Source organism: Eleutherodactylus coqui, chromosome 4, assembly GCF_035609145.1.
Source record: "Eleutherodactylus coqui strain aEleCoq1 chromosome 4, aEleCoq1.hap1, whole genome shotgun sequence".
Lineage (NCBI taxonomy): Eukaryota > Metazoa > Chordata > Amphibia > Anura > Eleutherodactylidae > Eleutherodactylus > Eleutherodactylus coqui.
The window spans coordinates 137,224,101-137,296,189 of record NC_089840.1 but is presented as its reverse complement, the minus strand read 5'-3'; the positions used below and the strand labels follow the sequence as shown (position 1 = coordinate 137,296,189).

At 43.8% G+C, this 72,089-nt stretch overlaps 1 protein-coding gene across 2 annotated transcripts; it reads left to right on the top strand.

Annotated features, from left to right (window-relative positions):
• Positions 1-17,039: 17,039 nt before the first annotated feature.
• On the top strand, positions 17,040-43,784 carry LOC136625725 (Krueppel-like factor 15). Of its 2 annotated transcripts, XM_066600175.1 has the most exons (4): positions 17,040-17,135; positions 18,618-18,811; positions 36,858-37,934; positions 42,418-43,784. In XM_066600175.1, the coding sequence occupies exons 3-4, from the start codon at positions 36,985-36,987 to the stop codon at positions 42,590-42,592; spliced, it is 1,125 nt and encodes a 374-aa protein (XP_066456272.1). In that variant the 5' UTR covers positions 17,040-17,135; positions 18,618-18,811; positions 36,858-36,984; the 3' UTR covers positions 42,593-43,784. The 2 variants fall into 2 exon arrangements, with proteins under 2 accessions (XP_066456272.1, XP_066456271.1); XM_066600174.1 differs by lacking the exon at positions 18,618-18,811.
• Positions 43,785-72,089: the final 28,305 nt, after the last annotated feature.

The following is a 72,089-nucleotide window of genomic DNA, read 5'->3' as shown; positions in this document are numbered from 1 at the left end:
ATATACATACACACACTGTTACGTGACACCAAAATAGTTGCAGTGAACACGACTATATAAAATATATAAGTCCTGTTAATGACTGCCAAGAAGTGTATATGGGGCCGAGGGATAAACTATATACACCTTTTTCTTGTTCTCTGGAATGGCAGACAATGATGGGGGTAGTAGTTGTCAGTTTGTGACGCCACCGTTCCATACACTGACATTCATACTCAGCGCATTAATGACACTGGACAAGTGTATAGTACCTCGGGTCCTCCGAAACAGTGGAGGTCCGGTAAAACTTTATTAGTGACTTTTCCATGAAATACAACAGACTTCAGTATGCAGAGTTTACAGTGCAGGAAAACTTAGTACATATTCAGCAATACTTGACATAAAAGTCAATGGCCACAGAATGGCTATAATGATCACCCCGCTCTCATAGACTTCAGCACGCGTGGGTGTCAGTTACGGGTGTACCACTATACGGTGATCTATACTTCAGATGGCCGCATAGGAATCATCAATAAATCTCAATATTATCTTCAAAGGTTCAATAGACTTCTACACTGTTAGATAGCTGTATAAACATCTTGTCACTTGCAAGGGAAATTACTCACTACGACTCTCTTGTGGTGGGAAACCATTTAGGCTCCCTCACTCCCATGCGCTTCACATACGGTTAAGCAGTCCTTCCTTCTCCTCCATCTTCAGCGACACAAGGGCTGATGGTGCCCTCATGTGCCTCTGTGGTAGCAAACCCTCAGATGGTAGCTCCTCATTCGGGAAGATGGAGCTCCGAACTCTGGAACACGATCACTCATACTTATAGATTAATGCACACCACGTCACATGACATAGCAAGATAGATACAGATGCTCCCCGACTTGCGAACAGGTTCCGTTCCGGGAGCCCGTTCGCAAGTCCGTTTTGTTCGCAAGTCGAACAAATGGTAGTATGGAGGGGATCGCGGGTGGATCCCGCTCCATACAACGTCGGGTGCCGGCTGTTACCATAGCATTACATCATACTGTGCAAAACAGATAGTTCGTATCTAGCGAAATTCGTAACTCGAATGTTCGCAAGTCGGGGACTATCTGTACATACAACATGCAGCCAAGCTCACAGCAATGATTTTAGTGTAGTTAACCCTTCAGACATTGCAGCTGTGCAACACACATACAGAAAATTAGACATGACAGCTTTGCCCAAATTCAGCAAACTAGTTGAACTGACCTTTGAAAAGATAACTCATCACTATTCATCTATAAAAAAAGTATTTGCATATGAGTTTGTTTGTTTTTATAGGCTCTTGCATGCCTTGGATCTCATTCAACCTCGTACACATTCATGATCCAACTTAAGGGTGAATGCCCACGAACGGATTTCTACCGTGTTTTCCGCAGTTGAAATTCGCACTTGAATTCCACAGCTAATAGAAAGCTATTAGGTTCAATAGAACCTGTCTGCCAATTCTTACATGCAGAATTCTACCGCAAGAAATAAATCGCGGCATGTTCCATTTGCCACGGATTTATGCCATGGTAGGTCTCCATTAATAGAGACCGCGGAAATCCGTGATCACCAGCAGGCAATTTGTTTTTAATCGCGGTACTCCCGCGGCGTAAATCGTCCGGGGACATTTCTTAAGACGCTCGTGGGCATGAGCCCAAAAATAGAAGAGGGGTTTCAACTTTTTGTTGCTCATAGCAACCAATCACAGCACAGCTTTCATTTTACTAGAGCAGCTTAAGTAATGATGATGAGTTGCTATATGCATCAAACAGCTTTTCACACAGTAGCAGTAAATAAGGCCTATTATAATCTATGGTAAAATAAGATGCAAAATACCAGTCTATGAAGTTGTTCAAATAGCCCTGGAGTGAGGAGCACATGGAAAGGTGGACAGTCCTGTATTTAGATGCAACTCCTGTGTCTGACAATGGGGTGGGGTTGGGAAAAACCCTCTAGTAGTTTCAAAGTCCCTCGGAGTCCCACATCTGTTGTCCCACCTCAACCTCACTGAAATCAATAGAGCTGTGCTTGTAATTACAGGCTGGGGTCGCATTTATTTCAATAAAAGCTGCTCCTACGATTACGAGCGCCGGACATTACCCATAGGCCGGAGCTGAGCGACAGCCCTGATGTATCCTGACACTGACAGCCAACGCTGCCTGGAAAAACACTAACTTTCCGAAGTGGTTTTCTCATCTCACAAAGGGATTGTGTGGTGTCCCAACAGCAACCAAGACACAAGGCCCATGCTGAGGAGTTGGCAGGGGTAGAGGTGTCACTTGTCACAGTGGCTCTACCAGACTCCTCCCCGGAGAGACGCATGGAACCTCGGCCAAGGCACCGCTAGGCCGCTTCCAGACAACGCTGGAACAGCGGTTACCTGCATATGTTTAGTGGACTTGAAGTTGTCACGCGTGACGCCACTGTTCCATTCACACTGGCAAATCCTTAGCGGTGAAATAAGAGAGCCCACACACAGTTAATTTTGAATAACTCAATCACTGGGAAATGGCATGGACTTGAAACCTTTACTCAAAGCTTTGCAGAGTACAGCTTTACACACTAGTGCAGGAAAGACAGGGATTGTGAGGTCAGGGGGGAGACACAGGATGACACCGGTCCTACAGGCCAAGTTATCTGTAAGGTACTGCTCCTGGAAGGGGAACTCTCCAGAGGAGGATGTGGGTAGGATCACTCCACCGACACTTGGTAGACCGCTCTGCACGGCAGACTCTTCACAGGTGGTTCCTGGCATAGAAGGCCTCAAGATACCTCTCCTCTTCTTCCATCACTTTACCACATGCGGGTTAAAGGTACCCCCATGTGGCCAGCACGTTCACTCCTCTCTCAACCATAGAAGATCAGGAACCCACTACCACACCATAATCACTCACATTTATAGGGTGCAGACATCACATGACTAGACAGATATTAATACTTTCCCAGACATATCCCAGCCACTTTCAGACATTAACCTCTTACATGCTGCAGCTGTGCAATACACATAACTGCAGACAAGTCACTTTGCACAGTGCATCTATATTAAAGACATGACATGTATGACAATTATGGAGGGTCCAGAAACAAGTATTTCTGGCCACTACAGTTGCATATCACTAGGTTATGTCATCACTTTATGATTGTTTGTGATCTAATCTCAGGGACGACCAGTGATCATGAGAAGGAAGAGGACACACAAGTGGCAGAATGAGGCTTCCCACACAGCTGGGTGGCCGGAGGGCAGCAGACCTCCACCAATTATAAAGTAATGGCTTATCCTAGCAATTTTCAATCCAAACAAGAAATAATGCATGTGCAGCAGTGCTTCATTCCAAATCAAGGATTTAGAAATACAAAATAGCAGTAGTTGTAATTCCATTAAATTACATGAATATTGACATTTTCCTCGTACCAATATCTGAGACAATCAGCCTTGGTATACCCCCGTACGGTTGGATTAGGGCATGTTGGATCATCGGAGCCGTCTGCACATGCTAGTGCGGATTACTGAGCTACCTGGTGTCTTGGATATTATTTATCCTAGCATTGTGTTATCACTTTATAAGACGGGACAACCCATTTAAATCCTTGTAAATTCTTTCATTTTATTGTACACTGACTCCAATGTGAATGTTTTATTTAATTAATGCCTATTGCTAAGATACGTAGGTGTGACCACGAAAATCCTACTTATCACCAAGACTACATGAAAAAAAGCAAAAAAACAGCAGTTCATTAATCCTTTTCATACAGTAAAGCACAAAGGGGCATATTTCCTAAGACCAGCGATTCACACGCAGTCTATGTAAGGCTGCACTTAGACTGTACAATTAGCAGTCAGAAAATCATACAAATGAGCAGAACTGAATGATAATCGTACAGTTAAAATGCAGCCAACGACGAACAAGAATCGTAAGGTTCTCGCCCATCGTTCAGTTTCAGCCAGCATGGAACTCAGCGCTGGCTCGTGAAACTATTGTGCATTTTAAACGCTGATCGTTTATAGGATCGTGAAACACTGAGCGACAAGTGGGCGAGAACTGTAGGATTCTCAACAAGAATTGTACATTATAAACACGCTCTCCGAGCGCTAGCGAGCCGGTAATGACATCACTAGATCGGGCACACGAGAACTGTCCCATGTAAAAAGGGCATTAAGCATGTGCTTATCTATGAATGACAAATGTATTAAGAGGCGCAACTCTCTTCACCTCTTGGTGACCAAGCTTTTTTTCGTTTTTCCCTTTTCGTTTTTTTTTGCCTCTCCGCTTAAAAAAAAAAAAATTGTAACTCTTATTTATCCATCGACGTCGCTGTATGACGGCTTTTTTTTGCGGGGCGAGTTGTATTTTTCAGTGGTTCTATTTAATGTACCATATAATGTACTGAAAAACGTTTTAAAAATTCTAAGTGTAGAGAAGTGGAAAAAAATGAAATTCCGCCATCTTTCGGTGCGTCTCGTTTCTATGGCGCACAAACTGCAACAAAAATGACTTGCTATCTTTATTCTATGGGTTAGTCTGATTACTACGATACCAAGCTTATATAGTTTTTCTGTTTTTCTGTACTACTTGTATTTTTTTTTCACAGATAATCCTTTAAAATTATTTTCTGCTGCCATTCTCTACGCGCAATAGCTTTTTTATTTTTCCGTCGACATAGTTGTGTGAGAGCTCATTACTTGTGGGACATCCTGTAGTGTGCATTGGTACCATTTTGCAATATAACTTTTCGCTTTTTGGCCATTTTCTATTGAAGACAGGGTGACCATCCTTTATGGTGGCCAATTAACAGACATTACAACAGATCTCCACACTGTTGTTAAGCATCATAGTGCACCTGCATTGAACAACAGACTTCCTAGCCATCTGGCTACTAACTGACATAGGATTGCATCTCCTATCTATCTCACTGGCCTAGCAACTCAATACAATATAGCAATGTCCATAACACTGTACCCATCCAGGATGTCAGCCTAGAGGGCATCTTTCCCAGGCATAGTTTTCAGCCGGCAGCAGCTTGATCTCCACTGCACCTCTCAGGGACCGCTCACAGGGTCTCTGAGATCAGCTAGTCTGGAGGTCTTCCCTCGTCCAGCCACACCCACAAAAGTGTTCCCTGATTAATTAGGGAACCTGCCATATGGGCCTCAGAGCCTGCTCTCAGGCCCCCTGGTGTCCATTTTTGGCGCTTTACTATCACTGTCAAAATTTTTGCACACAATAAACAGGGAATAGAACCCAGTGATTTCAATGGGTTCGCTCTAACTGCTCTTTTTTGACACTGCTTCCGCTCTCCTCAGAGCGGAGTGCAGGACACTGGGGGAGGAGTCAGGGAACGCAGCGTGCGGCACTACTAGTGCGTGTAATGAAGATGCTGGAGTTTACTGCTGCTGATGGGGCGGATTGCGGAGTCACTGGAGCGGGGAGGGAAATTGAGACAAAATACTTGCAGGATAGAAGAATAGTCCCCAAAATCCTGAGTTGTTTTACCAAATCTGGGATGGCCAGGAGGACTGCCGGTATCTAATACACAAGTTGTGCACCCCAAAAGCTGGCCCTGAATAACACAGAACGCCAATGTAGTCATTGAAACCGACAGAACGTGCAGCGCTACCTAAACATTGCTAACAAATTAATAGAGGGCTCAAGGAACCCTACACTTAGCACTGATGGTGGGCTCTCTGAAGTTTTCACATGGTTTTGCCTTACCATCATTTATTCAGTGCTCTGACTTTTAATGGTTCTTGTTTAATAACATTTATTTTTAGGCTAGCGTTGCATATTTATGTCCATCAATTTATATTCATGTGGCCCTCTTGGTGAGCTGGGCCACAGGTGTTCTGCAGCTACATACTACTGTGGAGTAAATCTTGTTCTAGAGCCATCTGCAGGCTCATTGATGTACTGCACTATAGCCATTAACAGAGTGGAGTTTGTCATTTGGCACAATGCGCTGTGGCAGCAAGATGTTATCAGTGGTTCTCCCTGGGATGGTAGTTAGATATAAATTATAACCAAACGGATGAATTTATATTTCAAATCTCTAAGGAAAATTGAATATTTTAATATTGTGAGCAATATACATGCTGCATTTACAATGTCTACCACCAGGTGGCAATAAAGTATTCACTAGTGGATTTCCAGACTGTATACACTTGAACAGGGGTGTCAAAGTCATTTTCACTGAGAGCCAAATCAGCCTTCAAAGGGCCAATTATAATTGTATAGTAAGGGCTCATTCACAAGAGCGTATTTGCACAGCATATTACGCACACAGTTTTTGTACAAGTAATACGCAGTGAAAATAACCAATATTAATTGGTTAATTCACATTTTTTTTCACGTCACATGCAATCTCGTGAAAAAAACGCTGCATGACATATTTTGGTGCATATTATGCATCATCATAGGCCATTAAAGGGAATGAGCGGGGGCAAATACGCAGTGAATACGCAGGAAATTTGCATTTTTGTGCAACATTTTAAGGAGCCTGTTTGCATTCTTCTTTGCGCATTGAAATGCGCAGTGTATTTGCACACATAAAAACATGCTGGCGCTGCCAAACACCGCAGCCGTAAGGGAATTTTTTTTGCACAAATATGCTAAGTATTTGCACAACCAAAATGCACTTATGTCTGTGTGATCGAGCCCTAATAGTGCCCCCCAGTGTGATAATAGTGTCCCCTATAGTGGCCCCAGTAGTGACTGTAACCCCGTAGTGGCCCCGTAGTAATAGTGTCCCCCATACTAGTCCAAGCGATGTCCTGGCCAAAGCCTAATAGAAACCTTCTTACTGTCCTCTGGGCAGGCAGCATCCCTACAGGCTGTATACTCACCCAGCCTGCAGCCCCAGTCCGGCGGCAGCAGTAGACAGTGATGAGTTTGTGATTGATGACCTCTCACCTTGGCGCAGACGCCCTCTGGGAGAGGTCAGCGGTCCCAGACTCTGCAATGCGCCGCTGGCTTCAGAGGTCAGACTCAGCAGCGGCTGCCACTGGAGCTGCAAGCTGGCCACGTAAAATGAGGTGGTGGCCCAGATTCAGCCTGCGGGACTTGTGTTTGACATGTGTGCATTAGAACAAAAGTATTTGAACCCCTTATGTGCAGCCATTTTTTCCATTGACTTAGCTGTATATGGGCTTGTTTTATGCGGAACAAGTTGTATTGTTTTCTAACCATATCATTTATGGTTCAAGAATTATTTATATAATCCATGATCTGCCTAAGCACTCCTATTTTAGATACTACCAGCTACGGAATGTAATCAGGGCTCAGTTTGGGGGCCTATCCATACTGCTGTCTCTGATACGGTTGGAAGGCTTGGCGCAGATGTGTAACCTTGTTAAACCATTGTCTAGCCTCTATGCCCATTTAATGCCACATCTCGCCCCGCGGAGTGAGAAAGCCATGCAGAAATGGGTTACTGATATCCCCGACTTGCTGTCGGGGGAAGATGGAGACATACTAAAGGGTTCTGGTCCTCCTCTGCTTAGCACTAGGGACAGACTCATCCAGGTCAAGTTTCTGCATCGCATATACTGCAGCCCCTCCAGGCTGCACATTATGGGTCTGCTCCCTTCAGCAATATGCCCACGGTGTCTAGTTGCTGATGGGACCATGATGCATGCATTTTGGGAGTGTGTCATCCTGCGAGACTATTGGAAGGGCATTCTAACATTCCTGAAAACACATTTCGGGGCCCCGAGGATCATGCATCCTGGAGTGTGCCTCTTTGGGCTTGTTGGGAGACCTGCCAGTGGCTGCGGCAACCTACACCTTGTATATATTACTGTTTTTTTATGCCAAAAATATAATTTTACTAAACTGGAAACATCCGGGAAGGCGGATAGGGAATACATGGACCCAGCCGATAAATTATGAAATCCCAATGTAGAAACTGACGTATATGGCCAGAAAATGCCCGGAGAAATTCAACAAGATTGTGGTGACTTGGTGTACTGCCCTGCGACAGCAAGGGGAATGCCTGTCTAGGGGAGATAAGTCGAGGGACTCCTGCTTGACCTGTTCTTTCCTTTTTCATAGTTGCTCTGTGTTGGGGGGTGGGGGGAGGGTTTGGGGTTTTTCTTGTTTCACTTTTTTTTTCCTCTGTTGCACTTGGTCACTGGACTTGGAGTCTTTTCTTTTATGGTTCCTTTCACAAGCAACATTTGATAAAGTTAAAATGAAAATTGTATAGCCAAATATTATGTGTTATGTACGCACGTATATAGGGTACTGGTGCATCTTGTCTCCACCGGAAGTATGGGTGGAGACAGCATCAGTGTCAGGGAATGCTCTTCTCTCGCCCACAGCAGTGGATTGGCTGGTATAAACTGTATGAGGCCTGTTCTGTTGCTCCTGGGCTCAGACTAGGGATTGTGGTTCTGCGGCGCACTCATCAGGCCCAAGGCAGCATTAATGACACAGATTGATTGTGGCAAACATTATTATTATTATTAGTTGAATTTCATTGTTCTTGCATTTTAATTAGCCTTCTGACCATTAAGGAATAAGGTGTATCTTGCATTGTCTTTATACATTGCATGTTTCTATTGAATGCTAATTAAAGATGGTATTATTGCTTGCTTCCCAAAAAAACATGATCTTCTGCAATAAAACCTATTATTGTATCCATAATTAACCTGTTTTCAAATGTTTAGTACCTACATTTTAGCAGCTAAAATGTAGCTGACTAAAATATTTCTTTGGTAATGTTTAGAGACGTGTTTACACAATTAATGCTAATATGTTAACTAGACAGACTAGAATAGAAAATGTTAAAACTAAATTTTATTTGATTTCCTTAAAAAACATAGCACACATAGGGCACACCAAAAGAAAAAACAAAAAGACAAAAAATAAGCCGTATATAGACTACGTGCCAAGGGTAATAACCCCAATCAGGGGATATCTGTCCATAGATATAGGAGCGCATGGGTATATGTCAATATGTGGGCCCTTCGTCGCGGCCCAAATGTACCCAATGCGTATATGGTATTACAGCTCTGGGTGTACGCCGAAGAAATAGGTTGTAATAACCATAATAGATTATGCCAATCCATCCACTAGGCTAACAGTACAGAATGCCTGGATGCAGTTCTACCAATTATCAGATGCCAATCGGAGGAATTCGCGCCTATAACAATTTTTGACACTCAACTTGCACTTTTAAGGTAAACTTTGACTGGGTTTAAACTAGTAAGGCTTGGGGGGGGGGGGCGCTGGCCACCATCCCAATACCTAAAGGGGGCACTGGGCTGTAAAAGGTCGAGAACCACTGATTTAGATGACTGTCAGCCTGTCTAAATGGGACACAAGTCCTAGAACAAGAGAATTTTGTTGCCCTCAAACTAGATATCCTAAGTTTCCCTTGCTTTCTGCAGAATGGCAGAGGTGTTGACATAGTTCAATAAACCACAGATGACATCTCTAGGTGGGTTGAGGAGGGCGGTTTAGAGTGAAGGGCTCCACGTATTCATTTTATAATGATTGTTTCAGTTCTTGTGTTGCCAAGAAGGGATTGAAAATTTTGAAGTGCAGAGGATTTCAGCGCTTAATTAACGAAAGATTCTGGAGGACCATAGAGTCTAATGTTTTCTCCTGTTCTCCTTATCCTCAATCATACGTAAGGCTTGCTTCAGATGTTCTTGTTGAGCTAATTGATTGGTTTGGATAGCATTGCAGTGTTGAATCATGGCATATTGTGTTTCCTCCAGAGTCTCTACCCTGTGGCCAATTTGTTTGACATCAGATTTAATATCAGCTAATTCTTTCATTATTGGTGAGAGGGATTGAATTAGAATTATTCTGATGAAACAGCGAGATTGGATTATGATCTTGTTCCTCAGTGTGGTCATAGTTAATGGATGCGCAGTCACTGTCATAATGCTCCATCTATGTTCTTATAGAGCATCGTGGGATATTTAGTTTTTCTGTGCTGCTGATAAATTATATTTACTCCTCAGGTATTTACCCGTGTCCTCCTGGCCCTTGGAGGATCTTGGCGTATCAGTTTAATCTTTATTTCTGTCCTTGCCCATCTTAACTATTGTTGAATTTGGTCTGATAGCCTGAAGTCCAACCTCCATGGTGCCTCGGAACAGTGTTATTCGAGCATTAGTTGCGTGGTTTTCCCTATAGCCTCTCATCGGGTTCTAGTTTTGGTTGTAATGTTGCTGAGAATGAAGTAGCAGATAACGGTTTTATAGATAGTGATAGTGTCCTGCTGAGTATAGTGATATATCATATAAAATTGTAGAGGAATGCAGAAGATAAGATGGTGCAACTGTCCAGAGAAATAAAAAAGCAGGGGGTTGTTTGCTTAGAGTTTGGACTCCTTCACACGGACGGATTTTGTGAGCCAAAACCAGAAGTGGAAAGTACAGAGAGAAAGTATAATGGAAAGATTTGCATTCTTTCAGTATTTTGGACCCACTTCTGGTTTTAGCTCACAAAATAGTGATGAAGAATATCCCCGTGTGAAGGAGCCCTTAATGAGTAGGGTCTGATGTACCTCAGGTCTCCTGATGTCCTTATTTGCTATAGGATATGAGTGGCAGAGGTCTCGGCCCAGTAACAGTCCTAACTGCCTTATAAGGTGCCACTGGTCCACTAGAACTAGAGCCAGGTCTCACCAATACTGCTACCTGTGGCTCAAACCCAGGCTGTTAATAAAGAAAATAGGCTGTCAAAATTATTTTTGCTGCATTTTTTCTGTGACATACAGGGCTATTTTCTTTTTATATACCCCTTTTCACTGAATTTCTTTTCTGTTTTTTTTGTTTTGTTTTATTACGGTTAATGTGTACAAAAAGTTGTTTTTTTAAATTTATAGTTGATTTTTAAGATTATTATATTAACATTAAAATAAAGTTTAGAATTGGGTTCACTATTTTGTTTTGGACCTTTTGATCCAAGGGCGTAACTATAGGGGACGCGGTTGCACCCGGGCCCAGGAGCCTTAGGCGGTCCATAAGGCCTCTCTTCTCCATATAGGGAGCCCAGTACTATAAATAAAGCATTATAGATGGGGGCCTGTTACAGATTTTGCATTGGGGCCCCGAATCTTCAAGCTACGCCTCTGCTTTTGATATATATTTGTATAGTCTTGGGTTACAGGGCAGATATGGTGATAATTTAGATTGGCGTGGGCAGTGGGTCATTTTCTTTTTTCATACATCTAATATTTTCATTCTGTGATTTTTTCTTATCTTACTTTTGGAACTTTTTAAATCTATGTCCCTTGCGACATCATATGTGACCTCTGGGGGTCACTTACACTCTCTTTTTTTTTATTTCACAGAATTCCACTGTAACTGGAGTATCCATAAAAAACACATCCATTGGAACCCCAGGTACAGGAAAAAACATTCCCCTAGTGTGATATTAGCTACTGTGAAAACTGGTCTGGGCTCTGCTGAGACCCTGCAGCTCTGACATGCCAGGGGTCACGCTCGATCATGTGATCGCCGAGTCCCATGCAGGAAATGGCACTGCTGTTTTCTTTACTTTCTACATATTGCTCCTGCTAGATTGCAGGAGCTTTATCCCCACATTGTATTTTTACTATGATACAGGATTTAAGCCCAGGACCAAGACAGTACATATATGGCGCTTGGCCCTTCTCGGGTTAATATGACTTTATAAAAATGTTTATACTAGTCATTGTGTTAAATAATGATCCTTTGTAACTGTTCCTTTAGGGCCTCATGTCCATGGCACGTGCGGATTCCAAGTGCAGAATCCCACAGCAGATTCCACCCACGCCTGCAGCCATGGACATTTTCTCATCTGTCAAGATGCAGTGTGGGTCTTCTCCGTCCCGGACGGATCTTTTTTTCTTCTGCACCGCGCACATGCGCAGTGCTCTTTTTTTTCAAAATTTCTTGCTTTTTTCCGTGGATCGTCCAATGTCAGCTGCAGGTGCGCCGCGGATCGGATGGTTTCCATTGACTTCAATGGAAGCCGTCCGTGCGGGAATCCGCAGAAAAATGGAGCATGCTGCGCTTAATATCCCACACGTGCGATCTGTACGCTGAGATAAAATTACATCCACAGTGTTAGGTGGGTACAGAAGAAGACTGGGAGTCCCTAAAAACCACCCACCCCTCTGACCCTACCTACTTGCCTCACCCTGGCAAAACCCAGGGGGACAACTGGGCGGCGGTCCCTATACTGTCTAGGGAACCCAGATCCTAAAGGGGAAAAGCAGCACAAAAACTGAGAGAAACTCGAGGCTGAAAAAACCTACAGCAAGGAATGGAGCATGGGTTTGAAGCATGGGTTTGACGCATGGGTAAGAGGACCAGAGAGACCTCGTTAACCTCACTAGGTACGTACAAACACTGGCAATGAACCTAGCCAGCTGCTGCCTTTTATCCCTAGCAAGGGGGCGGAGCCAATGACATGCTGGTGGGTGGAGGAAGAAGACCCACCCACTCACATCAGAAAAGGCTCTCAGAGCCGCGCTGCCGCCCTAAGGGAACTGGTGCCGGACCCGGAAGGAAGAACGTCGTGCCTGGACCCCTGCAGCTGAACTAGCATGCTGCCGAGACCCGACCGCGCTGCTGGTAAGTTTCCTCCTAACACACAGGTATTTAATTACCTGCAGATGCCCAATGATTGTCTATGCGCTTATTGAACTGCGGATCATCCGCAATTCAATTTTGCCCGTGGACATGAGGCCTTAGTCTGGTACCACCATGATTGTTGAGTGGACTGATGCAATCGTGCAGGGGGAATGAAGGCATGCTTCCATGAGAAACTAGGGCAGCCTCAAGTTTATTAAAACTCCTTGGAGAAGCAGAAGTCTGAGTAGTGACAAGTTGTTTTCTGGCTGGGTGGAAGGGAAAAAAAGTCTTGAGGGCTGTGAATAGTAGTGACTGAGTGCTGTTAAACCAAAAGAAAGGAGCTGCACATTGATGATGGCCCCCTGCATGTTCCACCTCTGTTTTGTTTTCTGCACATCTATTGACTTGAATGAGTGACTGCCATCCGAGAAGTTGGACCAGGATAGGCCATGATGTGTTTTTTTACGAGTCCGTGCGCTATCCGTGTGCAGTCCATTGCAAATAAGGGCAGCACACAGATGTGAAACTCGTTCCTGTGAAAAAGCCCTAAGTATTGTTCTTCTGACAGCAAAAAAACATGTTCCTCAAATTGCTCAAATGCGCATCTGATTGTTGAAAAGATTTGCCAACGAAAATTTCAATTTTAGCATATACTCCTGTTCACTGACCCCCTTCTAGGCTGGAAGCACACTTTAAAAGGTTATTCCCATCAATCGGTGGGGGCCGAGCTTTAGGACACCCATCCATCCTGAGAATGCAGGGGCCCTATTTCAGTTGCCTCTGCATAGCAGCATGCCAGGACACCCAGATGTGCTCGGAACTACTGCATTAACTTTAATGGGGTCATGCTGCAGTTCCTCCATAACAGGCGGTCAGAGCACTGATGTGCAGGGAAAACCTAATATAATAGACACAGCACTACTTCAGCACTGCGACCCCTTCTTTCTAAAAGGGCCACTCCAGTGATTTTCTTTTAATTCATTCACTATATAGCTATCCCCCTAGTATATATACAGTGTTTCCCCAAAAATATGAAACCGTCTTATATGGATTTGTGTCGCAAAAATGGCTTATTTTCAGGGATATCTTATTGTGCTTACCTAGCACGCTTGGTCCAGGTCCCTCCCGCTGCTCTCTGGAGCTCCGGAGTCCCGCAGTCCTCAGCCGGCCACATAGGTTCACTTCCTGGTTGTGGAATTCATAAATCCCGCCTCCCAGAAGCGATGGCTGTGATTGGTTCTTTGAGCGCTGCATTGATTGACTGTGCTACGGTGCTCGAAGAACCAATCACAGCCATCATGTCGTGAAAACAGGACTTATTAATTGGCTGAGACGCGGCTCAGTCAATTCAGAAATTCCACCTCCACAACGCAATGCCTGTGATTGGTTCTTCGAGCGCTGCTCAGCTAATCAATTCAGCGCTTGATGAACCAATTGCAGCCATCACTTTGTGAAAGTGGGATTTATAAATTGGCCACGATGTGATGGCTGTGATTGGTTCTTCGAGCGCCACGGCTCAGCCAATCAATGCAGCGCTTGTAGAACCAATCACAGCCAACGCTTCATGGAGGCAGGATTTATGAATCCTGTAACCAGAAAGTCATCTTGTGCAGGCGGCCAAGGACTGCGGGAACTGCGCCAGAGCTCTAGAGGTCAGCGGGAGGGACCTGGACCGAGCCTGATAGGTGATGTATTCCTATTTTTTAAAATATATATAAGTGAGCTAGCGTTATCTTGGTTAGTTATTTATTTCTGCCTGAAACTCCTGGCCTCTATTTCCTTGGATGGTCATGTGATGTTAAATCTGATCAGTTTAGATCAACTAACGCTGGGCTCACAGCGGATTCCAGCTGTGAGCCCAGGCTGTGCTGCGCATGACCGCAACCTCACACAGGCGGTCATGTGCAGTACAGCCTTTTTTTTTGTATTTCCCGCGCCGTCGCTTAGCGATGACGTGGGTACCCGCAGCCCATACACAATTACATTGCGTATGGACTTCAGGTATATCCGCGACCATGGAGCACAAAAGGCTCTATGGTCGCGGATTCCGGGGTAAAGTAGAACATGCTGCGTTCTATTTTCCGCGAGCAGATTTCGCAATTCAGACCTGCTAATGTGAGCACAACTGTGGAATCCAATGCATTTGATTGATCTGCGTAATGCCACAGATCAATCGCTCGCAAAATCCGCAATTCCTATCAGGTCGTGAGAGATCGGCTTGAGGTTATGGATTCATTTTCTAGTCAAATTCTCAGTCTGTGTGATGCTGTTACATGGATCTACCACAAAAGCTCTTTAGAGACTCTCCTATCACAATTAACCCTTTCAAATCCAATTTGTATCCTGGCTTTCCTAGGGGGCTTACTCTTTTTCTGACGTTATACAATGGCACTATATGCTGGCTAAAGCCAGTACTGCATGAGGTGACACGTTGGATAGGCTCCGACAGAAGAGAGGCTGGCAATATACAGTAAGAGAACCCCGACGGATGCCTTCCAACATCGGAGCTGTACAGCCTTAAATCATAATGTCTTAAGACGTCAGACAGTGGATTGGAAAGGGTTAAAGCTCATGCCCACGGCCGTGACGGGCTCCGCGAGCGGAATACCGCAGCGGAGTCCGTCACGGCGCCCGCCCCCAATAACCTCATACTCACCTCCGTATCCGATGCGTAGCTCCCGCATGATGCGCCCGGCAACGGGCAGGGCGCGTATGCACGCTATATTTCCGCTGTGCTACAGCGGAAGTATAGCGTGACGGCCAGCTTCCATTGACTACAATGGAAGCCGTCCGCACGTATTCCCGTGGCAAATAGGACATGCTGCGGGTAATTTCACGCTGCGGAATTTCGCAGTGGAATTCTGCAGCGTGAACATTCAGCTATTAGGTTCAATAGAACCTAATAGCTGCGGTGAAACGCTGCGGATTTCCGCAGTGTTGCACGCAGTGAAAATCTGGCCGTGGGCATTAGCCCTTACTGATAACCTCCCTGTTTTCTAGCACTGAGCAGTTACTAAAGTCCCATTTACACGCAACGATTATCGCTCAAAAGTCGTTCCAACAATGGCATATGAGCGATAATCATTGTGTGTAAACGCTGCCATCATTCACTCTTCTGCTGAACAATGATTTGAAGGTGAGCTTAAAATCCATCATTCGGCCGGAGAGAGATAACAGGGACCACATGCTGTATTCTTAGCGGGTGCCGGAGATTACATTGTATTCTCCTGACAGCCTGTGCGAGAACAATGGAGCTATGTACAGAGCTCAGACCACATGCTGGGCTCTGTAAACAGCTTCCAGAAGCCCTATTACATGCAAATGGAGATGATAAAGTGTTAATAGAGATTAGTATCCATTAACACTTTATGCAAATTGATCGCTAAAACTTTCAAGATTGTTTTTACGTGTAAATGGGCCTTTACCCACTAAGGCCATCTGCACACAGTAGCGCCAGTTGCCGAAGCGGATTCTGGCTCTGACCCCAGTCGGCAACCCAGAGTAGCTTCTTCATTGCGGATGACTGCGGACACTCGCCGTCAGTCATGGGCAATACAGATTGTTTTCCTGCTAGGCGATGGCACGGATACCCAGTACCTATCCGCAATGTCAATTGTGTATGGGCTGTGGGTTGGACAGCTTCCACTGACTTGGGGTAGGGGTAGGTGGGGTCAGCAGCAAAATAGAGCATATTGCACTTTTTCTTCTGCTCGCGGAATACGCAATTCATTTCCGCGAGTGTGAAGGAAAAAGCGAATTTACATAGCATGCTTTGAAAGGTATTTTCTGCGGATCCTTCGGGTGAAGTCGACCTTACACACATTCTAGCCCAGACCAAGCATTCTCATGGTATACACCAGCCTGGAATGCGACGCATTATCAAACTATCAAACGCTTGGAGGAGTCCAGCCAGCTGAGATAAAGCTATGTGCTGTGGTAAGCCACGCCCTAACCACGCCCATTTACTTTGACCTTCCCCTGTTAATTGCCTCCAGTGCAGCCAGCAGCCTCCGCATTACCAGTACACTCTAGAGGAGCGCTGAATGTGGTTCACGCACATACTGCCATCTCCATGCGGTAACGCCCTTCATCTCCGAGCTCCCGCGCTGTTTCCCCGCGCCCTGCGGTCATGACACGGGAGCCACGTGGCTCTTGCTTTGATACACAAAGAGCACGCTGCAGGCCAGGCCGCGCCCCTCCACATGGACTGTCTGCACGCTGGCGCCCCGCCCTCTACTGCCGCCGCGTACAACTTTATTAGTAGCTGACACTGCTCTGCGGGCCGCTCAGTCCAGCTCTATATAAACACGGCGCCCCTGACACGCCTCCGCCACCTCTCCTCTGACGTCACATTGCAGGCCAGAGGCGAGCCCTTTTAATACGAGGACCAATCAGAGTCCTTCTACGCAGCCGAGCCCCCCTCATACTGTCCAATGAGCGCACAGGGCTGCTGATCGAGCCTCCCCCAGTCATGTGAGTGCTGAATGCCAGCATGGAAGACAGGAGCTGCGGCAGCGCCATGCGGGCCCTCGGGTAACACGGGGGGCACCGCGCGGCAGGACAGGTGAGCCCCTCCAGCGCGGCCTCCGCGACCCTGCCTGTACGGACGTGCAGACAGGACTCGGCTACGGCGCTCTGTGTTCTGCAAAGTTTACTTGTGTGAGAGAAAAGTTGCCGTGCAGTGTGTGTGCGGCCCCGTACTGCTGGTAGGGGGCGACACTGGGTATGAGTGAGCTGACACCTGTGCCCTGTCACCAGCAGGTGGGTGTGTCCGCACATGACTGGGTGACAGCAGCACCCCTGCTGGCTGCAGACACAGGACAGGGGGCGTGGCTATAGGGGGCGCAGAGGTCGCAGTCACTACCGGGCCCAAAGACTCCTCTATCATATCAGATAACACCAGTAGTAGAAGTGGACATGGATGCTTGGAGGCCACTTACAGGTTTGGCATCGGGACTCTGGACGTTTAGCCTCTGTCTGATCCACAAGGATTCCAGCAGTGTCCCCCCTGCTGCTGTTGTGTCTCTTCTGAGAAGCCCAACAATGCAGAAGAAGCTTATATATATATTTTTTAAGTTATCCAACACATTATATGTACCCAAAACCTGATGGCATTAAAAAAAACACAGCTTGTCCCACAAATAACAAGCCCTCATGTGTCTTTGTCGATGGAAAAATTAGAAAATTATGACTCCTGTAATGCAACGATGAAAAAAAATCAGAAAAATTAGTTGTTCATTAAGGCACAAAGAGGCTTGGTCACTAAGGGGTTAAATGAACCAGATGTGTGTGTAACAATACCCACAGTTTTTTTTTAAAGTGCGGTTGAAAACCACAACAAGGCACCACCGTGTGAACACCGCCTTCAGCCTTTTCCAGACACTATTAAAAGTTGTTGATGCAGTGCAAAAAGTGCCTCTAACATATGATGAGTTTTATAATTCCGTCTACCGCCCGAGTCCTGAGTCATGGTCAAGGCAGTGGCATATTGGCAGCTGGGCGTATGCAGTCGTATCTGATAGCCTCAGTGGACTCTATCCACATACTGGGGAGAAGGGAGACACCAGCTTCATGTTTGCAATCTTCTGTATTACTGATGCTGGGAGTTAAAGGGGACCCAACCTTTTAAACTTGATGGCCAGCCCTCCAGGATGATCCATCAATATCTGATTGCTGTGGGTCTGCGGATTAGGATCCTCCATCTGATCGATTGAGGTGCCGCACCATCTTCCATGTTTACATGTGAGCAGGCTCGTGCTGCAGAGCGCCGTATTACTGATGGTGGCTGCTCTAAATACTGCGGGATTGACATGAATTGGACAAGTCTGCAGTACGCACAACGGCCGCTATCAATAAGATCACTTTCAGATGAGCGTATTTTAGCTCCATGTTTGGTCAATGTTTGATGGTCGCAATACGGAGCTAATGTAAATCTGTCTCCATTCACACAGCTGGATTATATGCAGCTGCTTTTTTTTCTTTTAAATATAGCATGACCTATTTTTTGCACATTTGCCTCCGTATTACCGTATTTTTCACTCAATAGGGGGAAAATAGGGAAAAAATGGGACAGCGCCAGGAATAGTACCGGGCGAAGGAGCAGAAGAAGCAGCAGAGGTCTGAAAAACTGGAGCTCTGTGTCACAGCGGAGCTTAGGTGCAGCAGGAGGAAGGGAAGAAGCCATTTGGTGGAGGCGGGGAAGGAGCAGAAGTTCCTGCCGGCGCTCACCACCAATCAGCGGTACGTATGGGCGGCAGTGGGAGGGGAGAAAACTGCTAACTGATCGCACGTTTGTTCCTGCGATCACAAGTTTAACACGCGATTGCGCTAACTAAATCACGGACGCACGTTAAACTCGCGACCGTGCAAAAAAATGGCGATTGTGACGAATTTTGGCATGTTCGCTTTATAGGACGCAGAGACTTTTTTCCCTCTCTTTGGGGGGAGGGGGGGTGGAGAGTGAGTCTTATAGAGAGAAAAGAATAGTTCTGTATTTTCCGATTGGGTAAATATGGATCAGCGTTTGCCCAGTACTGATAAAACACTGATATCCTATAGCTGGAGTGTCAGTTATAACACATCCCTAATACAGATCCGTATTACAGATGTTTTGCAATATGATCATCTGAAACCGGGCTGATCCAGCGTTTTACGGTATGAGCACCATTGTGTTCAGAGGTTAACACTGAAGAGGCTGCGGTGCTCACGTGAGCGGCACGGTCCTGTCAGTCAGCTGATTGGCAGGGGTCCCACGCGACAGACCCCCACCAATCAGATATTGATTGCTAATCCTGAGGATGACGCTTTAAATTTTAGAAGGCTGAATAACCCCCTGGCTCGTTGCCACGGACCGCCATTGTTACTATTTGCTGGCATTATATGAGTGTTCTGAGCTCTTTAAAAAAATGTACAGAGGGCAGGCAATGGTTAAAAATGGCAAACTAGGTCATACCCGCCATGCCAATCCAGCGCCATCGCACCAGTGCGCACTGCCAGTCTTTGACTGCATTGGTGACGTTCTGTATACACAAGTGACTGCAGCAGCCAATCACTGACCTCAATAATTTAATTTAGTGGCAGGGTGGGCTCCACCGTTGGGGAGGAAGCTTTCATGGAGTCGCTTTATTTCAGACATCCGGGGGGAAAGGGGGTGGACTGCGCACATTTTCTTTTATTTGTTTTTTCCACATGACCATAATTTATAAAACTTGTGTCCCCCTCTGAAGGCGGCACGGATATCTGTGTGTGGGAGGGGGTGACGGGTTCCCTTTTAAAAAGTAGCATTTAAACGGATTAAAGCCTGACTCCCATGGACTACAAAATCTCAAGATTTTGGAGTGATGAATCATCGCTACAAAACGCATGTATGTGAAGCCCGTGGTGTCTGATGGGCTCTTTCACATGAGATGTTTTGTAGCCTGGAAGAACTCATTGGGCTTCACATACATGCGTCTTGTAGCGATGTCACAATGCTACAAAATTTGAGCACGTGTGGATTGAGAAGCAATGCTGTAAGGGTTAAAGATTGCGCTATTCCTTTGCTAATCTATGATTGAACGTTTTTAACATGTGATGTTTGTAGTAGATTTAAAAGGCGTGTGGGATTAATGGAGGAGATGCCACAATGTAGGAAAGTAATTTCCAAATTGCGTAGCGACTCGCCCTGCTGAGAAGTGTACTATGCACTGGATTTTAGAGATGTACAGAGATAGAAGTAATTAACGAAGTCCGGGCTGACGCTGGAGTTTTTTCTTCCATAACTTAGGGCTTATTCACACAAAGTCTATTGTGCATGTAAAATATTAGCACGCAATGAGCATATTTGGCGCACGTGTCTTGTTTGTGAAAAAAAAATACACATCATGTTCTATTTCTCTTTAGTATTGTGCACGAACATGGCACTTATCAAACTAATTTAACTTTATTGCCCATTGAAATTAGTGGGAGCGTGCTTGCGTATTATTTTTGTGTGTGTGTGTGTGTGTGTTGCGCACAAAAATACAGTAAAGTGCATAGGTGCGAGCAGAAACAACTGCCGCCCCGTATTAACAGGTAATCATTCATCTATGAACGACTGCCTGTTTAATCTAAATGAGGTCGGCGTTCAGAAGAGATTTCGGTGCGTACCACCTTGATTTATTGGGCGACTATCTCTCCTGTGTGAAAGCACAGGAGTGACGGCCATTGTGACGGCCGTTGGGTGTTTAAGAGCCCGACAGTAACCCTATATAAAGGTACCCCAACAGAAGTTCTCCATCGCTCTACTGATTTACAGTAAGCTACAGCACTTAAAGGAGTTGTCTGAGTTGTGGGGAATTGTGAGCTTTAACTAAAAGGGCTTTCTCATGCAGGGAAGTAACTACAGGAGTATAGTCGCCCTCCCGCTGTGTCCTGTGGCGCTGCTTCAGGTCTCCCCTGTGGTTTCATGTTTACAGGCTGCTGCAGCCAGTTTACGGAAGATCACAGGCTGCTGCAACCAAAAACAGCTCTGTTATTGGCTGCACTGCTTGTGATGTCCCATAAACTGGGCGGGACCAACATCACTTGGTTTATGGTGCTGTAGGTAGGTTCCCTCTAGGGTTACCATTGCCATGAAGGGGTGTTATTGGTCTGCAGCAATGTGTAAATAGGTGGTACATATCGATCTGGCATTCACATGAATGCCAGGACACTATTTCCCAGCAGGAATTTCTCAGAACATGATACTCTGCAGATTTTATACTTTCCGTATTTTCTTTTTGCATGTGCGGAAGACACCAGAATTGCACATGTATGTGCAAAAAAAACAAACACGCGATGCATACGGATGTCACATTGACTTATGCATGTATCAGATCGTTCCTCTTTCATGCACTGAAATTGGATACATTCATGTGGACAGAACCTTAGGCTCACATGACCCTGCCTCCCGGTACATCGTATGTCCTTCCTTGGACCCCTTTTGGTAGGTACTAACCACTGCATACCAGAAACCCACCGCATGACCTGTTGTTTTAGAGACTTTGACCCTGTCATCTAGCCATCACAAATGGCCCTTGTCAAACTGGCGCAGATCCTTGCACGTGCTCATTTTTCCTGCTTCTAACACGTTAACTTGAAAAACTATTTAAAGGGGTTTTCCAGGCAGTGCTGGCTGTCAGTGCCAGGATACATTGGGGTCGGATTGGAAGCCGCTGCTCTGGCCCATGTGTAGAGGCCAGCGCTTGTAATTGCAGGTGCAGCTCTCATTGAAATCAATGGAACCCCAGTCTACAAAAGAAACCTATCACATCCCCACAGCACCATAAACTGCGTAGTTAGTCGCCCGTTCTCACAATCAGCACTGTTTCGCCATCCAAACTTTGCCTTTAACCCCTCAGTTTCAGCCAGTGCATCTTTTTACTTGCCTCACTAATGGGCTTTTAATTTGCCATACATCTTTTTAAGACCGTGGCTTGGCTGACTACTGACAGCCAGGCTCCTGCTCTAACTGCCAGGAACGGAGAAACCTCAGATCCTGGCAGTTTAACTCCTTACATGCCACAATCGATTATAACTGCACCATGTAAGCAAATGACAGGGGGAGGGGGAACCCTTTCTGTCGGATATCAACACCCTGAAGCGCAATCACAGGGTACTAATGGGTTCCCATGGCAACCGGAAGCCAGACAAAGGCCTCCATGTCTGCCATGTAACTCAGCCTATTAGACCCTGCTCTGGCAAAGTCTTGTAGGCTGCTGTCATATAGGTTTAGTAGAATGCACTTCATAAGTAATGCAGTGTACTATTGTAGCAATCAAACTATTGCTTCTTCAAGTCCCCTTAAAAGAAAGTTTAATATAAAGAAGAAATAAATCCAGTTTTAAAAAATATGCATTTTTTCCCTTTCCTACAAAAAACCTTTTGAAATGGATACAATAGCAAAAATAAATGTAAAAAGCCACACATAACGGGTATTACTGTGTTCGTTATGACCCAGACAACGGAAATATTTTGTTACTTATCGCACATGGTGAATGTCGTAAAAATAAATAAAAAAAAAAAATGCTAGAATTGCGATAATATCCGCCTCCTAAAAAAACACAATAAAAAGCAACCCAAAATTCACATAGTAATATAGTATGTTAGGCTGAATGAAGACAATGTCCATCTAGTTCAGCCTGTTTCAACCCCCTTGTTGATCCAGAGGAAGGCAAAAACCCCAAGAGGCAGAAGCCAATTAGCCCTTTCGTGGAAAAAATTAATTCCTGACTCCTTAATGGCAGTCAGAATGATTTCTAAATCAACCTCTGATAGTTCCTACCTGTCTGTAAGACCCGGATCAACAACCCCGCTGGTCACCTAATGCCTATATCTTGTAATATCTTTCCACTTGAGAGAGAGACCTTTAGTCCCCTCTTAAACTCTTCTATGGATTTTGCCATCACCACGTCCTCAGGCAGAGAGTTCCAGTCTCACTGCTCTTACAGTAAAGAACCCCCTTCTGTGTTGGTGATGAAACCTGCTTTCTTCTAGATGTAGCGGATGCCCTCTTGTTACTTTCGCAGTCCTGGGTATAAACAGATCATGGGAGAGATCCTTGTATTGTCCCCTCATGTATTTATACATAGTTATTTGGTCACCCCTTCGCCGTCTTTTTTTCCAGGGTAAATAATCCCAATTTTGATAGCCTCTCTGGGTATTCCAGTCCTCTAATTCCATTTATTAATTTAGTTGCCCTTCTTTGAACCCCCTCAAGCACCGATGCCCAGAACTGTACACAGTATTGCATGTGGGGCCTGACAAGTGCCTTATATAGTGGAAGAATAAGGTTCTCGTCCTTTGCCTCTATACCTCTTTTAATGTACCCCAGGACTTTATTAGCTTTTGCAGCAGCTGATTGGCATTGGTTACTCCAGTTAAATCTACAATCCAGTAGTACCCCCAGGTCTTTTTCCATATCACTTTTCCCTAGCAGTACCCCATTTAGTGTATATTGGTGACATCCATTTCTCCTGCCCATGTGCATAACCTTACATTTTTCTGCCCAAGCCCCCAGCTTATCTAGGTCCATTTGTAGCCGTACATTGTCCTCTGTTGTATTAATTGTCATATAATTTTGTATCATCTGCAAATATTGATATTTTACTCTGCCGTCCCTCTATCAGGTCATTGATAAATATATTGAACAGAATGGGGCCTAATACTGAACCCTGTGGCACCCCACTAGTAATGGTGTCCCAATCAGAGTACGAACCTTTTATTACCACCCTCTGTCTTCTATCTCTGAGCCAGTTCTTTACCCAGATAAACACATTTTCGCCCAGTCTGAGCTGATGTTCCTCAAAATAGTACCAATAAAAACCACAATTCTTCTTGCATAAGACAAGACCTTACAGAGCTCCACTGCTAGAAAAATAAAAACGTTATCGATCTTGGAATGCGGTGATTCAATTGTCCCTTTTTTTTTTGTGTTTTCATTGTGCAAAAGTAGTACAAAAACTAAAAAAAAAATCTTTAAACTTGGTATAGCAGATGAGACAATACAATTATCAGGTTATTTTTACTGAATGGTGACCGCTGTAAGAACAACAACTAAAAATAATGGCGGAATTTCTGTGAGGTTTTTTCACCTCTTTCTCAAGTTCTACAACACAGTGTATGTAGCCCAGATTAGTGCCATTACGGTAAAAAGTACAACTTGTCCCCCCAAAAAACAAGCCCTCATATGGCCAATGAGCGATTGTTCTTGCAATATCAGGATAACAATCACTGGGTCCTTAAATCAAAAAATGGGCTTGTCACTAAGGGGTTAAAGCTCCTACTAGAAATGAACGGTGAGATTTACTATTTGCAAACTAAATATATAGATGTTTAAAACACGGTAACATTATGTAAGGCTGAAAGCAGACACGTGACCATCCAGTCCAGCCGATTACCCTGCAATTTGGTTTTATTTTAGCTCTGCTAAAAAGATGACTCCCATCATCAGTGTCACATTTCATCTTGCATTCTATGCTACGACTTGACGGCATTAACCTTGACTGCTTGATGTGATTGATGCAAACGGTGGTGCAGCTGTAGGGGTTGCAGCTGCTCTCCAGTACAACTTACTCATAAAACATGGGTTCTCAGGCCGGCTTCACACGGGCGTATTTGCATGCGCACAATTTGTTCACGCAATGAATAGAATGCATTGATGTCTATGGGTTCCTTCACATTTACATATATTGTATGTGCACTTTGGTCGCGCAAAAAATGGAACATGCTCTTTCTGCATGTTTACACAGCAAAGTCCCCCATAGAAGTCAACGAGGGGCACAAATGTACGTGCAATGCACAAGGAGATGCTTGATACGCTGTGTAATTCTGCTGGAAAAAGAACACGTCTGGAAGTAATTAGCTCAGTGCATTTGTTTGCTGCGCGCAAATGAGAATGCCCAGTGGGCAGAAAAAGTATAGTAAAATAGGCCGATGCTTGCGCACAAAAGGCTTGTTCAGTGCGCAAAACTGTAGTGCTGAGGTGCACACACTTGGTCATGTACAGCCAGCCCTAGTTTTGGGTCTTCGGTCTACAAGGGTTCCACGTAAAGATTACAAAAGGTCTGAAAACGTGGGAGAAAAAAATAACCCCACCCTTCTATTTTCCCCAGTCTGTAATGTAGCATTTCTCTCCATTGCGGATCTCACTAGTCACGTTGCAAATATCTCACTATCGCTGCAGTGCAAGAAGCGTAAATGTTAGTTTTATTGGGTGTCACTTTCTAGCGAGTCCTACCCAGGAGATACTCATATTGGCTACTTTGTATCTGCGTGTTGTTGCAATGTGAGTGGAGCTGCTACATGAACATAAACGCTGTGAGGGCACTTGGCCATAATGATACTGGGCTGTGCGTGGGGCTGACGACTTATTTTGAGATGTATTAGCTCTATGGTCTTAGATGTGGTTTATGTGGTTAAAATATAAAATGTAACGTCTATAACTTGCATATTATTAATAGCGTGAAACTAAAAACACATAATAAACTACTTCTGTGTGAACTTCCGACAGGATTACCTGCTGCTAGACTTGATGAACTCCGTTGTTGTATAATCTGTCAGTCCAGTAACGGTTGTGCTTGTCTATAGAGGCATGTAGACGTCAATTTACAGATAATCATATACACAGTCAGACGTAACCTTAAAACGACCTGTCAAATTGTGTCAGTCATCTTGTGCTGCCAAGACAGCTCTGACCCATCGAGACTTGGATGCCTCGCTCTGAAGGTGCACTGTGGCATCTGGCACGAAGATGTTGGCAGCAGATCCTTTAAGTCCTGTAAGCTGTGAGGTTGGGCTCCCATGAATTGGACATGGTTTTCCAGCACATTCCACAGGTGCTCCATCGGATTGAGATTTGGAGGCCAAGTCATCACCTTGAAATCTTTGTCATGTTCTGCAAACCATTCCTGAACAATTGTACAGTGTGGTAGGGTGCATTATCCTGCTGGAAGAAGCCACCACCATTAGAGAATACCGCTGCCATGTAGGAGTGAACATGGTCTGCAATTATGTTTAGGTCGATGGTACGTGTCAATGTAACATTAATATGAACATCGCATTGCCTCTGCCATCTTGGCTTCTTCTCATAGTGCATCCTGATGCCATCTCTTCACCAGGTAAGTGACACTCGCGTATCTGGCCGAAGATGAATCATCAGATCAGGCCACCTTTTTCCATTGCTCTGGGATCCAATTCTGATGCTCAACTGGCCGTTATAAGCCGTTTTGGTGCTGGCCCAGGGTCAGCATGGGCTTTCTGGTCCATGGCGATACACTTCATGTTTATGATTCCTTTTTATCATGGGCAACATTAAAGGGGTGTACCAAGATTGCACGTTATCTCTTATCCATAGGATAGCGGATAACTTGTTCAGTCAGGATCTCGCTGTTGAGACCCCCGCCTTTCTGCAGAACAGGACTCCTGTATTCCGTTCTGCCTGTCACTGTGGGATTGCTTCTCTCCCCACAGTGACATTTGACCAGCCCTCCCTTCATACTGACATGTGTGGTCAGCGCTCCATTAATTTCAATGGGGATTACCAAAATACCTGTGGGGGTACCGCTGGGGTATCTCAGGAGCTCCACTGAAAGTGAATGGAGTGCTGGTCATTCAGTCTTCACCTCACTGCAGGAGGTGCAGTAAACCTGCAGTGAGGAGGATGAAGTACACAGGACCCCTGTTCTTAGGCTTGATGGGGGTCTTAGCAGTGAGATTTCCACCGATCAGCAAGTTATTCCCTGTATTGTGGATAGGAGATAATTTGCAATCTTGGTGCAACCCCCGTTAACTGTTTTTTAGCAATTTGTGCTACAGTAACTCTTCTGTGGCATCACGTCAAGCAGGCTAGCCTTCACTTTCAATGCACATCATTGAGCCCTTGGCGCCCATGACCCTGCTGCGGGGTCGCTGGTTGTCTGCCTTGGGTGACTTTTGGTAGGTTCTAACAACTGCATATTGGAAACGTCCCATAAAACCTGATGTTTTCAACAAACTCTGACCCTGTCATCTAGCAAACGCAATTTGGCCCTTGTCAAAGTCGCTCAGATCCTTACTTGCCCATTTTTCCTGCTTTCAACACATTCGCTTCAAGGACTGAATCCCACCCACTGACAGACTCTGTTGTCACAACATATTATTTATGTCACCTATCAGTGGTTTTAATGACATCACTGTTCATTGTATGCTTGTGCATCGACAAATTAATAGAAATGAGCGAGCATACTCGCTAAGGACAATTACTCGAGCGAGCATTGTCCTTAGCGAGTACCTGCCTGCTCGGAAGAAAAGAATCGAGTGCCGGCGGGGGAGAGCAGGGGAGATCTGTACATTATAAACTGCAATACATTCGCTGCCGTTTTAAAATCAGCAGCATGTCGATGGTTTGTTGTGGATTTGAATGTAGCTTTCACCCCTTGCATTTCAAAGCGTTAAATCCGCAGCAAAATCTGCACTGTTAGATGCACGTTTTGCCACTGCGGAAATTCCACCATGAATATGTCTTGTGTGACCGTACCGCATGTTTTCCGAAGCAGAAAACACTGGGTTTTCATGCAAATTGGCACAAAAATCTGCAAGTTACAAGGCTAATTTCTGACTTCTACTTCATTTGGAGTGGTGAAATCTCATGATAATCCGCAGCATAAAATGACTGCAGCATATGGCAACTCCATTGCGGGTTTTTCTCCACACCATGTGCATGAGGTTTTGTTAATTCACTGTACTGCAGATTTTAAATGCAGAAATTCCACAGCATTAACGCCACATGTGAACATACCCGATTGTTTTTTTTCCCAGCATGCTTCTTCCCTGGGTGGGCGATCGATTGATCTCACTACTCCAAAATTGGGTCAACTGTGCCGGTATCTGCTGTAAGGCAGCTGATGGGTGTATATGTTTTATCGCAAGGGTTAATTGGCTGTAGTTCTTTGAGCACACATTTATGTAGCCACTGCCCTCAGTTCCAGGATGTTGGATAACTGTTGATGTGCTGAACCCATGCAGGTTACAAACTGGCAGAACAGACTATTCTTACTTGTGATCTTGTCTTAAATATTTCCAGTTTTGAGGTTATTTCAGTTCAGCGATATCTTGCTTCTCAAACATGCAAGATGCAACAAGTTGCGTTCTGTAGTTATGCAACACGTCGCCAAGCTGAAGATCATAATGAATATGGTTAAAAAACTGTAACCAGACACCTGACTGCTGTATACCTACATGCAAAGCTTTCCCTTCTAGTAGAGACCTTTTATATAGCTGAATGCTATTGCTTAAGAGCCCTTTCACACGGGACAGAATATTCTGCAACAGAGTTGAGCATTATGCCCTCCTGCGGAATACTAATGTGCAGATTTTGGTACAGAATTGAAAATGTCAGAATCCTTCCAGCACTTCTGCGTCAACATCCACAGTTAGCCGTGCAGATTGGGTTGCAAAATTTCGGGGACGGCATATTCCGCAACACTGTTGCAAAATATTCTATCTCGTGTGAAAGGTTCCTTAAACTCCTGCCTGAAGTCATATATGGGACGGATTATTCGGGACAGAATATTCTGCCAAAATTAGCAGGAAGATTAATGGAAGGTGTACATAAGCAAGTAGATGCACTTGGTGATCAATATGCAATAAAGGAGGATAAACATTCAAACAAGGGCTTGCCAGTGGGCAGAATATTGAAGCATACAGCGAAACCATCAACGATTTTGCTTCTGACTAATTTATCATGAGTAGATGAATATATTTCTTCTAAATGGAAGGGGAAATCTGTGAAGCCACGTGTTCCACATGGAGAAGAATAGTTTTGTGTTTCCCTTTTGCATTGCTAGCATTTTTTTCTTCATGCACAACTCTAAGACCCCATGTGTGTAATATTTCCAATTCTAGGAATGTTGTTAGACTTCCAGTTTCAATCACAGAGCGGCCAGCATGCAGCCGTTCTAGAACTGCTCCAAACCAAGTTCACGCCCACCAATAAAAGTGCTAAACATGTCTTTGTCGATTTAAGATGGGGTAGAGTTGGGTTAGCAGTGTGAAGAATGAGCGCTCGAAAAGATGTGCAATAAAGAACCCAAGTGACAACAATTCCTCCAGCACCTGGGAGACGCATTAGAGAAAATCATGGAATTGCTCACAGTGGTGTAATACCATCTTGGTAATAACCCTTCACAGATATAGATAAAAATTAATAACGTTTATTAAATTATTTTAAAAGACATTGGTTTACACTGACAAAAACAACACACAGATCAAGACGGAACAGGGAAAAAAAAAAAACCAAAGAAAGAACCCTGGTTTCCTGGTTTGGAATTAGATGGGGGATTCAGCACCTCGATAGTACAAAGGGGTAAGTATATTCATCCCTTGTAGTATATAAAGGAATATATATAGGTATTAATACAGGCACGATTTGTTTTAAGGGTAGATGGTGTAGAGCACGTCAGGTCTAGATACACAGATCATGTTAGAATCTCCTCAGACAGGGTGTATATATACCCTTAGGCGATTGGTGACAGGACACCTATATAAATATGTAGTCATATAGTGAATCCCCAATGATACCACAATAATTGTTCGTATATAGAGTTATTGTTTCTGGGTCTGGTTATGGTGTATATAGATATTACTGTGAACCAGAACCCACAGAAACAAGCTCTTTGTACCTTGGTAGTATTGAATCTACCAGTGTGTGGCCAAGATTGGCCCGGCGTACGGCAAGTAGGAGTATGCAGGCTCACAGCTTGCCGTCATGCCATGTAGTAGTGTTTAAAGAATAAATTCATGCTCAAAGATAGGCTCGACGCGTTTCCCTATCCGATTTTTGGATAGTTCCTCAGGAGCAAAAGGTATGTATACCATCAGTTCATTTATAGTCCTTTTACTGTGGACCAGTCAGCACCAGGGTAGGTGAAGAAAAAAGTATCTAGGTGATAAAATGGTTTTTTGGTGGATTTGCAATTTGACCACCAGTTCCTTAGTTGAAAGGGATAGGGAAACGCGTCGAGCCTATCTTTGCTGTGGACATGAGGTCTTGTGGGATTGATTTGGGTCTCCACTGAAATGGGTAGTTGGAAATTAAGTGTTACGTAAGCCTTTTTCGTAGGTTGATTACCATAATTTGGGATTTGGTGGCTTTAACCTTATAATAGGAAAAGCAACCAAATTCTTTTAAGGTCTGAATTATTCCAGGAAGAGAAGTTTATGGATTGGTGTTGAAGACATCATTAGCGAATAGGCTAACTTTGTGAACCTGGGGGCCTATTTTAACCCTTTCCAATCCAATTTGTACTCTGGTTTTCCTAGGAGTCTTACTTTTTTTCTACTGTTGTACAATGGCACTATATGCTGGCTAAAGCCAGTACTGCATGAGGTGACACATTGGATAGGCTCCGACAGCAGAGAGGCTGGCAGTATACAGTAAGAGAACCCCGACGGATGTCTTCCAACATCGGAGCTGTACAGCCTTAAATCATAATGTCTTCAGAGGTCAGACAGTGGATTGGAGAGTATTAAAACCTCTCACAACTGTTATTACAGATTGCTTCGGCTAATAGCACAATAACAATAGAGAAAATTAGAGGTGATAGGAGGCAGCTTTGTCAGGTTCTATTTGATATAGAAAATGTTTTAGAGGAGATACTATTGACCAATATGAAGGTAGATGAGCATGTTTAAAGGGCCTTAATAGCTGAGTATTGGGCTTGTGAAGCCAAACTTTGCTAGTGTTTCAAACAGATACTCCAAGTAACCTTTGTAAGACCTCTACTCTCTCCCAGTACCGTCTGGTGCCTGACTCCCCTTAGTAAAGCCAACTTAGTCTTTTTAATCTAGTTTGGCAGTATAGAGGACAGTCTGTTGGCAATGACCTTGGTATAGAGTTTAAGATCTGAGTTCAGGAGGGAAATGGGGCAGAAGTTGCTCAGTATATCGGGTGTTTTGCCAGGTTTAGGAAGGGTGATTATTGTGGCTTTTAAATTTTTTCCTGGGAGATGCCCTCTTTCAATAGCTGAATTGAATACTTTATCTAAGTGTGGGGTTGAAATATCCCGGAGTGATTTTGAACTACCTGTTCAAAAATCAGTCTCAACCAGGTGCTTTGCCAAATTTTAAAGAACGTGGTAATTAATATTTCCTGCTCTGTAATAGGACTGTTCAACAATTGTGGTTCTGGGGCGAGCCTAGAAAGGCTATTGTTTGAGATTTGGTATGATGAAAAAAGTTTGGTACTATCTTAGGCCTCCGGCACATGACAGGGTCGGATACAGCCTGCGGGATCTGACCCTGTGCCCAGTCGGTGACCCTGCTTACCTGTACGGATTCTTCTTTATCTGTACTGCGGGAGCACAGGCCGGCGTGCATGCGCATACAGATTATGCCGCACCGTCACTAGGCAATGACACGGATCCCACGACCCTTCTGTAGTACTCACTGCAGAAAGGCCTCGGGGTGGACTGCTTTTATTGACTTCAATGGAAGTCATCCATGTGAAAATCCCCACAGAATGGAGCATGCTGTGATTTTATTTTTTTTTTCCTCCAACAAGCAGAAATTTCCGCTCATGAGTAGGAAACAGTAGTTCTCCATAGGAGGCTATGGGCAGTATTTGCTGCGGAATCCGGGGGCAGCCGCTGGCCCCAGATTCTGTAAATCAAATCTGCCTGTGTGCTGAAGCCCTTAGCTAGTAGAGCAAAATGTGATTGTTCTCAGCAAGAGAAACCAAGTAATCTTGTACCGTATATACCGGCGTATAAGACGACTTTTGAACCCCGAAAAATCTGCTCTGCAGTCGGGGGTCGTCTTATGCGCCGGTAATACAAAAAAAAAAAAGTGTAAAAAAAAAAAATTTTATTACTCACCTCCCACGGCGTTCTGTCGCGCTCCGGCAGGATGTCGCTCGCTCCGGCAGGATGTCGCTCGCTCCGGCAGGCTGTCGCTCGCTCCTCGTCCCCGCCGCAGCATAGCTTTCTGAATGCGGGGCTTGAAATCCCCGCTTCCAGAAAGCTAATACACACGCCGGCAGCCATGACAGCATTGAATGGCTGTGATTGGCTAAAGCACACGTGGCTTCAGCCAATCACACTATTCAATGACATCATTGAATGGCTGTGATTGGCTGAAGGCGCACGTGTTAGCAATCACACCCATTCAATGATGTCATTGAATAGTGTGATTGGCTGAAGCCACGTGTGCTTTAGCCAATCACAGCCATTCAATGATGTCATGGCTGCCGGCGTGTGTATTAGCTTTCTGGAAGCGGGGATTTCAAGCCCCACATTCAGAAAGCTATGCTGCGCCGGGGACGAGGAGCGAGCGACAGCCTGCCGGAGCGAGCGACATCCTGCCGGAGCGCGACAGAACGCCGTGGGAGGTGAGTAATAAAATTTGTTTTTTTTTCTCCACTGAATACCGGCGTATAAGGTGACAGTTGGGGGGTCGTCTTATACGCCCCGTCGCCTTATACGCCGGTATATACGGTAGATATGATACCAGCCATTAAAAGGTATCATATCTACAAGATTACTTGGTTTCTCTTGCTGGGAACAATCACATGTTGAGGTTTGTTGGGATGTTTGATAAAAGGGTCTACAGCAAGGTTATAAAGTTTGGAGTAAATTGCTAAATGCATCTGCTATAGCTAGGAGTTGCAATATTTTAGACTTAGATGACTGTTAATTTAATTATTCTTGCCTCGCTTCTTAAGCCTATAACACTGTTTACCATCACTTTACTGGCTTTATTGTAAGAGTTATAGTAAGATACTCTAAATTTTTTTGGGTATATTTTTCAGTCTAAAGAAAATGGTTCTTAAAGGGTTTGTCCTGCGGCAGCAAGTGGGTCTATACACTTCTGTATGGCCATATTAATGCACTTTGTAATGTACATTGTGCATTAATTATGAGCCATACAGAAGTTATAAGAAGTTTTTCACTTACCTGCTCCATTGCTAGCGTCCTCGTTTCCATGGAGCCGACTAATTTTCGGCGTCTAATGGCCAAATTAGCCGCGCTTGCGCAGTCCGGGTCTTCTTGTTTTATCAATGGGGCCGCTCGTGCAGGATGCCGACTCCGTGTAGCTCCGCCCCGTCACGTGCCGATTCCAGCCAATCAGGAGGCTGGAATCGGCAATGGACCGCACAGAAGCCCTGCGGTCCACCGAGGGAGAAGATCCCGGCGGCCATCTTCAACCGGTAAGTAAGAAGTCACCGGCGCGCGGGGATTCAGGTAAGCGCTGTGCGTTTTTTCTTTTTAAGTCCCTGCATCGGGGTTGTCTCGCGCCGAACGAGGGGGGGATTGAAAAAAAAAAAAAACGTTTCGGCGCGGGACCACCCCTTTTAAGAGTTTGTCGATTAAAAAAGGGTGTAATTTATTTTGTTCCAAGGTAGCAATTTTATTCATCAGCATTTAGCAGATCTCCAACTCACCGTCTAGGTGCTCTCCCTAAGGAGAAAAGATGGCGTTTCTGACCCCCGTCCCAGGCCTCTTACTAGCAAAGCCAGGCTCCTACTGTACACGGATAAAGGGCAAATACCCTGAAACAGCTGTCTGTACATGGAGTCTGGCTTTGCTTTTAATTCCCAGTCATTGTTACAAGGTTTGTTACAAGGTTTGTATAAAGAGTCTAACTTTGGCTTGAAGGAAAGCTGCCTTCCAATAGGTTGTACTTTTGGAGGTGGTATTCCATCTTCCTTATTTGCATATTACCCAGAGGAGCATTAATAGCCTTTTGAGTCTCTTCACTCACAGTCTAGGTGCTCTCCCTAAGGAGAAAAGATTGCGTTTCTGAGACACATACTGAATCGGTAAACGTTGGGTAATTGTCTGCGAGTTCCAAAGTAAAATCTTTAATTCATTAAATTAAAAAAAAACAACAACTTTGCTCTGCTTAGTTAAAGCATCTTAGGTTTTAAAGGTAAAACAAAGTTATTTCTCTCCAAATAAGTGTTGTTAGGGTATTGCGATAATTTACCAGATAGTTATTGGTGCGTGGTCTGATCATATTATGTAACCAATGTCACATTAGAATATTTCCTGAATAAGCCACTTATTGGTGAGAAACAGGTCTATCTTCGCATATGTGTTATGGAAAGTGTGGTCTTTCAGTTGCATGCAAGCACCGCCATATAACATATTGGTCCTGTTTGACAAGCCATGAGCCCAATTGAGGCTGAGGTCTACTGCACTTGGAAGTAGAGTCTAACTTGACATCATGTATGATGTTGAAATCGCAGCATAGCAAGAGTTTTCCAGATACAGTGAGTGGTGCCTTGGGTTAAGAGTTTAAGTCATTCTGTGACGGAGCTCTTAACACAAAATGCTCGTAAGTCAAATCAATTTTCCCCATTGAAATGAATGGGAAAGCCATTAATCTGTCTTGGATTGCGAAGCTCTCCCACTGATTTCAATGGGGATGGCGTTGCCCCATTAAAGGCAATAGGGTACCGGTACACCCTCAGTGATTTTCGGGTAAAGGGCTTTAAAAATAAGCCCTTCCCTGAAAATCATTCCACTGTAGTAAAAAAAAAAATATATTCTCGCCTGTCTGCCGGGGCTTAGGCGCGTCTAGCCGCCGCTTGTTCTCCCTGCACTGTTCTGAAGCTTTTCAGCAGGCGGGGTTTAAAAATGCAGGGACACAGAGGCAGCTAGACACGTCTGAGCCCTGGCAGCAGCGGACAGGTGAGTATATATTTCTTACTACCGCTAAGGATGATTTTTCAGGGAAGGGCTTATATTTAAAGCCCTTCCCCAAAAATCACAGCAGGGGTTGCCGGCAGGCCATTGCTATCAATGAGGCCACCGGCAGCAGCAGCGGGCCCATTGAGAGCAATGCTTGTAACCTAAGTTTTTGCTCTTAAATCTTAGCAAAAGTTTGGGAGAGAGCCTGCTCTCAAGTCAAAAAGCTTGTAAGCTGAGGCACTCTTAACCCAAGGTATCACTGTATTTTACTTTCTTATTTTTTCAGTACTGAATTTAGAAATTAATTTTGGGAGCTGTTGGGTGCATAAACATTGACCATGGTAAATGTGGAGTCGTTTATAATGCAAACCAATGCAATAAACCTGCTCCGATTTGAAATAAGACTCCTGCATACATAAAATGTCCACGTTGGCTTTCTTTGGTCTTTTTCCACACCACAGAGGGAAAGATCACCAAATAGAGAAATGTTCTGGAAATGCTCAGGGAGAGTAGCTAGTCTTCTGGAGGCCAGCATTAATTGCTCTTCTGCTGGGAAGAAGTGGATTCTGGCTATCCAGTAGGTTTTTAGGCTTTGGAAGGCAATGTGCTCAGTTGATGACCAAGTCTAGAGAAGAGCAGTTTGGTTGGATTTTTTTTGGATGAGATTTTGTAGATCAGGAATGAGTACAGATGGTAGGATTAATTCTGATATCTCACGAAATTTCACATTACTCCTGCAATTTCTTTCTTTCATATCTGTTTTAGTCTTTAAAGTTGCAGTTTCATTCTCAAGGCTGTTATAAGTGTCCACTACTATGTTATGGGGTGCTGCAAATTCTCCAATTTTCTGTCCAATTCGACCTACCTGGTTGTCTAGGGAATCCAAATTGGTAGAAACAGTTGAAATGGCATTGGATATAATCTTTCTGACTGGAATTTCCTTAGAAGTGTGGACATTGCCAGGTATGGATTTATGTTTATTTGAAGTACTCTTGCCTTCAGCCAAAGCTGGTTTGCATCTCTCCCGTTGGCTACAGAGACTGAGTACAAACACTCCTGCCATGCTCAGTCTGCTTCTCCTTCACGTTCTCTGATCTAGTTCTGGAGTAGAATGCATGCCAGGGCACCAGATTGGAATGCCCTGTGTGGCAGTACATCTGCAGAACTGTCATCTGTTCTGTCCCTGTGTTGTTGGCTGAAGGTGGAACACTGTGAGGAAGTGAGCAGCCACTTTGGCAGCGCTCCATGGGCTGATGACATCACATAACCTGTCTGTGTACTCTGCATGCCAAGACTGGTTTGTGAGTAGGAAGGTGATGGCAGCCATGTTTAGCCCGCTGATCACGAACCCTAGAGAAAACAAGCAGTTTCGGATTAATAAAACTGTTTGGCCCTTATTTATGAATGTGTTTCTGACCGACGTGTCTAAAAGTCTGTGTTCCTTGATTCCCTCACAGTTTCAGACAAATTTACAAATAGTCACTATAGGGGGGTGTATTGCCCTGTAACTGGGGGTCGTATTAATGCCCCAAAAACTGTGGAAAACCGTGATTCATTAAAAAAAAAAGTTACAAAAATAAGTTTTTTATTTTTTGTTTTTGTTTTTGTTTTTTTTAAATTACAGAATAAAGAAAAAAATGACCCATGTCAACCTAAACTGTCACCATGTCTGCCCTGTAATCCGAGACTATACAAATTATATATCAAAATGGCGAACCATTTCCTGAAAGGGTTTATAGGGACAGAAATAATGGTAAAGGCCTGTGAACTTTTTTCCTGATGTCTCTTTTCTTCTTACTCCCTGAATTATGCAACACCTGGAATTTGGCACCTTTGAGCCTGCAAACTAAAATTGATGCGTGTGGGTTATTTATTTATTTATTTTTTCTGGAGACTCAGTGGTATGTACCCCAAAATGTTACCATTGAAACCTCTCGTAGCTCTATTCAAGGAAAAATAAACTTGGAAGCTCGAAAAAAAACTGCCTTCAAGGTATTCCAGTGTGGTATTGTCAGTGTATTCTCTGAAAGCCATAGTAGCCTTTACCGCTAGTGGACATTAAGCCTTTTTATCTTTATATATAACTTTGTTTAATTCCCTTTTTTTTTCTTCGTCTACAGATCATTTGAAGTCATCGTATTTTAAACACCACTTAAGGATTATCTTCTGGCAATCCCCTTCACACACACCCCTTCACACACACCCCTTCAACTTGGCAAACCGTGTGGGGGGTAATTGACCTGTAAAATGGTTTCTTTGCTTTGCAATGAACCACTTTCTGCCTCCGATCTTCTGTCTAATGCCACTTCTCCGTGTGGGCAAACCATCACTGTGTCGCAGTCTGGAGACGAATCAACGCTGACCCTTCTGCAGGATGATGCCAGCCCTTCCTCTCTGTCTCTGGTAGAACAGCTTCAGAACAGTTCTGTCTCCATACAGAAGAAGGGTGTAGATGAAGGTGGCCTTAAAGAAGTGGAAGGAATTCTACTATCACAGCTGGTAAAGGCTGTGGAGGAGCCAAAGGAAGCTACTCCAATGACACCATTAAAGCTCCCAGACTTTTGTGCCCAGATCTCTAGGGACTTCAGTCCAACACTAGAAGAAATTGAGGAGTTTTTAAAGGAAAATATGGATCTTATCCGAGAAGAACTGGTTGAGAAGCAGCCCATGTCTGGAACATGGGTTCAGAACTGCATGACAAATGAGCAGACTTCAGACACCGATACAAGTCAAGCGACTGAGAATGTATCAACTCTGCTAACGCCGGACACTCCAGCCAGTCCGCCTTGCACGGCAAGCAGTATTCCGGTCATCCTTCAAATCCAACCAGCATCTGGTGCTTCTTCGTTGGCACAGAGCTCTACAGGTGTTGTCCGGCTCACACAGCTTGTTATCAGTGTACAAGGGCAAAGCCTGGCACTGGCACCACTCCCAGGGCCTACTTCACCTGGGGACCAAAAGTATGTACGAATCGCTCCTCTACCAGTGGCTGTCCGACCATTGACATTAGGAGGAGTGTTTGTCAGTGAGGGACAGCAGAAAATTCAGAAGGGTGCTCCTGCTGTGATCAGAGTGCACAAGTGCAGTCACCCTGGCTGCAACAAGATGTACACCAAAAGCTCACATCTTAAAGCCCACTTCCGGCGACACACCGGGGAGAAGCCTTATGTTTGTACGTGGCCAGAGTGTGGATGGAGGTATGAAAAATTTTCATAAGGTTTTAATTACAAATAAACAAAATTCACTTGGTAAGTAGTTTCCAAGATTTGCAGATTATAGGAAGATCCTGGGTTTCATTCCTAGATATGGAAAGGGCTGGAAATATAAAACTTAAATATCTCATGTAAACCTTGCAGAGGTGCTCCGTCAAGTTAGTACTTGGGCCCTCCTCCACGATGTGACACTTCACATTTTACAGAGCGTGGCTCCACTGTGACTCGTCCCAAACTGTTAAGGTTCCCATTCGCAAAAGATTAAAGTTGATGCAAATGGCTGAATAAAATCAAAATGATTTCTCTGGAGAAACTCCCTAGGGACCACGTATACACCTTTTTACTGACCTCACTAATGGGCTTTAAATCTGCACATACATCTTTTTAAGGTGGTGGCTTGGCTGACTACTGACAGCCAGGATCCTGCTCTATCTGCCAGGAATGGAGAAACCTCAGACCCTGGCAGTTTAACCCCTTCCATGCAAGAATCAATAGCAACTGCAGCAGAGGGAGGGGGATCCTGTTACCTATTGGCCCCCCACAGTATGATTGCAAGGTACATGGCATGGCAGCTGGAAGCCTTACAAAGGCCTTCATGCTTGCCATGTACGGCCAAATGCCCATGGCCGTACTTGCACTTCGGGATCCGGAGCGAGCGTTCGCCTCTGGATCCTGCAACAAATACTGCCCATAGGACATGCTAAGCAAAATGTTTTTCCATGCCTTCAAGCAGAAATAAACTGCAATTTTCCGCTCGTGGGGGGAAATCCTATTCTAGTGCAAGGCTCACACAGGAGGCTTTCATTGCAGTCAATGGAAGCCATCCGTCCCGCTTCGAGTTGTGGCGGATCCGCGTCATTGCTGGCGCAACACTCTGCACTGCGCATGTATGGCGTCACGCCAGCCTGCACTGTGCATGTATGGCGTCACGCCAGCCAGCACATCAGCAAAGCAGAGAGAGAAGACAACTGACAGGTACACGGGTCAATGCCGGGGCACAGGGTCTGATTCCGACCCAGCCGAGGGTATGAAGCCTAACTCTGTTTATTAGACCCCCACCTCCCACACAATCTAATAGGCTGCTACCATAGGCTTAGTAGAATGCACTACGTAATTAATGCAGTGTACTATCCTAGCAATCAAACTATCACATCTTGAAGTCCACTTCAGGGACTAAAAATGGCGTTAAAGTTTATTTTAAATTTAGTATCTTTCCCCACAATACCCCTTTTTAAATGGACAAAATGACAAAGTAACGTTTAAAAAGCAACACATAACAGATATTATAGCGTTTGTTATGTCAATGAAAACATTTAGATAGTGAACGCCGTAAAAAATTTTTTTTAAAAACTCCAGAATTGCTGTTTTTTCTTTTGTTTGCCTCCCAAAAAACCCAATAGAAAGCAATCCACATGTCACATGTACCTCAAAATGCCAGCGATAAAAGCTGTAAATCTTCCGGCAAAAAAAACAAGATCTTGCACAGCTCCTGCCTAAAAAGTAAGAATGTTATGGGTCTTGGAATGCCGCAATGCAGATTTAAATGGTTTTTGTTTTCTTTGTTTTTTTTTTTTTCCTTTTAAAAATGTGTTTTGGTTTTTTTTGTTTGTTTTTTGTTTGTTTTTTTTATTGTGCAAAAGTAGCAATAAATAAAAATCTGTATAAACTTGGTATCACAGTAATTGTGCTGATCCAGAGAAGTAAGTTATGTTATTTTTACCGAATGGTAAATGCCATAAATCCTTTCCACCCACCCAAAAAAATTATAAAATTCCTGAGAAATTGTTTTCCTCATGCACCAAAAGATAAATAAAAAAATTAAATAAAAAAACCAAAACACAATATATGTACCACAGAGTGGAGCCGTTTAAAAATACACGTCACAAAAAAACAAGCTCTTATACAGCCATGTCAATGAGTTATAGCTCTTGCAGTGTCATGATGATTGCTTGGTCCTTAAAGTAAAACGTGGTCTTGTCACTAAGTGGTTAACGGATAATCACGTAAGCCGACCACTGATGGACTGTTATTGTCTGGAAAGTAGTTGGTCGTGTTTGAAATTTTGACACCAGGAATGAGCTTTCCATTTCCTAGGATCAAAAGCACACTAAGGACTTCTCTGGCACAAGTACCCTGTTTTTGGGGGGACAAGTTGTATATTTTAACGGCACACCAGGGTCCATATAATGTGTTGTAGGACTTATTGCATTTGTTTGTGGAGGAGATGGAAAAATGTCCAGAAATTCCACCATTGTTTCTGGGTTTTGTTTTTACAGTGTTCACCATTCAGTAAAAATAACCTGATAACGTTCTTATCTGGATCAGCCAATGACTTCGATACCAAGTCCGGGCTCACATGAACAATCCAGATTCTGCATGCAGGTTCCCGTAGCGGAATCCAGCTGTGACCCCTGCCGGCCTCCTGCAGATGGCCGGGTTAGATCCCACTGCGTGAATTCTCGCAGCAGGATCCGACCCGTGCCCCTGCAGTGACCACTGCGGCTCACCTGCTCCTGGTGTATTCTTGCTCTGCTATGTGTCCAGCGGGCGCATGTGCTGCGCAGAGCCGAGCCAGCATGTCACTAGTGACGTTTCTGTGTGGGCCTTTGCGAGACCCGCACAGAAATAGGACATGCCACGGTTTGTTTTCTGCGCGTGTTTTCGTGCAATCAAATCGCGGCTGTCTGCATAGGATAGCATTATCTAATGCAATCCTATGGCAACGGGCACGGGCGGAAATTCTGAGGGAAATCTTGCCATGGAATTTCTGCCCATGTGCAGGGGGCCTAAGACCGAGAGCCATTTTATTTTTCTGGCAGCAGAGCTCTGTGAGGCCTTGTTGGTTGTGGAAAGGCTTTCCTTGGTACGATTTTGAAATACCAATGTGAGTTCTGGAATTCTTTTTATACGTTTTTTTTGTGAGGCAAACAAAAGAAAAATGGCAATTTCTAAGTTTTTGGTTTTTTTTTTTTTTTTATTGGGGGGGTGTAGCCGCTCACCTGTGTGATTTAAATGACAAAACATTTTCATTGTTTGGGTCGTTACGATCGTGGTAATGCCTACTAGGTGTTGCTATTTTTTTTTTTTCACCTCCCCTATCTTCTCCAGTCTCCTGCAGTCCCAGGGGTCACCTCACCTCCAGCTGGCCGATTATTCTGCTTCCTGTAACGTTACGTACATCCACAGGCTGTCTTCTTCCTGTCCGGCAATGTTCGCTACCTCACAGTTCACAACCTAGCACGGAATGCCGAGCTATTGCAGAAACTGTACATGCCCGCTGTCTCTGCAGTAGATCAGCATTCCTTCCTAGCCAGTGAAAGCTACGTCACAGGGACATGACCTTCACTGATCTGCAGGAAGAAGAATGTGAGGAATGGCAACTTCCTAACAAACCGGCCAATCTAGAGGAGATATGACCCGGGCACTGCAGAAGCTCAGGGAGGAGAAAAGGCCATAAGAAGACTACCTGTGGAGGAATAGGTGATATATATAATTTTTTTTAGGACAAAATCCCTTTAATGACATATTGGTTATATGTCTGGACCCAGTAGGGCAGCACACAGTATATTACATGCTGGCGTGGTACTCTACATGTCAGCAAATGGTACCTTAGTGATATCCCCTAGACAATATCTTCATAATATGGTATACCTAAGATACGTGATGCATATATAGGCGGTATATTTGGGATCCATGTAAGGAGTGACCCCAGTGAGGTCTGGATCTGAGGTCTTAGGTCTGTTGGCTAGTGGAGGTGAGCATATGTCTTTTAAAATGCAGCAACCTCCTATGATTGATTAGTTGGGACCTAAGAGTCCACATCTAAACGATACATGGGACGCTCGATCCTGGGAACAGGCAGTCATTGGGTGATACTTTAGGCTTGTCATATCCAAGTTGGCCCCAGCAGACAGTTCTTACCCTCACCGCACTTTCCTTTGAGTAATGATGCTACGAATCTTTGTAACAGATTTACAGCCTCGTTCACCTCAGTTAGGTGATTCCATTTACCTGTTTTGTTCAGGGAGCAAGAAAACTGCTCACCCTAGCCGAACCGCTCCATCTTGTGTGTCCAACACTTAACCAACTTGGCACCACACGTAAAAACTCAAAGCCTTCTTTTTTTAATTTATGCCACCTTGTAACTTGCAACTATATTGCCTTGGTTTTTCACACGCTTTAAAAAAAAAAAATGCATGTGAAAAACTACTGGGTTGCAATCGCCCATGTGAATACGGCCCTAGTCAATCTGCTGCTCTGTATTCTGCAGTTTATGGCGCTGCTCTCTCAACTATCATAATGAAAACTGACTCTTGCCCACAGCAACCTATCACAACTCTGCTGTCACTTTGTATTGCACTCTTGAAAACGTAAGTTGCTCTGTGATTGGTAGCTGTGGAAGGCTGTGTTATCAGGTGGTACAGTATCTATCAACTTTTTTCTTTTTTTTGTTTTTTCTGCTCTGTAGGTTTTCCCGTTCTGATGAGCTTTCAAGACACAAGAGATCGCACTCTGGAGTAAAACCGTACCAGTGTACTATATGTGACAAGAAGTTTGCCCGCAGTGACCATCTGTCCAAACACATGAAGATACATCGTAGCCAGAGATCTGGTGGATGTCGGACATCACGAGCCAACACTTAGCCCCCATTCTCGGATTTGCACCAGAAGTTGCTGCTTAAAAATTAAAAACAAACTACCCTTAATGTATGATGTGAACCTCAAGGAGAACTAGTAAAGCCGACCAATGGGGACAACTGGATAAACTGGAGCAGGATCAGTCGGGTCTACAAAGGGATTTGTCGGTCCCACAGATCGTGATGTTAAGTTCCAGCCAAGTACCAGCGAGTGAAAATGAACGATAATTGTTCCGTGTAAACGCAGCCAACGACAAATGATAAAACGTTCGCTTTTAGTTCATGTTATGCTGGCATAAAAATCATTGTTGGCCCGTTCTCTAATCCTTTGGTTTAAATTCTGATCGTTCAGTTGTTCTTATCACTTATACAGTGAATGTGAACGACTGAACGACTTCTCATTTGAACGAGCCAACAATGTATCTGCCCGAATGACATCCAACATCCTTGGCACGTTCAAAGAATATATCGTTTAGTGTAAACGGACCCTTACATTTATCTTGGCTGTATTCGGTAATATGTCTCTTCTCTTGTCTAGATGGGTAGAGGCTTTTGCAATGAACCCCTGTGAATCGCGCCCCCTACCTCTCATGTTGACTGTTACTTGTGTTGATGGGTTATATTACAGGCTTTGCCAAGCAGTCTGTTCTCATACAACACCGTAAGCGTCTGTAATTTTGTACAGATTTTACACATTTTAAAGACTCTCGCTGTTATCACGCCGCTGTCTCTGTAGTGTGAAAGCAGCTGTTGATTTAATGAGTTTTTGTTTTCTTATTGCCCATATTAAGATGGGCACCAAGTTAATACCTATAGAAAATCTAGAAGTACTTACAAAGTATGTCCGTGCACTTAAATTCCAGCATATGCTATATTATAACATGCTGTACACTCATCTGTATACTCCTTACCCATAATTGCTGCATCATACACTGGAAACTGTTACAAAATGTTCATTTTAATGAAGTGAAGTGACACTAAAGTTGTCTTCTGTTTCTCTCTTGTGAAGGAGACGTTCTGACTGCTAGAACTCAGTGCTGTTACTTCTCTACAATCAATCTGTCATGGTGGGATAGTTTTTTTTTTTTTTATCCATGATATATTAAGTTCTGCATCTGCCATAGACAAAGAATATAGATCAGCCGTTGCAATGGTGAGACCACATATCAATAAATCTGCATGCTATTCTCCCATCCTAAAAGAGGTTGTCCAGTTGTAAGCTATTGAGGGGGTTTCCTTAGCATAGGCCACAAATAGATCACCTGGGACCATCTCTGATCAGACGCTCTCTGGGCTGGTGTGCTTGTGTACTGAGCTGATTTCTGCAGGAAGCAGACAGCCCTGTTCAAACTGCAGTGGTGAGACATGGTATTACAGGCAAAATTCATAATAATTTTAATGAGAACTTTGCCTATAATACCAAGCCTGGCCACTGCAGTGGGAACAGGGCTGTCTGCTACCTGGAGAAATCACCACAACCACAAGGGCCCCAGTGAATAGCTTTTCTGCCGTGGTTCTGGGCAGTGATTCTTTGCTGATCTACTATTGATGCCCTATCCTGAGTATGGGCCATCAATAGTTTACAACTGGACAGCCCATTTAACCGTGTAATCAGTTTTGCTGTTGCTCTGAATGATATCCAGTTTTGTTCATCTAAAGTGAAGCAACTAGCTAGGCCACAGAGCACATGTCAAACATAAGGCCTGCATGCAAAATCCCACCCGCCACATCATTTTATGTGGCCCACAATGCAGAATGACCGGCACTTTCACTGGAGGATGCAGCCAGTGCTTGTCGGATGGGGCGGTGCATCACAAGGAGCGGGGGCCATCTTGGAGCTGCGGCACACCTCCATACTGTTTTGTTCAGCATCTGACTAGTGGCGGCACAGCTCTGACAGCCATACCCGGCACCCTAGCCACCCTCCGACGTAGGAAGCTCAGGGCTAAAGAGGTGGAAAGGGAGAAACCCCATCATAGTGCAAAGAACTGCACAGCCATGGTAGGAGGTGGTAGCAGCTAGGGCTCATTGACACTATGCATATTCACTGCATATATCTATCGTCTTGAGGTTTTTTTTGCGCCCTTATTCATTGCGTTTATCACATGTGCAAGAAAATCCTAGTCTTCTCGTGCCTTTATGCACAAATATGTAGTGAACACACATGTATCATGTGTATTTTTGCAATCCCATTGACTTTAATGGGCAATTTTGGTCAATAACACGGACCAAAATGGAACATGCTGCAATTATTTATTACTTTTTTCATTTCCACGCTCATAAACTACACGAATTAAAGCATACGAATCAATAGATATTAAGCTGTCCATATTACGCACATGTCAATTAGCCCTTATAAACTGCCCTTTAAAGACAACCATAATGCTGATGTAGCCTTTTGTGAAAATGAGTTCGACACCCCTGTCAAAGTCTCTAGAGTCTAGATCGTGGATTGCCTTTAACCCTTGATGAAGTGGGGCTAGTTCATATTTTGATGGTTAAAGAATGGTTTCTAACCATTACAAGACTTCTGTAGGTACTTCATATACTGTTCCATGTCTATTTCAAGTGTATATATAACACTCAAGTATTACTATAAGGACAACAAAGTCTCTAAAAGCTCCATTCCATCCGCTATGAAGACCAAATTTTGTAGAACATCACAGATCTAATTGTTTCTGTACCATCACTGGTTGAATGTTAATGTTCATGAGATCTTTGTGGAGAATTCTAGAAGACCTCTACTAGCGGGCAGTGATGGCATAACAACACTAGCAGCATAACTACAACAAACTGTGGCCTGTATTTCCTGGGAATGTTGCCTGGAGCTCCACGTATATAAGAAGTGGACTTCAGATTTTGCCTTCCTTAAACTGTAATGTCTCTACTAATAAGTTACTTTACAGTTGTTATTGGCATATGCATTTGTGTCACTGCTGTAAAGTGGACGATGGAGCGAATAGTGCAGTAGTGCAAGGTACTTTGTTTCACTGCTGTTCTGCATTTTTGGGGGTTGGGAGGGTTAGATCTCTTACAAAATCATCAGTGCTTCCAATGAGTGTCTTATAATAACTGAGCGCTCCAAACCCTTCCGCAGCTCAGACAGCCCGAAATATACCCTTTTTGGCATAGTCCGTTTAGATCTTGAGTTGGAGCATTCTATGTTGATATTTAATTTGTAGGGCATTTCGTTGGCACTTCTGATACAAGTTCTGCGTTTTCAGTCTCTTCTGAGCCTGGTGTTCATGCAAACTGCAGCCTAGGTTTCAAACAGAAGTTGGCCATATACAAGTGCATTTTGGTATTTATATGGCAATTTTTTCCCCAACATATCTTGGGGTGATGGAACAAAGGGTAGTTTTCATTGGTGAAAATGTTATTGTACATAATTTAATTTGGAATGCAAAATTAATGATATGGTTATATACACTCATTGTCCAAAAAAAATCAAGCACCAGGCGGAGTTGTCAGAATGAAATGAAACTTTCTCCGTGTGATTGTAATGTTGATGTAAGTGATTAGAATATCAGAGCAAAAGCAGAATTTATTGTAGAGAACGGAACCCTTGTAGGGAGTCTCTAGGACCCTGTTGTACCACCTCTAGCTTGGATATGAGATATAATACGGGTGGTCATGGAGGCTCTAGTACCCTGTTTGGCCACCTTTAGCTTGGATACAAGATGTGATACGGGTGGGCATGGAGGCATACAGGTTCTGTATGGTATCCTGCCGCATATCGGTCCACATTTTCTGTAAGATGGTCCCATACATGTTCTACTGGTGATTAAATCTGGCGACCAGACAGCCATGGAAGTGTGACAATGTTGTGGGGACATTCCTGTGGCCCCCTTTTGTGTGCGGCCAAGCATTATCCTGCTGCCTCTTGGAAGCCGCCATGAGAGGAACACATGTGGCTGCAGGATGTCCTGAAGATATCACTGAGCTGTCATTGTCTCTCGTACCTCTACTAGGGGTGACCGACTGGCATATGCGATGCCCCTCCACCGACCAGATCAACATGCCAGCAGGAGGGGGGGGGGCAGTGTGATGCTCCACAGCTAAGGCAGGATTTAGGCCCTCACCTCGGGGTCTCCACCCACTGACACAGTTGTGTCAGTGCCAAAACTAAATCTCGATTCGTTGCTGATGACAACCCAGTTCCTCTTCGTAGCCATCCAGTTTTATCATTCACAACACCGCTGTAAACAGAGGCAATGGTGGGTGTCAAAAGCCATACATGTAATGGGCGCTGTAAGACCAAATGTCCTTCAGCCAAGCGCCTGGAAATGGTTCCAACAGACACAGGGGTGTAACGATGGTGTCACCTGTCTCTGGTGGACAACGATACAGTTGAAACTGCTGGTGCTTGTTGGACGATCAGATGCTCCTCTCTACTGGTGTTCTGTGTGGCGTGTTCTTAGCCTGGTCACCTTGTATGCCCTCACACATCCACTGATCTCAACACCTCCTAACAATCTGGTCAGAACAGCGAACACCCACGTGGTGGACAATTTTGTTGATACGACCATCCAGCTTCTCACATCCCAATAATGCGCCTCTCTCAGACTCTGGTAACTGGGTGAAATCTCTTCTCTGGGTCGTAGAGGTGTGTAGTGGTCAACAAGCTCCACACAAGCGGAAGAAGTCACTACACACAAGGAGCCTTTGAGAGCCTTTTATAGGCCAATGGGGGAACCACTTTCAGGGCCTCAGGTGACAAGACCATTCATCTAATTGCACAACTGTCAGCAATTACAGATCTGCCTGAGATGTAACTGCATGCCGAATTTTACATCAAAACGACAACTCCTAGGGGCTTTTTTTTTTCTTTCTTTCTTTTTTTTTTTGCAAAGAGGGTAGTAGTCCCAGTGTACCAAGCCATTCTTGAAAAATGTTGGCCCTGGCTTGTTTGGAATCCTGGGTAGACTGCACTTAGAGGGGTTGTTTTAGTTTATGGGTGCAACAGTTCTGTTGTGTGTGCGTGGAGTGTTCTCAACAGCCCCAATGAACACAACTCTTGGCTTGAGTTGATAAAATGTCTTAAGGCGAAACCATTTCTAATGCCTAATGTAGAATCTGGTGAAACTAATTTTTTTTTCCCTAATGCCATACAGTACATATGTTAGCTTCATATTGTCAACTTCTTCACAATATCCTTTTGTGATGCAAAACCGCTGATACAGACGCATGATCTTATCTGCCATGGGATCTGTCTTTTTAGAACCTATCCAGCTCTATTATAAAGAAAAAGATGGAGTGAAGCAACTTCTACTGAGACTGTGGATAGAGGAATAAATCTTTAGTGTAGAAACAGGATAAGGTGCTGCCTGCCCACTAATCGCCAACCGTGTAGAATTGGGCATGGTTAGGCTGGAGAAAAATATTGAAAATCGTTGACTAAGGGGGCAACTCGTATAATCAAAAGAGGATGTTGCAATGAGTAACTAACCTGGTTCTTCCTTATTAATTAAAAATGCTAATGCATTTTGGGGACACGTCACTTTTCACTGCCTTTTATGAAGAAGGGGCTCTGTATAACAATTGAAATAAAATGAAAAGCAGGTAAGGTTTAATGAAATGGTGAGGGGAGAAAAATATACATAAAAAGCAAGTGGCAGTAGACCTAAAAACACACAAATAATAACATTGCTATATACAAAAACGAATACATGTAATCTCTTGAAGGAAAATAAGTTTTCTTGAGACTTCTCATCGTAAAATCAAAGAAATCGCTGTTCTCAATCATGATGTACATAATAAATCTGCATTGTGTTCTGGAAAATTACATAAAGAAGTAGTAGTTAACTAGAAATGGGATAATATAAGGTGCCTATAAATGACATTAGCTACTCGTCTAGGAGTGAATTAATAGATGTGTAATAAAAAGTACTTTATAGTGTGACCAGAATAAAATAATTGGGAAGCATCTAAAGTAAAACTTATAGTGTGTGTGTGTGTGTGTGTATTAATATAATATATATTTTTAGCTATTATGGTGGCGGATGACCTTTAATATAAAAAGCACAAATTATATAACACATCTAAAAATGCATACGAACGGCAAATAAGCATTTATAAATGATTAGTATAACATGTTCAGGGATGCATAAAAAATTATAAATTATTTATATATATATAAATATATATATATATATATATATATATATATAATGCCTCATGGAAACATTGTGTATTATTCGTGGTTTTTAATTATCTAATGAAGAAAATACAGGTTAATTGCTCATAAAGTTGTGCCTCTAATTCCACAATTTTCAATATTTTCCTCCCAGCTCTATTTTGGGACACTGTGGCTGTTGGTAATGCTGTGATGAGCCCCTCAGACTACACCTATTAACATTATATTCAGGGTTCTGCCATAATGTGGGAGGAAGGTATCCTCTTCAAATTGCATGTCATGACTTGTGGACAATTCTATATAACCCCAACCCCCAAAAAAGGGCTCTCTTAATATTACTAGGACAAGTTTTAGTCAAAGTAAGCAAAGACAGAATGACATTTATTTATTTTTATTGTATGGGGTTAAGAATATGCAAAACAAGGTTTTCTGAGACTTAAAAAAATTTAAGTGTAAAATACTAGGAGCATACATTCCCCTAGTTCCAGCAGTACTGGCCCGATCCCGGAAGTTGCTGCAGTAGTTTAGTGATGAACGTCACACATGTGATCGGCTGAATGGTCACATGAGCGATGAATGGCACATGACCGCTGCAGTCACTTCTGGGATTGGACAGGCAGCAGCAGTGAACCTGAGGGCCATTGGAAATATTTTTTTCCTTTTATTTTACTTTCCTCTTTCTGGCTTTTTTTCCCCATTAAAACTTGTGAAAACCCCCTTTTAATTACCAGCTTCTGATGAAATTCAGTGAATGACTTAAAACCATGCTAGCTAATTGTCTTCAAAGAGGTTTCAAAGGGTGTCTAAGCCCATGAATAAGATCGACACTGTGTCTGGAAAGAAAACCCTTTTTGTTAATCTCAAACAACATTTTTAATACTCTAAAATACATTCTGAGAGTTTTTTCTTATTTATAATTGGTATACTTTTTGTCACCCTAAATTGTATAGTAACTCATTGATTGTGTATCTTATGTGAGATTTTTCATGTAAAACTCTTGGAGGTTATCCAGGCAAAAAAAAACACCTGAAATCGGGTTTGTAGTGCTGCACAACCCTAAAACCTACCTCTCCCGCACCCTACCCCTACCCTTCTGCCAGTGCCCAACGATCCACTGCTCTTGCTGTAGCAGCGATGATGTCCCCACACAAGGACATGTATGTTACGACTGCAGCGGTTATATGTTCCTGGTGTCGGTGATGTCATTGCAGCTGGAAGTAGCTAGTGGAGCACCAGCGAAACTGGTGCAGCGTGGAATTGGATTAGGAGCGTAAACCATCTTCTAGTTGTGCAACAGTGAACCGTTTAAACTTTTTTTCTTCTTCTGACTGGATAATCCCTTTAAACTCTGATATTTGAGTAGAAGGCTGGGCGACATAATCGCTGATCCTTTACAATGGTTTGGTTAGGCTCCATTGATCTACAATGAAACCTGAAATATAACTGTATGCTGCTGTTGAAACATTGACTGAAAATCTAAGTACCACTGCTTTATTGCATGTTTTTTGTGCTGTTTCATTGCTTTTCTGCTATAGGTTGCCTCAAACACAGGCTAGTAGTTACTGTAAGCCATGGAAGCAAATTCATTCAAGGGATTCTCCATTATACATTTATTTTTTCAAATATATGATTAATGCAGGAATGCGGTGAGGAAAGCTATGGTGTAACCCCCAGCCCAGCTTCCTTGCCTTTTTTCTGCCCTAAGTTTGGTGGAAGTTCTGCTCAAACTGAAGACTGTCTGTTAAGGAAGTGCTACTCAACAACCGTCTTGAAATGATTGTTAGGCAATGTCCCCCTAGTGATCTGACTGCATATCTAGCAAACATTTGGATCTCAAGTTGCAGCATATTTTAGGCCCTTTCCTGTTCCACCAGAGAATACCCCTAAAATTGTGTAGATTTGCATACAAAGGGTCATTTCTGTGCAAACTGTCTTTTATGGTCACATTTATGGGGCGTAACTATAGCGGATGTAGAGGATGTGGTTGCACCCGGGCCCATAAGGCCTCTCTTCTCCATATAGGGGACCCAGTACTATGAATAAACATTATAGTTGGGGTCCTGTTACAGATTTTATATTTGGGCCCAGAAGCTTCAAGGTACACCTCTGTAGGAGGTTCACATACTTACACCTGGTTTGAGAAAATGGTGAAGCACAGAAGGTAAAAGTAGCTGTTGGCTTACCTATCTCCAAGTAGGGTAAATGCATACAGGCAGATTTGATGTGGTTTTTCCATAGCAGATACACAGTATAAATTTCAAGTATTAACAAAGACCTATGTCTTTTTTTCGGCCTTATATACTATGTTACAAGCTGATTTTTGTCACAGGTTTGCTTTGGCTTTCACCCTTTTTGATTCCAAAATACTCACCGCAGGTCTACAGAATTTTTGCTTCCTCTCTGTAACCTCCTCTACTTTACAGGTTCTGTTACACTACGGATTTTCAGTTATAAAATACGAATCTAATACGCAATGTGTGCATGTTTAAATTATGAAGAAAAAAAATCTGATTAAATGGTGGCTCTCTAAGGGCTTATGCAGACGACCGTATATCAGCCGGGTTTTCACGCCCGGCCGATATACGGCATCCCACTCTGCAGGGGGAAAAGGCTGGAAGAGCCAGGAGCAGTGCACTGAGCTCCCGTCCCTTCTCCGTCCTTCGCCACTATTTGCAGTGGGAGGGGGTGGGATGTGGCGGAGCTAAGTTCCAGAACTTGGCTCCACCCCGTCCCCTCCAATTGCAAATAGTGGCGAGGGGCGGAGAGGGGGCGGGAGCTCAGTGCACTGCTCCCGGCTCTTCCAGCCTCCTCCCCCTGCAGAGACGGACACCGTATATTGACCGGGCATGAAAACCCGGCCGATATACGGTTGTCTGAAGGCGCCCTAAAGGCGAAAAACTTAAGGGGTGTTTTTAAATTCTAAGTATTGTATAGTTATTTTTATATTCTGATCTTACAAGATGGCCTGTTCTAAAGGTTTAATAAACATCATGTTTTGTTTTTCTTCTTCCTTGGATGTTGCCTTGACATAATAAATGTGTCTACTTACACTGGTTTTTAATTATGTTCTTTTTATTTTTTGTTTTTTATTTCAAGTAATCTGATAAAACACAATAGTTTAGAGGAGGTTGTCTGTTAAGGTATACATGCAGGCTTGGAGTGTGTAGGAGATTCTCGTGGTGCTGCCAACCAGAAGACGCGCCACCTAAGTGGGTGTCTGTGTATGGAGGAGTGCAAAAACAAAAAAACGCTGTCTCGGCATAGAGCTCTAAAAGTAATTGAGTGATCAGAACAGGAACTCCCTTCAACAAATCAGTGTGGAAACCTACATTGCTTTTTTTTTTTTTTGTCAAAAATGATACAAATAAATTTAGAACAACACAGCAGTTGAAAAGGAACCCCCAAAATATAAAAATCTAAATAACAATGAGAGGATGGCCTTGAAATCTTTGCATAAAAGTATTGTTATTAGACCTGCTGATAAGGGGGAAGCAGTGCTAGTCCTTGATGAAAATGTTTATCATACAGAGGTAATGAGACATCTTAACAATCTGGATGTGTACGAGAGGCTCACCTCTGATCCAACAACCAGATTTCAGACTGGTCTGAGAATCCTGCTACATGAGGCATCAGTGGATGGGATCATTGATGAGGATCTACGTAGATATCTAGATATGGAATTCCCAAAAATCCCAACTATGTATATTTTGCCAAAGATGCACAAAAGCTTGGTAAATCCACCCGGTTGACCCATTGTCTCCGGGTGTGATTCACTCTTCAGCCATCTATCAATTTTTCTGGATAAAATCCTACGCGTATATGCGACAAATGCTACATCCTACATCCGTGATGCAAGCCACTTTTTGAATATAATTGCGACGTTCGAGGTAAAAGAATCCATGCTGTTGGTCACATTGGACATGGTAGCATTGTACACGTCTATTAAGCACAATCTGGGTCTGGAGGCGGTTGACCATTTTTACCCAGTCTGACATGTCCTCTGGATGCATCGCGTTTGCTCTGTCACTGCTGGAGTACATCCTCCCCAATGACTATTTTGTGTTTGGAGGGTGTACTACTGGCAGCGTCAGGGCACTGCGATGGGATCTAATGTAGTGCCTTCCTACGCTAATACATTTATGAGACACTATGAGGAATGTCATGTCAATACTTCAAAATACTATTGTAAAATCAGATTGTGGTTAAGGTATATAGACTATGTTTTTGTGTTATGGGATGGCTCTGAAAGTGACCTCTTTTGAATTTAAAAATTATTTGAACAACGTAGATAAAGATCTTCAATTTATGTTAAATTGGTCTATGGACCATATACAGTTCCTTGGTGTCATGGTCCATAAAGAGTCAAACAGACTCTCTACGGATCTTTTTGTTAAAACAACAGATCGCAATAACTTGCTTTTGTACTCGAGCAATCACCCTAGGAAAATGGTTGAATCATTGCCCATTAGTCAACTGTTGAGGGTTAGGAGGATAGTGGAAGAGGACAAGATTGACTTACATCTTACAGAAATGTGTAGGAAGTTGAGCAAAGAGGGTATCCATGTACTTTGACAAAAAATGACGAAATTTTGGTAAAATCAAAAAAAGTGAAGATTTATTAAAGGCTAGAAGTGACAAAAAAAGAACTAAAATGAGTACCATTTGTCTCTACATTCGGCCACCTCAGTTGTAAAATTGGTAACATACTGAGGCATCATTGGCTGATCCTTGCTCGAGATGACTCTAAGACGATTGAGTTTCTGAATAATCCCCTTATGTCCTATCGCAGAGCTCCTCCAAGTTAGTCCACTGTATCAGTCTCCAGCTACTACATCTCAATTCCCCTTTAAATGTGGCAATTTTGCCTGCTTAAATTGCTCATGTTGCGGCAATTTAATTAAGGGGAACACTTTTAGACATCCTCTTATGGGCAAAATATTTAATATCAAGGGAAGATATACCTGCACTACATCTTATGTCGTCTACTTGATTATATGCTAACCCACAGGGGCATATTTAGGTGAGACGACAATGCAGGCTCGCTCGCATATGATTAGCCATAAGAATATGATCAGAACGAAACAAAAAATTGGATTTACCGATACCAAAGCATTTTGTTGATATGAAACACTCTATCAGCCAATTTAAATACAAAATTATTGACCACATTCCACCACCCATCAGAGGAGGTGATCGAGAAAAAAGTGCTGGAAAAACGTTGACTCCCAAGGGTCTTAATGTCGATTACCATTTTTTCCCATATACCTGATTCCCCTGTAATATGTTACTGGGCGTATACTGTTTGTACTCCTATTTTGGATGTCTTCATTCTGTTTTTGGCTTTTTGTTTTTGATTTAGGAGGGACGTTGTGTCCAGGGAATATGTGTCAACCCCCCCCATGTACCTTGCAACACTGCCTCCAGCATAAAAAATATAGCAATCTTGGTTTGCAAGAAGTCTTTAATAAAAAATATGCAGCCACCATCATGCTGTCACCTTTTCTCTTTGTCTCGACCTAATCTGTGTATGTATATCACTGGAGGGACCCCTAAAACATAACTTTTATTAAATATATCTAAATGAACAGATACACACTTATATCAAATAGGTGATGGAAAAGAAAAATTGATGAAACCACCACTCTAATAATCCTAAAATAGCCTAGGAGGTGCAACTTCAGAACAGTTATCTCTCTTGATGGACACTACGTAGCTCCTGATAATTAGAGTGTGCCTCTATTGAGGAGAAAACTCCAGCGGGATGCCTAGTTCGACATGTCACCGCTATGTAGTGTGAATGGAGTATCACGATAGAGGAGAATCCTGCATCAATCCGACAGAGGATTCTTTTTTTTTATAACAAAGAGAGAGTACAGAAATGCTAAAAGTTGGTTTTGTATATTAAAAAGCACTATAAACTGGTAAGTACCCCTTTGCTACTTGAGAAAAAGGGCGGTATGTCAACAGTAGTCTGAGGGTCAAAATCGATTCAGTACAAATAGATAGTATAGGACCTTTCATCTGGAGTTACCATTTCCAGAAATAGTATAAGTCCCTACAAGAAAAACTGTAGGTAGATAATGAACTCGACTAGGAGGATAAAGGTACCGATTAGAGATGAGCGAGTATACTCGCTAAAGGCAATTGCCTTTAGCGAGTACCTGCCCGCTCGAGACTGAAGGTTCGGGCGCCGGCGCGGGGGAGCGGTGAGTAGCGGCAGTCAGCGGGGGGGGGGGGGGGGAGAAAGAGATCTCCTCTCCGTTCCTCCCCGATCTCCCCCGCAGTTCCCTGCCTGCCGCCGGCATCCAAACCTTCAGTCTCGAGCGGGCAGGTACTCGCTAAAGGCAATGCTCGCTAAAGGGCGCTAGATGCAAAGAAAGCCCGGAGTAGGGAAAATACTATAGTGAAAAAAGAGACCTAAAATGTTTCAAGAACTAATCTCATATAGGCAAAAACAATTTTGAAAAGATGTCTGGAAGTGTCTCTCAACTAAATAGTCCTCATCTAGCTGCAGGGAGTATGGCTGGATAGAACTTAAAGACCTGTCTAAATATCTGTGTCTAATCTCACTCAGGAATTTCTACTAAGTACTAGCCCCAGAACACCCCCCCCCCCCTCAAACACACACCAAGAACAAAAAAATAATAAAGAGAGGACGCTGTAGAGTCTCCAGCCTTGATGGTAGGCCCTTAGTGACCACACGTTTTTTGCTTTTTTCCATTTTCGTTTTTCCTCCCCCCTTTTAAAAAATAGTAACTCCTTTATTTATCCATCGATGTAGCTGTATGAGCGCTTATATTTTGCGGTACGAGTTGTATTTTTTCAATGGTGCTATTTAATATACCATATAATGTACTGAAAACGTAAAAAAAATTCTAAGTGGAGAGAAATGGAAAAAACAACATTACACCATTTTTCAGTGCGTCTTGGTTCTACGGCAAATAAACGGCAACAAAAATGACATTATAACTTTATTCTATGGGTCAGTACGATTACTACAATACTAAACTTGTATAGTTTTTATTTTTTTGCTGTACTAATATATTTTTTAAAATAAATTTAATTTTTTTAAATTATTTTGTCTCCATCTTCCGCGGACAATAACTTTTTTATTTTTCCGTTGATATAGTTGTGTGAGGGCTCATTTTGTGCGGTACGTCCTGTAGTTTCTGTTAGCATTCTAGAATACATAGGACTTTTTGATTGCTTTTTATTAGATTTTTTTCTTGGCAACAGGGTGACCAGAAAAGTGCATTTCTAGTGGTTTTATTTTTTTTTTCGGTCGACGTTTACTTTGCGCAGTAAATAATGTGCTACTTTGATAGAACAGACTTTTACAGACGCAGCGATACCAAATATGGATTTTTGTTTTATTATTTAGATTTTTTAATTTTAAATATTACAAAAGGGGGGTGAACTTTAATTACTTTTTTTACATAATTAATAAAACTTTATTGTTCTTATTTTTACTTTTTCTTTTAGTCCTCCTGCAGGACAACAATTAGTGATGCTTAGATCGCTTATGCAGTATGATGTAATGTCCTCCTGCGGGACAACAACTAGTGATGCTTAGATCGCTTATGCAGTATGATGTAATGTATGATTGAGGGCACTTTACCTCAATCTTATGTTTTAGTATAGGGGATAGCATGGCTATATATTACTATGAGGGGACAGCATGGCTATGTATTACTGTAGGGGGATAATATGGCTATATATTACTACCAAGAGCAGCATGGCTATATATTACTACATCGATCAGCACAGCTATATAATACTGCAGAGGGACAGTACGGCTCCTTATTTACTACAGAGTGACAGTACAGCTTGTTATTTTATTACTCAGAGCTCTGGAAGTTGCCCTTTTACACAGGATTTAGAGGAAACCATGTGTGGAACTGTCAAGTTTAGCTTAATATCGGGAAAAAGCAGAGTCAAAGACATCCATAGGGCAACTTATGATGAGACATGTTGTGTCCAGGAGAAGTTGTCATGTCAGTCTGGACTGCATGGAGAAGAAAATGAAAATGCTTACTAGAGATTGTTAGGTGTGAGTCACAATGTCAACATTGTCTATTCTGCCACTGTCTGCCTCTGACAGGCTGTAGTCACTGTATGGTCTGTAGAGTGATGGTAGTAGCATTCCTGTTTGTAAACAGACAACTTCCATCATACTTTGCCATTGTTCAGGTGATATTAGAAAGTATAAAATTAAATAGCAGAGGCTGACTTAGCTTTACAGTTTATCCCTTTTTATGATCTTGGTCCTAGTGCTGTATTTATGTGCTAGGTTTTGTTCTAGTGCAGTATTTATGCACTGAGCTTGGTTGAGCTGCTGTATTTATGTACTGAGCTTTATTCTGGGCCTGTATTTATGTAATCAGCTGTTCTTGTATTACTGTTTATAATAATATATAGATTTGAATTATTGTAATTCAATAAGATTGTCTAGCAGATTTCCCTTCTCATGCCGTTCTAAGTAGCTAAAGGTTTATTTACATAGCACGAATGTCAGGCAAATGTTGCCCAACACTCATCCCTGTGTGTCCGCGCATCCATGCTGTCACACGGGAGCTAGCAGAGCTGTCTCGCTCATGGAGCTGCCAGCAGGGTGCGGGGCAGTGCAGTAGATTTCTCTCCCCCGCCCCTCTCCATTGAGATAACACAGTGGTCGTTCACTACTGAAGGGCCGCTGTTTACACTAAGCGATGAGCTCATCGCTGATCTTTTATGCTGCATAAATGATGAGCGATGAGCTTCAATAGTGCACGACCGCTGTATTATCCCTAATGGAGAGGGGCGGGGGAACGAGAGGAGAGAAATCTCCTGCACTGCCCCGCCCTCCTGCTGGCCGCTCTGTGAGTGATCCAGCACCAGTAGCTCCCATGTGACAGCACGGGAGTGCGGCAACACAGGGGCGAGTGTTGGGCATCATTTGCCCGACATTTGTCCCGTGTAAAAGAACCTTAAGAGTTCAGTCATTAGGAACTCATTAAAGCCACTTCATGTGTTCAATCTTCTCTTTTCATGTTTTGTATTGATCTAATTTGTCATCTCTATGGGCAAACCTTTCATTTATCAACGGGAAGTCTGGGCACATTGCACACCTGAACAGCTCGACAAAATGTTGAAAAATTGCATCTTTGAGTAGTTGGTTAAGAAGCTTCCTCACTTGAACAGAGGAACAAGTGAATCCAACATGATAACCTGCTATGACACCTCTAGTTCCATTATGGTCCATTCAACACTGTTTGGATTTTGTACACCCACTCCCAGGTTCTCTCCAGATAAAGACATGGCGTGCATCACTCTGAACAGTACATCTGAATTATTCTGTTAAAATACACAGCCCACTTTATTGTGTCCAAGAACAATGTCTTGTGTATCAGTGGATAGAATAGTTTCTATGGTGTTTTAACTGATATTATAGACCTAGGAAGACCTATGGAGGGGCCACTCATGAAGTCTTGGCAATGGACCCAAAATATGTTAAAATGGCTCTGACAGTATGTCTGAAAACAAATCATAAAAGAAAATGCCCAAATGACCCACCACCAGGATCCCCTTGTACATGAGAAGGAGCCCCAAGAACAGCAGAGGGTACCCTAACAGTAATATCTATACACAGGAGAATTTTTTAATGATTCATTTGAAAATGATGTAACAGAGATTTAAGACGTGGACAACCCTTTTACTCTTTCATCACAAGTGTATAACCAATAATTACTTCTGTATCACTACAAATGAAATGCATCTATGTAAAGATAATAAATCACTCTTGAAAAAGAATGGGGCATCTATATATATATATAAAGACGAAAGCACTCACTGACTGAATGACTGACTCGCCACTAATTCTCCAACTTCCCGATGTCGTAGAAACATGAAATTTGGCACGAGCATAGATTATGTCCAAAATAGGAAAACCTAACGGGTCCCACATCGATTATTCAATTCTAGCACAAAAGAATTAGCATCCAAATTTTACGTACAGAATTTAATTCTCTCACTTCCCGATGTCCTAGAAACATGACATTTGGCACAAGCATAGATTATGTCCAAAATAGGAAAAGTAAAGAGGTCCCAACTCGATTATTCAATTCTAGTGCAAAAGAACTAGCGTCCAAATTTTATGTATGGAATCTAATTCTCTCACTTCCCGATGTCATAGAAACTTGAAATTTGGCATGAGCATTGATTATGTCATAAATAGGAAAAGCTAATGGGTCCCAACTCGATTATTCAATTTTAAGCACAAAAGAATTAGCGTCCAAATTTTACGTACAGAATTTAATTCTCTCACTTCCCGATGTCATAGAAACATGACATTTGGCACAAGCATAGATTATGTCCAAAATAGGAAAAGTAAAGAGGTCCCAACTCGATTATTCAATTCTAGTGCAAAAGAACTAGCGTCCAAATTTTATGTATGGAATCTAATTCTCTCACTTCCCGATGTCATAGAAACTTGAAATTTGGCATGAGCATTGATTATGTCATAAATAGGAAAAGCTAATGGGTCCCAACTTAATTATTCAATTTTAAGCACAAAAGAATTAGCGTCCAAATTTTACATACGTAATCTAATTCTCTCACTTCCCGATGTCATAGAAACATACAATTTGGCATGAGCATTGATTATGTCATAAATAGGAAAAGCTAATTCAATTCTAGCACAAAAGAACTAGCATCAAAATTTTACGTACGTAATCTAATTCTCTCACTCTCTGATGTCATTTTATATAAAGGAAGCGTTGCATGGTTACCTCCACGTGGTGTTTCCTGGGTAACGCAAAGAACCATGCAAAATGGTGAACATATTTTTTTCCTCAGTATCTCTAAAGTAACCACGACTTCATAAGATTTCCTGTGTGAACACCAGATAAACACCAGTACCAAATTAACTCAGGTGAAGCCGGGTATATAATAATAATAATAATAATAATCTTTATTTGTATAGCGCCAACTTATTCCGCAGCGCTTATATCAGCTAGTTATTTAATAAAGTGCAAGTCAGGTAATAATTCTCTCTGCGATTGCCCTTATTTACTTCTGGTGGATATATGAATGCGGATATATGTAACTTGGTTGTAAAATATAGTTCCTTATATCTGGTAGAAGGCTGTGAATTCTGCCCTGTCTGAGTGAAGAGAGCTGGCGTCTGGATTGAGTAGCCTATTTTTATACTTTACGGCTGGAGATGTTCCATCTTCTTGCTGCTAGATTACACATTCACAGACGTAGCGTATAGATCAGAAAAAAATTCTAAAAATAAATGCTTTAACTTTGCAAATGCGGTCGTGTCCCAAAGAATACCAGAATATCAAGTTATATCCTATGCCCAGGATCGGGAATAACTTGCTGGTCGGTGGGGGTCTCTCGATCTGGAAAACAGGACTCCTGTGTCCTGCTCTTCTGTCACTGCAGAGCTCACTTCTTCCTTCGCAGTGACGCCATTCTAAATGGAGCACTGACAGAGCATGTGTGGTCAGCACTCCATTTATTTCAATGGGAGTGATGGAAATATCCGTGCTGTTGCACTGCTCAGGTTCTCGGTAGTCTCAATAAAAGTGAATGGAGCGCTGGTGTGCTCCATTCAATCTTCTCCTCACTGCAGGGGGTACTGTAACCTGCAGTGAGGAGGATGGGGGATACAGGGCCCCCTTTCTTAAGATTGGCATAGGGTCTCTCACGATCAGCAAGTTATCCACTATCCTCTGGATATAATGTGGTTGGGGGATAACTTGGTATTCTGGTACAACCCCCTTTAGCACACAACAGCATTTGCAAAGCTAAACATTTATTTTTAGGATCTTTTTTTTCCTGATCTATAAGCTGCTACAATGAATGTGTAATCTAATAGCAAGAAGATAGAACTTCTCCAGCCGTAGAGTACACCCCCTTTAAGGATTGGGATCAGATGCTCTCTAAGTATGTCTCTATTATAGAATGTATGTTTTAGTGAAATTTCTATGGCATGAAGTCGACTCCATCCTGTTGTATAATTTTGGCTACTTTCTTATCTGCGGTGGGGGTCCCACTTTCCTGCTCGCCGAACGGAGCAGGAAAAGGGAATCCCCTGGCTGAACGGGTTTGTCTTATGATGGGACTGAACAGCCCCCATTGACTATAATGGGGTCTGTTCAGTTTCCGCTCTCAGCTACCTGCATGCAGCAAGAAAAAGCGCTGCATCCAGGACTATCTCTTCTGGTATTTTGTGCCGGACCTGCGACTGAACCTCCGACCGGAGAATCCAGAGCAGTTGTGAAGGCAGCCTTAGTTTATATATATTATTAGGTTTCTGATAAAACTGCACCAAAGTATATACAGCAAATTAATAGAATGTAGAAAGTCGCATCAAAAGGTGTGCGCTCTGCGGGGGTCACCAGTATCAGCGCCACAGAGTTGTTGGAAACAAAAAGAAACAAGATTTTTCATGGTTAGCTGTGTAATAATAACAATGAGAAACTAGTTGAAGTAGGGCGAGTCCACACATCATGTTTTTGCAGTTTTTTTTGCAAAATCATACAATTGCACAGGTTTTCCAAAATGTAATTTTTGCTGAGATTTTCACAAAAAGTAAAGGGAAGCCATCATTAGAAACAAATCATAGCAAATTGCATCAAATTGTACTTAAAAAACAGAATAAGACCTTATTCACATGTCAGTATTTTTTATCAGCATTTGGAAGTGAATCCAAAATATGGAAGAAATGCAAATCTTTCCATTATACTTTCTGTACATTCCTCTCCTGGTTTTGACTTTTAACCCCTTAATGACGCAGACCTTTTTTTCCATTTTCGTTTTTCCTCCCTTTTTTAAAAATCCTTTTTTATTTATCCAGCAACGCAGCTGTCTGAGGGTGTACACCCACTGGCATTTTTATTCTCTCCTCGCAGTGCAAAAAAGACGCTGCGATCTCGCAAATGCTTTCAATGGGGCCTGCAGCAGCGCCGGCCCCATTGATAGCATAGGGAGTATATCGTGGACTTCTGCCACAGCTGTGACAGCAGGGACCGTGGGGATGAAGGAATCCTCTACCACAGCTGTCACAGCTATGGCAGAAGTCCAGGATGCTATCCCATTGCTTTCAATGGGGTCGGTGTTGCAGCTGCCGGACCCATTGAAAGCAGTGGTTTTTAGGCAACCCCTGGAGCATGATTTTCGGGGAAGGGCTTGAAATATAAGCTCTTCCCTGAAAATCATCCCTAGCTGGTGAATAAAGCTAAAAAATTTTTTACTCATCTCTTTGCTGCTCAGACTCGTCCTCCGGCTGGCTCCCCTGCACTGCTGTCCAGAACTTTCAGCAGGCGGAGATTTAAAAATCCCTGCCTCCTGAAAGGGCTGTGCTGATTAGCTGAGCGCTCAGCCAATTACAGGCAGCGCTTAGCTATTCATCAACGAATCCCCGCCTGCTGAAAGAACTTCAGTGCAGAGCTGGGGACAGCGGAGTCCCAGCAGCTGAAAAAAGGTGAGTAACATTTTTTACACCAGTTTGGGTTGTTTTTCAGGGAGGGGTTTATATTTAGAGCTCTTCCATGAAAAACAATTAAGGGGTGCCGGCAGCTGGATCCTCCACCACAGCTGTCATCTGTGACAGCTGTGGTAGGGAATTATTCATTCCCGCAGGGATGAAGAAAACATCTGCCGCATGTGGCAGATGTGTTCTTCATCTCTGCAGGGGACATGGCAGCCCGACAAAAATACTGGCCTGTAATAGGGGCGGTAAAAAAAAATACAGGCCAGGCTGGTGAATTACCAGCCGGGTGGCAACTCCACCAGTACATCATCCTGGTCCCCTCCATAAATGTCATACATGTTTGTCCTTTGTTGATGCACTGTGCAAAACTGTCTTGTCATTGCCAGTGTAAGTGTTGCACAGCTGCAGCGCTTGAGGCGTTACGGTCTGTAAAATCCAAAGTCTGCATGTAAATGTATCAAGTATGTCATGTCATGTGGTGTGAGAAAAGGGATAAATAGGAGTTATTGAGAGCGGGAAAGGGTCCATGTCTTCAGGAGTGTAACTTTTCAGGAGGTTCAGGTACATGGGGACACCCTGAATTCCCATGTACTAAAGCATGGCAGAGGAGGGGAGATTTCCTGTGCTACATGTGGTTGGATGTTAATGGAGTGAGTCCCAAAAAGTTAGAGAGAACTTGTAAGTAACTATTTCTTCTCAAGACCAGTGCAGAGGTACTATCTGATTGTTTACATTTCCTACATGGCCGTCCAGAGCCAGGATCACCGCATAGAGGTACACGCTTTAATTGTCTACCCACGTGTTTTCAAGTCTGGGTGGAGGTACTAAGAGAAAACTAATGTTTGGTCACACACGTGTGTCTTTGAGTCTATGGGAGCCGTGTGGAGGTACTACGTTGTTAAGTCATTTGCCTGCACTGAAATGTTTTTAACTGAACTGCCTAAAATTTGCCAGGCCTTAACCATTCCTAGAGACCCGTGGTGCCGAGGGTCATACCGATGTTGGAAGGAATGATGGCCTTGGCTGCATATGTCCCTCCGGGAAAGGAGTTTGGTAAGTGCTGCCATGACAAGCCAACACTTTATCTTCACAGCTCACCACATATGTCAGGTGTCCGGGGTCTCCCTGTGGGACACTGTACACATTCTAAGCAGCGATTGTTTTGGTCAGCTTCACGCAGAAATGCTGTGTGTCATAAAAATGGATTAAAATTTTGTATTTCCTTTTAAAATTGTAACATTGAAGTGTGTTTTAAAATCTCTTCAGCCCTATGTTTCTATATCCGTACAAGTGGTATATTAGTATATGCTTAGTCTGGTCTGAGGGGCTTGGAATGTACATCTGGCCAGGCTCGCAGGAGACTATCAGGAAGGTGAGGAGGGTCATTGGTGACAGGTGCAGACAGGACACCTAAAACATTAACTTCTTCCAGGTTTCTCCAAAAAGTCTAGAAGGGTAATTTGATATGGGTGAGTGCGATATCAGGCCGTGAAACTTGGCCTCATATCGTGTTCCCCATCATGAGATTTTGCCACGAATGCAAGGCATTTTTGTATCAAAACAGCCTTGCATCACTTTAGTGAAATAGCGATCCTTTCAATGGGAAACCTCGCATCGTGTGCACCTAGCACGCAGTGCAATGCGTCCACTGGCCCCTTTAAAAACAATGAGCGATGCCATGTTCAAAGATAGGACACTCTGCTTATGTGTATGACCCCATTCAAAAGAGTGTGGTACAAATTCGCACAATATTTGTGCATCTTACAATGCACAATTCTCATGTGAGAATCTCGACCATGTTTAACCAGCTTTATTCTAGATGAACTTGTCAAGGCAGTGGTAGTGTATCTGCGATGACTCAGAACTGATTTGACTTGGGACTAGATCTAGGGGCAGCACTTGGGTATCCCTAGTTTTTACCCTTTTATCCCACCAACTGGGATCTGGTCTTCACTGTAGGGACCCGCAGACCATTACCCTAGAAATAGTCTGAGTTCTCAGCCAGTTGACACACTAGAGGTATGTTCACATGGGGCAGAAATACTGCAGAACATCCACAGCAGAAAATTCCACAGTATTTTCACATCCCAAATAGAGTAAAAATCCGCACCCAGCGACCACTAGTGAGTGTCGAGCTGCTGGTCAGGTGATGTGGAAGTGGCATCACTTGACCAGCAGCTCAGTGCTTGCTGGAAGCTGCCAGGTGCCAGGGCGCTGACAGCGCAAGCATTGCGAGGTGAAAGCTGCGTTTGCTAAAATCAGCTGTGGATACACAGCTGATTTTTGAGTTAAAATGTGAACCTTTGATATGGATTTTGAGTCTTTTTTGGATGCAAAAATACTGTGGAATTTGCCGCAGAATTTTCCATTTTTTTAATTCTTCAGCTTCCCCACCCCGTCTGAACGTACCCTCAGTCAGTTTTTCCATAACGTGGCACTGGAGGGTGTAGACAGGGATGTAGTCACAGAACAGATCCAAAGTTTGGGCGATGTTAATTGCGAATGCACTGTGGATCGCACGCATCTATAAAGATCAATGGAACTGGTATGCGCGGAATCCACTGTAAAACAGAGCATGGTGATATTTTTCTTCCACTCGTGAAATCCGCAATTCCTGTCCACAAGTGTGAACTAACTGGCAAAAGCCCATGCCATTCAATACCTGCGTATTACCACGGATCGCTTGCTTGGACGGCAATCGCAGAATCTGTAATTAAAATATGGTCATGTGAGACCAGCCTAATACAGTGCCATACAGAAGCATCCTATAACTGCATACAATGTGTATAGCATATGTCTCTAACACTATGCAGAGGAGAGGTCAGTCATCTGAGTTCTTTTCTGCATATGTATATACTGTAAAATACATATAGCGTAATATACATATGCAGAAGAGAACTCCGATGACTGACCTCTCTTCTGCATAGTGTTAGAAATACATTATCAAAAAAAGAATAATGCTCACATATAACACCAACATCCTAGTGGAGCAGATATTCCTGTTGAGGACGCCAGCCCAATTAGGATTGGACCCAAATCCAATAGATAACTCCAGCACTAGTAGTAAATAGGCAGGCACCACACTGCTGAATTTAGATAAAATAGACTTTATCTACGTTTTGATTTTCTACTGAGATCTTTGTCAAGCCTTTGAGAAAGATCTCAGGAGAAGATCAAAAGTTGCCACTAGGACCAGGGGGAATAAAGTCTATTTTATCTAAATTCAGCAGTGTGGTGGCTGCCTATTTACTACTAGTGCTAGTGTTAGAAATGCGTCAGCCTCATCTGACATGGGAGTTATGCAGGGAAATCACAATGTCCAATGAGGTCAGACATTGTATTTGAAAGGGTTAAAGGAAAAACACAACTCCAGCAAATATACCAGATCGACATGTTTGTTACCACAGCCAGATGATCTACCTGTGTGTAAGCACCCTCACTTACCCGACTCTACTAGACATTCATTCTGCCTAATGTTCAGAATATTGACAGGATTTAGTAAATATATGAGAGCGTGTGAGTTTCAGTTTAGGGCAAAGGCTGTGGTTGGATTGGTTATAATTTAACCATAGTAGGCCCTTGAGCCCCCCCAATTTTCATTTGTATTAAGCATGTGGAAACCAGGATTAAAATGCAAAAAGCCCTCCAACATGTTTCACTACTTACCGCAGCGTCATCAGGGGAAACATACTGGGGCTATAAGCAAACGACCTGTGAATGGACAACCTTATATGTCAGAAGGGAGTGACCAGACGTTCAAAACTGCCAATCGCTGTGCTCCATGTCTAATCACTTTGTTATTAGAGGAGGTGTTGAACTGACATATAGAAGATGCAATCAGTAAGGTGGACATGGGTGTATGCGCAATTGCGCATGCCTTTAGTGCAGCTTTTTTCGTGCTTTGAATGAGGAATTTTTGCACACTTGTCGACACATTGTACTGTACTTTTCCTCAGTCGTCTCCACGACAGCACCAATTGAGATTGCCTCCTCCTGATAGGACAGGAACAAACTGAGAGGTTAAAAGCTCCCCCCCCTTCCCCACTTTCCTCAGTGTCTTCCTGTCCTGCCAGGAGGCAGGATCTCTGAGAGGAGCTGGTGGAGAAGCCAGCCAGGATTACTTACAGGCGGATTGGAAGGCAGTGGCTCACCCTGTCCTCCCTTCCCAGCCAGACGACTCCCGGGACGCCACATGGGGTGGTAACCCCCGGGCCAGGTTCCTCCCGCGGCGGCCCATGGGGGGTACAAAGCGGGAGCCTCAGTCCCCCTCGTCCTCCCTGCAGAAGTTACAGCGCGGCGCTCCAGGAAGCCCTCCGGCGGCGGGGGGCGGGGCGCCGCGTCACGTGTCCAGCGCGATGATGTCATCGCATCTGCATCAGGAGCGGAGGGGGCGGGGCTTAGCGCAGGAGCGCTAAAATTAAAAAAAAAAAAAAAATAGGAACCTGAGAGAAGCCAGAACAAACCAGCACTACAGGTCGCAGGGTGTCTGCAGCACCGGTATAGTAATGAGTGCTCCAGCCCCAGAGACAGCTGAAACCTCAGCCTCAGCGGCCGTAAGTAGCCAGTGCGGCAAAAAATACAATGCAATTATCCAGTGTATTGTGTATGGAAAATTGCATATGTACCCGCAAAAATACAATGCAAATATCCAGTGTATTGTGTATGGAAAATTGCATATTTACCCACAAAAAATGCTTTATTTGTCAGGGGGATATAAAAAGACATCACCCCCAGAACAAAACTCAGAAAATGCGCGGATTGCGGGATAAAACTGCCAGCTACGTACCAGAGGCCTCTATGCAAGGCATGCGTAGCTAGGCTAGTTAAAGAGGAATCAGGAGGATGTTAGGAAGCTGGTGAAAGAAGAGGTAGATCAGCCCTAACGTCACAGCTGGCGCCGCCAGCGAAACGCCAGAAAAGGGCGTATGTTCCTGACGAGCCTTCCGACTCAGAGAGTTCCATCGGTCGGAGCAAGAGGAACAGGCGGCCGAGGAGTCCTCAGATTAGGAGGACTACAAAAAATACTTATTCCATCAGGACGACTTAATGGAATTGATTAAGTCAGTCAGGGCTACACTAAAAATGGAAGAGCCCAAAGAACCACGTACCCTACAAGATGAGATATTTGGGGGACTAGGGGAGAGGCGCAAGCATACCTTCCCTGTCCACAAGAATATCACCAAAATAATCCAAAAAGAGTGGAGGACGCCGCACAGTTAAAAGATCCCATGGATCGCAAAGCTGAGGGCCTTCTAAAGAAATCATGGGAGGCAGCGGCAAACATACTTAGGCCAGGGATCGCAGCCACTTGTGTGGCACGAACTCTGGGGGTACGGCTAGAACAGCTACAGCTACACCTAACCAATAAGACGCCGAGGGAACAGATCCTAAATTCCCTTCCGATCCTGCGTATGGCAACAAATTTCCTAGCGGACGCCGCGGCCGAGACTGTCAAACTCTCGGCGACAGCTACAGCCCGGTCTAACTCAGCCAGAAGAGTGTTATGGCTGAAATCGTGGTCAAAAATAAGCTATGCGCCCCAAAAACCCCGGAAGAAAAGCCACAGAGAGGGAAGACCTTCTTCCGGGCCCCAAGGCAACAGCCAGAGACCTACCGAGGCAGGGGCAAGACAGGCCGCTGGAGTTACCCCAAGGGGGGCAGAGGAAGGAATATCCTCTTTTACTCCCACCAGGGGGAGCCAAATCAGAGACCCTGACGCCATCCCCGTAGGGGCAAGGCTGGAGGGCTTTGTGGATCAAGGGGCCACGATTTCCGAAGGCCCATGGATCCCAAAGATCTTACAGCAGGAATACCGGATAGAACTGGTGTCCCTCCCCAGAAGAAAATTCATTATCACGGGAGGCTCCAAACAGTTACACCTACTAAGGCAAACCGTTGGGGACCTGCAACAACTAAATGCAATATCCCCCGTACCGCAAAACGAGGAGACCCAGGGCCATTATTCCAGGCTCTTCCTAGCAAGGAAACCCTGTGGGAAACAGCGGATGATAGTGAACCTGAAACCTCTGAACACCTGCATCAGATACAGAAAATTCAAGATGGAGTCCATCTCCTCAACGATAAAGTTGATTCCCAAAGGAGCCTACAGGGCATCCATCGATTTAAAGGATGCTTATTTCCACGTACCGATCCACGAGGGGTCCCGGAAATACCTAAGGCTCGCAGTGGATATGGGCAAAGGAATAGAGCACCATCAATTCAGATGCCTGCCCTTCGGGATCTCCTCAGCACCCAGAATCTTCACCAAAATTATGGCGGAGGTAGCCGCCTACCTGAGGAAGAAGTCGGTCCAAATAATAGCAGAGTCCAGAGAACTCCTAACGAAAACACCTGAGGATAGTGCTAGAACTTCTCCAATCCTTGGGACGGATCATAAACTGGGAAAAATCCAGCCTAGATCCCGACAAACAGAAAACGTTTCTGGGTATAACGCTCGACTCAGAATCGCAATGCTCCTGCCTAACCGAGGAGAGAATACAAAAAATCCGACTGCTAGTCAAAACCTTTTTACGGAGACAATTATGCACAATTCGGGAAGCCAGGTCTCTCCTGGGAAGCTTGATTTCAGGCATTCCAGGAGTGGCATGGGCCCAGGCTCACACCAGAGCCCTGCAAGCCTCAGTCCTATCCACGTGGGACAAAAAGCGGTCCTCTCTAGGGACAAGAATGTACATTCCAAGCGCGGCGAAAACATGCCTGCGTTGGTGGGCATCCCCAGAGAACCTGCGGAGAGGGGTTCATTGGCTACAAAACCCAGCCACTCGCATCACAACGGATGCAAGCGCCTGGGGATGGGGAGCGCATGTGGGGAACCAGTTCTTTCAGGGCCCATGGCCTCAAAGGACAAAAGAACAGTCCTCAAATTACAGGGAACTACAGGCCATATGGCAGGTTCTACAGCAGTTAGGGAACTCGCTACGGGACCAGCATATAAAGATATTGTCAGACAATATCACCGCGGTCGCCCATATACGACACTAAGGGGGCACAAGATCTCCCGCTCTGCAAAACATTGCACAGAAAAATTTCCACTGGGCAGAGGGCCGGATCCTCTCGATCACGGCAACCCATTTGAAGGGGACGCTAAACCAAAAGCGGCCTTTCTCAGCAGGAGGCAAATAGACCCAGGAGAATGGTCTCTCTCCCTGAAAGCATTCAGAATCCTGATCAATCAGTGGGGGACCCCACAATTGGACCTGTTCGCAACCAGGGAAAAATGCCAAAGTAAGCAATTTCTTCTCCCTCCGGCCAGGAGATCGTCCGACAGCAGTAGACGCCCTAGGCCAAGACTGGGGAGAAGGGCTGGTGTACGCCTTCCCCCCCTATACCGTTAATCCCCAGAGTCTTACAATATTTCAGAACCCAGGTATGCACACTAATCCTGGTGACCCCCTTCTGGGCCAAAAGAAGCTGGTTCGGTCTTGTAGCAACTGAGCGTCCAGGACCCAGTCATCTTCCCTACCTGGACAGGTCTTCTATCGCAGGGCCCACTGAGCCATCTGAGCCTAGACAGGCTCCACTTAACAGCATGGCTCTTGAGGAATCCTCACCAAAAGAGAAGGGATTCTCAGAGAGAGGAGTAGAAACGTTAATGTCCAGCAGAAAAAAGACTACCCACCTTATCTACCAGAAAGTTGGAGAAGGGTCTCCTCATGGAGACAGGGAAGGGATCGCGGGGATTCTATCCCGGATATCCCTCTAATCTTAGAGGTCTTGCAGAGGGGCCTAGAGACGGGCCTCTCTCCAAGCACCCTGAAGTTCCAGGTCACAGCCCTTAGCGCCATATGTGACACAAAGTTCTCAGACAACAGATGGGTCAACAGGTTCCTAGCAGCAGCAACTAGATTACGGCCTGGGCCCATAAATCTTTTTCCAGACTGGAACCTTAACTGGGCCCTAGGGGCCATGACAACGGTACCATTCGAGCCGATCGAAGCACTACCCATAAAAATGCTTACTATTAAGACCATTTTCTTAGTAGCCATCACCTCCGCAAGACGGGCTAGCGAGCTGTAGGCCCTGTCCATTCGCCACCCGTTCCTAAAAATCTCGGCCACCGAATTAGTACTTAAAACGGACCCGGCGTTTATGCCAAAAGTAGGATCACATTTTCATAGGTCCCAGGACATAATAATCCCCTCAAATTTTAGTAAACCTAAAAACGAGGAAGAAAAAACCCTCAACTGCCTGGACGTTAGGAGAGCAGTCCTAGGCTACATAGAGGCGACAAGCCACTGGAAGCGGGACGACAACTTGTTCATCCAGTTCAGTGGCCCAAATAAAGGGAGCAAAGCAGCAAAAAGCTCCATAGCCAGGTGGATCCGCCTAGCCATCATAGAGTCCTATAAGGCCCTCGGGATGGAAATCCCTTTAGCTCTTAAAGCCCATTCTACAAGGGCAGTAGCATCCTCATGGGCCGAACATAGCTCAGCTTCGGTCGAGCAGATATGCAAAGCCGCAGCCTGGAAGAAACCCCACATGTTTGTTAAACACTATAGGGTAAAAGTGCAGCAGGACGAGGACAGGGCCTTCGGCCGCAAAGTCCTCTCGGCAGCAATCCCACCCTAGGGAAACTTTAGTTGGTACGTCTCAATTGGTGCTGTCGTGGAGACGACTGAGGAAAAAGTGGATTATACCTACCTGATAATCAGGTTTCCAGTAGTCTCCACGACAGCACCCGTACCTTCCCTCCCTAAATTGATAGAAAAGAAACTATATAATATAAAGAAACATGTGTATATGTGTATATATATATATGTATATGTATATATATGTATATGTATGTATATATATATATATATATATATAATATAATTTTATTTAAAAAAAAAAAAAAATAATAATAAATAAAAATTTTAAGTTGAGCTCCTACCCCGGCAATTCGTTAGAATCCACTGAGGAAAGTGGGGAAGGGGGGGAGCTTTTAACCTCTCAGTTTGTTCCTGTCCTATCAGGAGGAGGCAATCTCAATTGGTGCTGTCGTGGAGACTACTGGAAACCTGATTATCAGGTAGGTATAATCCACTTTTTTCTGCCTGTAGGGCATGCTTTGTTGCGTGTGGGACACAAACATACACCAACTGAAATGGCATGTCTAATGAGTTTCAGGTGTGTTCTTTTTCCAGCGAAATTATGAAGCATTTCACACATCACCCTACATAATGCACGCGCATTTGCACAACCCACGTTGACTTCTAGGGTGACATTTGGTGTGCAAATACGCAGAAAAATAGAACATATTATATCTTATTTGTGACTGAAATGCGTTTGTAAAAATATGTAAATGTGAATGAACCCATCGACATCAATGGGTTTTATTCACTGCGTTTTGTGCACATAAGTATGTCCGTGTGAAGTCAGCCTGACAGACCAATCCTTCACCAATGTGGGTGATTGCTCAGTTGTACAGAACATTGCACAGACCAAAGGTCGAGTGTGCCCGCTAGCAATAAGGAAAGACTTAGAGGTTTTCTCAGCCAGCAGCAGAGGAGATTACTAGCTCGTCTGCAGATCATCATATCAGACACTTAGATAAACTAACATAAAGAGAGAAGTAAAGGCATGTAACTCTATATACTCTAACGTACCTGCCACCAGGTAGAGGAGGAAATAGGTTTCAGATGAACTAGTTTAAAACAAAAAAAGTTTAGTACCGTATTAGTCAGTAGAGCAAATTGTGATTGTTCTCAGTAAGGCTGCTCTCACACATGAATGTGCCATAGCGCTGTGATTTTAAACGCGGTGCTTTGCCGCGATTTTACTTTTGGCCGCAATTCCTTGTGGCCAACAGCGTGTTCATTGTGATGGGTGATGAGGTCCACTAAACGGACAAACATAGAGCAGACTGTGCTCAAAAATCACAGTGCT

Coding starts and splice junctions, on each gene's coding strand:
- LOC136625725 (XM_066600174.1), top strand. CDS start 36,985: ATGGTTTCTTTGCTTTGCAATGAACCACTTTCTGCCTCCGATCTTCTG. Junction 37,935..42,417: donor TGGCCAGAGTGTGGATGGAG/GTATGAAAAATT, acceptor TCTGCTCTGTAG/GTTTTCCCGTTCTGATGAGC.